The sequence below is a fragment of the Miniopterus schreibersii genome (assembly GCF_964146895.1).
Source record: "Miniopterus schreibersii genome assembly, chromosome: 2".
In the NCBI taxonomy this organism is placed as follows: Eukaryota; Metazoa; Chordata; class Mammalia; order Chiroptera; family Miniopteridae; genus Miniopterus; species Miniopterus schreibersii.
Window position 1 is genome coordinate 129302171 of NC_138102.1, and position 72089 is coordinate 129374259.

Here is a 72089-nt window from a genome sequence, read left to right on the forward strand (position 1 = left end):
CTTCACTTTTTATTACTTGGCTTAATTATAAAGGATATTATAAAGGTTACAAATGGCATGCAGAGGAAGAGGTACGTACCCAGGGAGAGGTCTGGAAGGGTCAAGCGCAGGAGTTTCTGTCCCTGTGGAGTTAGGGATAAGGCCACACCTGCAGTAGGTGGGCGCATTCCCCAGCTTAGAAGTCCTTCGAACTTCTTTGTTTATATGGAGGCTTTATCAATAGGCATGATTGATTAAGTCATTGGCCCCTGGTGATTAACTCAGTCTCCAGCCCCTCTTCCCCTGGAAGGTCTGGGGGGTGAGGCTGAAAGTTTAAACCCTCTAATCCTGCCTTGATCTGGTTTCTCTGGAAACCAGCCCACATCCAGAAGCCCTCTTTCAGCCCAACTGGAGTGACCTCATTAGCATACAAAGGGACATTCTCATCACTCCTGAGATTCCAAGGGCCTTAGAAGCTCTTATGTCAGGAACAGGGCAAAAACCAAATAATCTAATAAAAGATGCTCCTGTCACCCTTGTTGCTTAGGACATTACAAGGGTTTTCAGAGCTCTGTGCCAGGTACCAGGGACCAAATATATATTTCTTACTATATAACAATATCATACCTTTCTATATCAATATGTAGAAAGGATGCATTTTTTACTGTTTACAGCTGCATAATATTCCATTTTAATGGCTATACCATCATTTATCTAACTAGTCCATATTCATGGGCTTTTAGGGCAGTCAGATAATCTTAATGGACATTAAGTTTGTTTGAAATCTTGTCATTACAAACATCGTAGCAATGAATAAACTGATATAAATGACGTTTCTCTTATGCAGCTGTATCTGTAGGATACATTCGCAGAAGTGGGACTGTCAGGTTGAAGGCAAATGCATTTTTTATGGCTACTGTCCACTTTTCCTACAGAGGAATCTCCAACCAGCATCACAGAGAGCCTCTTTTTCCACTGCCGGGCAGCGTGCTGTGACGCGCGGATTGTTGCCAACCTAACAGGCCTGCCTTGTTCTCATGCAAAGAGATTCACCTGCATTTTCTTATAGTTTTGAAGTTTCTTCTGTTTTCCCCCCATGTTTAAATCTTTGATTTATTTGGTTTATTCTGATAACTTTGTTAATAACTTTGTCTTTTTGCATGTGACCACCCGATTGCCCCAGCACTGTTTTATTAAGAAGCTTGTCTTTATTTCACTACCTTTATCATATACCCAGTCCCAGGAGGCATTTGGCTCTAATTCTGACTCTACTCCTCTCCACTGCTCTATTTGTCTGCTCATCCAGTGGTACTACACTGCTTCAATTATTGAGATGTTATGGCATATTTTAATAGTTTGTGGCATTTCTTTTAGGGAAGAGAAGTCCTCGTCTTAGTGCTTCAAATGGGAAAGTTGTTCCTGTCCATTATAGTGAGTGTAAAAGTCTCACCTTTTTCCACATCAACATATTAGCACCAGGGCGCCTCCATCACTAACTTCTTGGCAAGGGGAGCAGCAGCTGTTATGTACCTGGAGTTGGATGGTGGATGCTCACTTACAACTTCTAATTTGCAGGGGAAAGGGGGAGGTGGCGTGAGAATTGCATGGGGTTGGGGTGAGACTTAGTCGAATCTCCTGTTCTACTTGGATGCTGAAACGATTCCAGAAAAGGGACCTCACTGGAGGAGCACTGAGAATACTGAGCAGTGAGATACGGAGAGTATCTGTTACTACCAAACGGCATCTAATTTGAAAGTTTTATGCTTGATGCCTGTCTCTCGGAGTTCTAAACCTTTTGCTCAGTGACTTTCAAAAACATTTGATTATTTTAGAGCCTGGAAAAGAAAAGGGAGTGCCCCCTGACGTCTGGCTAACAAGCCCCTTAAACCATCTTTTGTTCACCGTGTCCTCAAAAGAGCGAACCACCGTGTGGAAGGCTCTCCAGCATCGACTTCAGGTGGGCAACAGGTACACCCAACCTTTCCCAGTTCCAAACGCAGCTAGAGAATGGCATTCAATTAAGAGAAAATGTACGGGCAGCATAAAATAAATCTGTGAATTCCCCAGGTGCAGACAGCATGAAGCTCGCCTTTTCCTTCTGCCACCGTGATGGTGGCTGACTGTGAGCCGCCTCTGCCTTCACTCTCTGAATGCATCGGCCGGCGGACCCAGCAGCCCCGCGAAGTTGGCTCCGTGGGTTAGTAATTTGCAGACGGTGCCGGCGGCGGGAGCAGGAGCAGGCGCAGGAGGAGCAGGCGCAGGCGCAGGCGCAGGAGCAGGAGCAGGAGCAGGCGCAGGCGCAGGGGCAGGAGCAGGCTTAGGGGCAGGAGCAGGCGCAGGCGCAGGCGCAGGCGCAGGGGCAGGCGCAGGCTCAGGAGCAGGAGCAGGCGCAGGCGCAGGGGCAGGCGCAGGCGCAGGGGCAGGAGCAGGCTCAGGGGCAGGGGCAGGCGCAGGCGCAGGCGCAGGGGCAGGAGCAGGCTCAGGAGCAGGAGCAGGCGCAGGCGCAGGGGCAGGCGCAGGCGCAGGGGCAGGAGCAGGCTCAGGAGCAGGAGCAGGCGCAGGCGCAGGCGCAGGCTCAGGAGCAGGAGCAGGCGCAGGCGCAGGCGCAGGCGCAGGCGCAGGCGCAGGCGCAGGCGCAGGCGCAGGCGCAGGCGCAGGCGCAGGCGCAGGCGCAGGGCAGAGCTGCGCTTTGCATGCGTGTGTGAATGTGAGCCGGGCAGGCAGGTGGGGTGCGCGTGGGCAGGAAACCCTCTGTTTATGATACTACAAACCTCTGAGTCATTTTCTTTCTCAGTAGGTGCCCATGTTAATAATCCCTAGATTATCTGTGGCTTGTTTTTAGCATCCCTTGTCCCCTACCCCCCATAGTAGAAATGCTTCCCGATTTCTCCCCACCACCCTCTTTGCCCTGCTTCGCAGCAGTGGTTCTGCCTCCTCCCATCCCCCTTCTGCGTTCCTCTGGCACTTGAAGAAAACATCAGTGGCTGTTCGGGGCTGTGGCAGATGTCCTCACAAAGCTTGTTCTACGCGCTGGCCAAAGATCCACTGATCTACTCGGGCAACATTGCCGAGTTCTAACAGTGGTAGACCTTTCTCTATAGGTGTTAGAAGTATTTCTTTTATTTGCTTATTTTTAACAAAAATAATGGATACCCTTAGATAAAATCCAAATACTGAAGAAATATGCACTGTTAAAAGTGAAGGTTTCTTGTAATTCCACCCTGCAGAGAAAACTACTTTAACAGTATAGCGATCCTCACTTCTTTTCCAAAGGGTGTGCTGGCTAAATTGTTCTTATTTTACAAAAATGGAGTCATGCTATACACCTTGTTCTGCAATTTTCTTTCCTCACTTAGGAAGCCTACCCAGCCTCTCCATATGCTGACATCCTTGTTGTAGCGATGTGGCCAAATACCTTTGCTTCCTCCCATTTCTGTTCTGTTTCTGGTCCCCATGGTGTAGGAAAAATGTACACTGAAATAAGAGTGAAGTCTTGGACTTCTAGTCATAATTCTGCCACTAGCTAGCTGTGGGACTGTAGACAAATTGTTCAGTCTCTTTGGCCTTGGGTTTTTTTCTTTGTAAAGTTAGAGAGTTGAGCACATGATCTCAAAGGTCCCTCCCAACTCTAACAGACCAGGGCTTTGGGGAACAATTTGTATTGAGCATCTGCTATGTTCCATTCATTGTCTTTGGCAATGCATGGAATGGCAATGAACACAAGAAAACCCCTATACTCATAGAGCTTACATTTCAATGTTGAATGCCTCCCCCTCTGAAGAGCAAAACCAAGTTTCCTCAAATGATCTGTCTCCCCTCCTTCCATCTCTTCACCCCCTCACCTCAATTATTCTCCATCCCATAGCAACCATGCTCTTGCTTCAACCCTCCCACAAAGGTGCTCTAACAAATGTCAACAATTACCTTATGTATGTTCATAGCACCCGGGGGATTTTTATTCTGTCTTTGTTTTATTTCAGCTGTATGTGGAATGTGAAAGTTTTGTTTTCTCCTTTTACTAGAGACTGATTTCTTTTGAGAATGACTATCCAGTCTTCTGAATATATATTAAATTCTATTATTTTCAGATTCTATATTTGAGAATTCACATACTTGAAAAATGTTTGCAACCCCCCAGTCAGTACCCACAGTGATTTGTGGTCATTAGCAGGCAAGTGCAGAGCAGTGAGAACTTTGAGTTGCGTATGCACTCCTTCTGAGCAGAGGTCGAACAAGGTGACGGATGCTCTGCCTTCTTTCAGCGCTCATACTGTAAACTGGTTTCCTTTTCCTGGCCTAGTTAGTGTCACATTTTTGGCATATTTGTGCTTTTTATCGATGACTTTGCTATTTAAAATGCACTCCTTCCAAACATAGTGCTGATGTCCCTAAGTGCAAAAAGGCTGTGCTGTGTTTTACAGAGAAAACATGTTTCACATAATCTTCGTTCAGGCATGAGTTGTAGTGCTGTTAGTCCTGAGTTCAATGTTAATGAATCAACACACACACACACACACACACACACACACATATATATTAAGTAAGATGTCTTTAAACAGAAACACACATAAAACAAAGTTATGATTGATAAGCTGATAAAAATGTTGTGACCAGAGAGGCTTGCAAGAAGCCAACCCTGTAGTTTCTCTAGTAGCAATGGTTTAGTATTTGCTAATTCAGTTTCATGAGGACTTTATAGAACACAACTACAGCCCTCTATGGAAAACAGTATGGAAGTTCTTTAAACAATTAAAAATGAAACTACCATATGATCTAGCAATCCCACTTCTGGTATATATCTGAAGGAAATTAAATCACTATTTCCTAGAGCTATTCCCACCCCTCCATCCCCCATGTCCATTGCAGCATTATTCACAATAGACAAGACATTGTGGAGATAACCTAAGTGTCCATTAGTGGATGAATAAAGAAAATGTGATACACACACACACACACACTCCATGGAATATTATTCAGGCATAAAAAGAAAACCCTGCCCTTTGTGACACATGGATAGAACTGAGGGCATTCATCATGCTAAGTGAAATAAGTCAGACAGAGAAAGACAGATACTATATAACCTTACTGGTAAGTGGAATCCTAAAAGGCAGAACTCATAGAAATAGTAGAATGGTGGTCACCAGAGGTTGGGAGTGGGGGTGGGAAGATGTTGATCACAGGGTACAAACTTATAAGATGAACAAGTTCTGGGGATCTAATGTACAGCATGGTGACTATAGTTAATCATATTGTATTATATACTTGGAAGTTGCTGAGAGAGTGGATCTTGACTACAATGTCATAGATGATCCAGAGCCAGACCATTAGAAATCATATAGGACTACAGTATATCAAACTAAAAAGTTTTTGCACAGCAAAGGAAACCATCAACAAAAAGAAAAGACAACCCACTGAATGGGAGAACGTATTCACCAGTGATACATCTGATAAGGGGTTGATATCCAAAATTTATAAAGAATTTATACAATTCAACCCGCAAAACCCAAACAATCCAATTAAAAAATGGGCAAAGGACCTGAATAGACACTTCTCCAAAGAGGACATACAGATGGCCAACAGACATATGAAAAGATGCTCAATGTCACTAATCATCAGAGAGATGCAAATGAAAACCACAACGAGATATCACCTCACACCTATCAGAATGGCTCCCACCAATAAATCAACAAACAACAAGTGTGGGTGAGGGTGTGGAGAAAAGGGAACCCTTGCGTACTGTTGTTGCAGATTGGTGTAGCCACTGTGGAAAACATTATGGAGTTACCTCAAAAAAATAAAAATGGAACTGCGTTATGACCCAGCGATTCCTTTTCTGGGAATTTATCCAGAGAAATCTGAAACACTAGTTCTAAAGAATATATGCACCTCTATGTTCACTGCAGCATTATTTACAATAGCCAAGATTTGGAAGCAGCACAAGCATCCATCAGTAGATGAATGTATAAAAAAGCTGTGGGACATTTACATAATGGAATACTTCTCAGCCATAAAAAATAAGGAAATCTTACCTTTTTTGACAGTATGGATGGACCTGGAAATAAGTGAAATGAGCCAGTGAGAGAAAGACAAGTACTGTATCATTTCACTTATATGTGGAATCTAATGAACAAAATAAACTAACAAAGTGGAGACAGGCTCATGGATACAGAAAACAGACTAACAGCTGTCAGGGGCGGGGGTGTGGGGCTTGGGTGAGATGGGTAAAGGGATTAAGCAAAGAAAAAAATGAAAGACTCATGGACACAGACCACAGTATGGTGATTGCCAGAGGGAAGTGTGGGTTGGGGGAGGTAGAAGAAGGTAAAGAAGGGATAAATGTTGATGAGATAACAAATGTTGTTTAAAACTGCTAAGTTGTGGGGCAATTTATTACATAGCCTTATGTAATGAATATAAAAAGAAAATAGTGAATATGTATGTTGGCTGGTGTTGGCAGTTACCCAGGTGGTTGGGGAAGGGCCTTATAAATGTTGATGATAGGGGTGGTAAACACACAATACAATATACAGATGTTATATTGTAGAATTGTATACCTGAAACCTATATAATTTTATTAACCAATGTCACACCAATAAATTCAATCCAAATAAATAAAAATAAAAAGAGCTAAAAAAAAAAAAAAGAAATCATATGAGATAACAAATGTTTAAAACTGCTACGTTTGGGGGCAATTTGTTACATAGCCTTATGTAATGAATACAAAAAGAAAATAGTGAATATGTATGTTGGCTAGTGTTGGCAGTTACCCAGGTGGTTGGGGAAGGGCCTTATTAAGAAAGAGCCTTGTAACGAACACCTGAAGGAGTTTGGGTAATTTGGGGTGATAATGATATGTCTATGTAGGTTCATCAATTGGAACAAATGTACCATTCTGAAAGCGGGGGGTTGTTGATGGTAGGGAGGTTATGCATGTGTGAGGGCAGGAAGTATATGGAAAATCTCTGTATCTTCTGATCAATTGCTGAGAACCAAAATTTGCTTTAAAAAGAGAGAGAGAGCAGTCACCTGAAGGAGGTAAAGGAGTAAGTCAGGTGCACATCAGGGAAGATTTTTTATTATTCTTCCTAATGCAATGAGGTCATATAGAACTTACTTCAGCTATTTGAATGCACTATTTTCCTTCTAATTCCAGGTCTTCCCACATGTTATTTCCTCTGCCCTTAACTTACCTCTCCTCACTCTTCCCCGCCCCCTCCCCCACTCCCAATACCCGCCTCCTCATTAAGTCCTTGTTTATCCGTCAAGCCTTGGATGACATGTCTTCCAGAAAGGCATTCATATCCTCTAGTCTGGGCTAACCAAAGAGGGGTTTGTAAGAAGAAATTTGCACATACACTTGTTTCTCACCCTGATCTGAATCTCGATCATAAACAATGTCAACATTGTTTATTATTTAATGCTCCCTGGTTGCTTCTTTGTGTTTGTCTGACTATAAGATGAGGATTTTTTCCTTATGTTTCTTTCCTCCTGTACAATGAGGAATAGCACAGGCTGGGCACACACCAGTCACTCAGCAAATGCTCTTGGGAGAAATCATAAGGTCCTTTATGGATAGATCAGTATTTCAGGACAGAAGTTGTATTAGAACTTTAAATTTATTATAATGAAGCTCTTGCCAGGTTGACTATGGTTTTACTAATTTATGAAATAAATCACCTAGCTACACAGTGTGACAAATGTAGACATCTGGGAAAGTGGATTATCTCAGAAGATCAAGGTAAAGTTTTGGTTCTATCTGTGGGTACAAAAAAAAAAAAGAAAGAAGGAAGCATTTGTGGCTCTTGAGGTAAAGTGATGCTGGCTTCCAGTTCTTTCCCCCAATCCTCTTCATTTTATGTCATTGTCGAGAATACTAAACCACTAGAGTGGTACAGGGGAATCCCATAGGCAAACATGATATTGGAGCGTGTTCTCAGAGGGGTGTCTGGATGTCTTGGAGGAGTTAATTAATGCCTACCATGGATCTTATGCAAAATATCAAAACACCCTCTACTCTTTCTCAATTATAGTGAATGCAGTCAACCACAAATATTTCCAAAGAGGTCACAGAAATGTTAATGTTATGAGAAAGTCAGAGGGTCAGGGGTAAGGCCTAGCCCAACACGTGTAAAAGGCACAGAAAGTTGTCAAGAGACATTTACCCAAAAACCTTTCTTCTTACAAGCCTGTCATTTTGGCCAAATTTCTGAATATATGTTAAAGAATCCTGTAAAATGCCTATTTACATTTAGAATTTTTTTTAGCTCTTAATGCCTTGGTATGGATTGACTAGACAATAGTCTCAATGACCTGCTGCCACCTTGTGTAGTAACAACAAAGGCCAGGCACATTTTTGGAAAGGTTGGGGCAGGATGTAGGGTCCAGAGCATGAGATGCTTTCACTGATGTTGTGTCTCTATGAGGAAAAGTTGGAGACCCTGGTTAGCATGGGGGTCAACACTGGGTGACCAGGGCTGGTGGAACAAGAAGTGGAGAACTGAGCTAGTAAGGAAGATGTGTGTGGTTGCCATTGTGGTTTTTCATTTAGGGTGCCTTCAGTATGGCCCTGCAACTCATGTGGAGAGAGCAGAGCAGTGGTGAACTTGTGTAGTCATTGCCATTCAGTCACGCTAGAGGCATACAGGCCTGCTTGTGGTAGGAAGAATGGGACAACTCTTGAGAGACACAGACACATCATCCTTTCCAACCCGCCCTTCCTTGAGCGAGTGTTCCAGGCCTGATCTCAGCTCAAAGGATAGGCACAGAGAGGTTGCCTGGGTCAGGCGCGTGCGGGTTTTATTCCTCACGGCATGAGGAAGCGGGTGGTTTGCTCCTCCCTCCCCCTCGCTGCCCCATGGCACTGTCCTGCTTCCTTGCCATTTTCTCTTAATGAGTCTCTCAGCTTCCGTTCTAAATGTAAGGAGGAGGCTTCCTATTAAGAAAGCCCTCCATGTTCAGTTTGAATAATTATGTAGTTTAGTGGAAATTTCGTAGAGTAGTCACATTCTTACTTTCTAGTCTTTTCATTTTACTCAAGGCCATCCCCAGGCAGAATGTAAAGCGGTGCAGTGTTGTGCGGTGCAGTGGTGTGTGTGTGTGTGTTTGTGTGTGTGTGTGTATGAGAGAAAGAATGGTATTTAATGAAATTACAGGAGAAGCAAGTAAAAATTGACCTGTCCATCTCCCTGCCACAATGGGGCTAGTGACCTATAGTTGGGAAGTTGTAGTAACCAGGGTATTTTAATTCGGATTGATAAGTGCTGTGATAGGAGTAAACACAGGGTGTTATGTGACTTAGTAGAAGGGGATTTGGTCTAGTTTCATGGATTCCAGGACACTCTCTGCTGGCCAATTATTTCTTTTGCTTGAATCTCTCATAGCTGAAATCTTATAATTGGAGATGCCTTAGTGTGACACTTCACTCTGTGATAACACAGTGAATGAAAAACATGCTTTATTAGTCCTGAAGTTGTCATTATGTGGCAGTGTGACTTGGAGAAAGTTATTTCACCTTTCTGGGTCTCATATTTCTTATCTGTAGAATTAGAATAACATAATTTGACAGGTTATTATGAAGATTAAATGAGATGAAATCTAGGTGAGCAGCTTGAAAATTATAGATGATATTAGTTTTATAATTTATGACAGTATGAATATAAAACAGGCTGAGGGAGAATGTGGGAACTGGAGAGGAAGACAGAGACAATGGTGAGTAAAATACTTTACAAATAAAGAGATGAAGGTCCCAAAGCACTCTTATTTTATTCCACAGTTCTGTTTCAAAGCAATCCTAACTGAAGATAACAGTTATTTACAAATGCAAGTAATTGACCTAGTGTTAATGGAGAAAAGGAAAGAAAAACTAGAAAGTGTATGACCCAGTCAGTGTCATAGCTCAGCCGATAGGCAAACCATCTCTTTTCTTTCCAAAAGAAGCCATATGGACATTATCTAACTTCCTTCTTATTTCTCAGTCCCAAAGGATCTGGCAGAGTTCCTGAAGGCCCATGAGGGGCACATTTCCTCGACTGGCTGAGAACAGCATGAGAATGTGATCAGAACAACTCAGTTCAGAGGCCAAGATGATGCCAACTGTGGAAAGAATTTTAATTCAACTCCTAGGGAGCCTGCAAAGAGAGGTCCTGGTGGGTCTGGAGAATTGGGAATGGGGAGAAGAGACCAATGGTGGGCTGCGATTGGGGCGTTTGTGGGAGAGTAAAAGAGGTCATGCCCAAAACCCTGCTAAAGTAGGAACATTTCTGGTTACGTTCTTGATGTTTTTGGATAAAGTCTTACCTTGAAGTAAAATTCAGCATAAATCACTTTCCCAGGGGCTTCTCTCTACTGGCAATGTGTGGTGATGAGGGGAGTCAACACTGAAGCTGAAGTAATCAGTTTTCATTACTCAGTTGCCTCTATATTGTTCGAGTCTCTGATAAAGAATAGAAAAATGTAGGTCCTACTCAACACATGATCTTGCTCAGACTGTGTCAAGAAGTTGTAAAAACAACTAGCTGAAAGCACAGAACCGTTCTCAACCAACATATTATTTTGTCCTTGCTAGCAGTTTTCCAGCTTGGGGGCACAGGCCATCTCTATGAGGGCAAAATCCAGGAGCCACAGGCTCCCTTTTGCGTCTCTCCAAACACATTATCTCCCCAGCCCCCAGCATTCCCATTCTCATCCCTCACCCCCACTCACCCATTTCGTAGGGAAGCAGTGTTCAACCTCTGCTCCAGCTGGTTCCCCACCTGTCATCTCACCTGGAGGAGGCTGTATCTACTCCAGTTGTTTGTGAGAGCATTTGGACCAACTACCAACACTATATGAGCTACTTTTTAAGTGCCACTAGTTTTTAAAACATCTTAAGTAGTTGGCTTTTTCCTTACTGAATTTCTTCAAAGTTTTGAAAAACATGTACTGTGTTACATTCTCAAACTAGTGTTAAGTCTAACTCTTATTCAGTGGTGGCTCAGGTTTATTTGAATCCTGACCATTGTCTTCATTGCTTTTTACCTCAGTAATTACCCCTTCTGCTGGTGTCACAGCTTCCTAGAAGACTCATCGATGCCAGTTTCTGCCTCTCCAACTCAGGCTTCAGAAAATACTCAGGCTCTCTTTTTAGGTTATTGCTTTTCACAGGTCCCTCCCATGCTCAGCTGTCCACGATGGCTCTCCATTCGCCCGTCATCTCAAGTCTAGACTGTTCTGGCTGGTATTCAAAGCTACTCATAGCTGTTTTCACCCTCCCTCCCCACCCCTCTTTGCCATCATTTCTCAGCATCGTTCTATGCTAATCTCACTAGTCATTTCTCTCTTTTACCAGCATCATCTCTAAGTACTTTTTCCAGCCATTTCCTCTTTTGGGGACACCCTTCTTTGATTCTTTAAATTGGTCCAAAAACTAATAATATTTAAAATTTTACTCAAATTCAACATCTTGAAGTTTTAAATGAGCTTCAATATCAATTTCTAATCAGGCACCTCTATTGTAATGGTTGTAATTTCTTTGTAACATGTTTTGTTTATTTAATGTTAATTTGTGTTAATAATACTACACAGAATTATTATTTTTCTCTTTGAATAATCATCTTCATTATACTCTGAGCACTCCAAAAGCAAGAAACACACCTTATTCATTTGTACGTACCTAGTGTCCAGCCCAGTGTATAGGACATAACAGTTAAATAAAAATGTTATAGAATCAATTTTATTAACAAGGTCCTTGAGGACAGGGCCATGTCTTACTCATTTTATATCCCTCAAAGCCCAAGACAGTACTAAGCACAAGGCAGATATTTAACAATTATTATTATATTGTAAAAATTATCACGCTTGGTGAGATTAGGGTTGAGCAGAAATTAAATTTGGGGAGTATAGGGTCAGCTCCAGAAATCAAGTGTGCCCCTGATTTTGTCCATGACCTAAGAGGAGAATCCTGAACAGTGAAGGCCAACACTGGTCACGTCGTGGGAGGTACAGACTGAGCAGAGGAAGCCTTAAAAATTATTGCTCAAATTAGAAAAAATGTGGACAAGGTCACAGCTGAAAGGTTTAGCTGATTTGGAGGAATAATAACATTAAGAAAACTTTTATTAAACTATAAAACACATATAGAAAATGAATAAGTCATGAGTGCATAGCTCAATATATTTTTACCAGATAAACACACTCACATAATCAGCCAGATAAACAAAACATTACCAGCATCCCAGATGCCCCTTTTAATCCCATGCCAGTGTCTGACCATCTCTAAAGTTGATTACTCCTCTGACTTCTAACATGATAGACCAGTTTTGCCAGTTTCTGAATTAAATGGGTTGGGTTTTTCTGTGTTTGGCTTCTTTTGCTCAGCATTTGTTTGTGAGAGCCAACCATATAGTACGTATGGCTGTCTCACGTACATTATCACTGCTGTATAGTAGTTTACTCTCTAACTAGACTGTGCATTAGCCTTTCTTTTTTCTCCCCTCAGTCTTATTTACAATTTGTTTAAAGGCTATTATATCTCTCCTGAATTCAGCAAACTAGAAACCAACTGAACAAAAGAACAGTATCTCACAAATCTTCTAATGACATTAACAAACTAAACATCAAATACCTCACAAAAAAGTTAAGAAACAAGGGTATAAGTGGATAGATAAAAATTACATTTATAACACCCATAAGAGCTACTCAGTCTGTAGCTCTTCCACAGCAGATGATCATAACTTGAAAAGGGAATATACATGATCCTGAAGCCGTGATTAATTAGATGTAACTTATAAAGAAAGTGGAATAGCTTAACACCTTTGAGAAAAGGTTTTTATGAATTCCCTATTAACATCATGATGCTAAATTATAAAATTCTTTTCCCATATGTAAAGATCTTTTCTCACACTTTGTAAGTTATTTTCTGACCCCTCTCTATAGATATATTATTACTTTTCTTACTACTGGCATGACTTTCTGAGAAGCCTTGCAGACACAAATTTCTATCCCAAACGTTTTTGCAGTGTGAAAGATGTTTCTCTCAAATATTTATAGACAGTGTATTGCTTGTAAAACTGTATCCTACATGGTCTAGTGTAAAAAGAATTCACATTTAAGTGACTCAGTTCAGAAGGAATTATTTACAGACATCTCTTTGAAACTGTAAGGGGGTCTAGTGCACTTTATCCATTCTAATGTTTTTGGCTTAGTGCTACCATGAAGAATGCTGTTATGCATATTTTTGTAAATGTCTCTTGTTAACAAACTCATTTCTGTTGAGTATGTAGCTAGCATTTAAATAGTTGGGTCATAGAGAGTGGATCTGTTCAGCTTTGGTAGATACTGCGAAACAAATTTGTAAAGTGGTTGCAGCAATGTATACTCTTCCAAGCAACTTATGAATGTTCCATTTGCTTTAAATGCTTGCCAACAACTGGTATTGTCTTTTTAAAAAATTTAGTCATTCTGGTAGATGTGTGGCTTTAATTTTGCATTTTCTTATTCCCAGTGAGGTCTAACTCCTCTCATATGTTTAATGTTTATTAAATATCTTTTTTGGAAAGTCTGTTCAAGCTCTTGTCCATTATTTTCTTCAGGGTGGCCTTTTTCTTATTGATTTGCAAGAATTCTTTATATATTCTGAATTTGAGCCTTTTGTTTGATATGTTACAAATATATTTTCTGGGGTCTTTTTTTTTTTTTTTTTTTTTTAAATATCTTTATTGATTTTAGAGAGAGGAAGGAAGAGGGAGAGAGAGAGATAGAAACATCAATGATGAGAGAGTCTTCATTGATCGGCTGCCTCCTGCATGCCCTTGACTGGGGATCGAGCCCACAGCCTGGGCATGTGCCCTGACTGGGAATTGAACCAGGATCTCCTGGATCCTAGGTCAATGCTCAACCGCTGAGCCACGCCCAGCTGGGCATCTGGGGTTGTTTTTAACCACTCACACTTGTGGTGGTTCTAATAACAGTGTCAGTATACATTTAATGATTGAAAGATGGGAAGAGCCTAACTCAAGAGTTATTTCAAAGAAAAAAACCAAACATATTTAGGACAGTTTGACAACAGAGATGAAGAAAAAGCCTCATTAAAATTTCAAGTCAAGAGTAAGACTCATTAATTCATTCGACAGATTTGGCCTGCCCAAAGTAAAACATCTAGTTACTTTGCAGAAATTTTATTTTCCAACTCCTGGGTAGCTTATGACTATTTTCATTTTTTCTTGGTTGCTCCATATTTTGTCCATGAAGAGGCTCCTCATTGTTAAGAGCTAATGTTTCCTGAACATTTTTTGTCATATGTCAAATAACTCTCTGTGGTAGGAACTATTATTATTCTCTTTTTACAGAACATTTAGATAACTTAGCTAAGGCCATCCAGTTAACAAGAGGCAGAGCCAGATTCAAATCTAAGCAGACGGACTAGAGAGATCATAGTCTTAATGGCTTCCTCTCTGTACAACATAGGTGGACCCCAGGGGACTTCAGTTCTTTACTTCATACTCAGTGTCAGCCATATCAAATGAATGACCCAAAGCAATTGTTAGCAATAAATTTGAAGAAAAAACCAGACTACAGAGGATGAGAAAGGAAAGAGCTAGATAGGACTTAAAGGCGGAGGCTGTTGGGTCAGAAGACCTGTAATCAAGTCTGGCTTTTTCATGATGACTCTGTGGCTTTGGGTAAATCAGAAACAAATCTCACTCTTCCCAGCTATAAAAAGTGGATAAAACTATTTGCCTTTTCTACTTTCGAGATTGGCTGAAAAGATGAGGAGAGAGAAGAATGATGAGACTTATTTTTTCAAGAAATATTAATCTGTCCCTTCATCTAATAGAACAATTATTAAATGCCTGCTGGATGTCAGGCACTGTGCTAGGAGCTTATAAATGAAATGATCAAAGGATAATTATTGCAATAATCATGAAGTCACCTTTCCTTGAAATTCATTTAATAATCCAATTAGAACTTACTGAGGATCTATGATGTTCTAAGGATTGTTCGAGATAGAGGCTGTACTCTTATGGAGCTTATGTTATAGTGAATGAATGAATGAGTGAATGAAAGAATAAAGTATATTACCCCCTTTTCTCTTATCCAGCACCCCATGCATAGCTTTGTCCCTGCTCCATTTCCTAGGCAAAACTCACTCATATATTTTTTTCTATTAGACTACATAAGTGGACATTCTAATAGATAATCCCACTTGTTTATGGCTTTATTAGGTATAGTAACTCCCCTCTTTGCCAACCTGTCATGAATTTCAAGCACTATTTCCACTCAGTTCTTATATTTAATTCCCCCCCTACTCATTCAAGGACCTGTATGTGCTTCTAATTTCTTTAAAGGCATGTTAATTAACAAATGGGAGTAAGATTTAAGTTCCAGTTCTCTAACCAGTATTTAGATACATTTAATGTTTTCTCTCAAAAGTAATCCCACTTCAGATTAATCCTAAGGCTGCTATAGCACAGTTACTGTGTTAACTATTATACTGTGTGTTTTTTTTTAAAGTATAAAACATGGGTCCAAGAATCCCTACATGGTAAAATATTCAAACAGAAACAGATATTTGTTAAATAGAATGAAATATTATTGGCTTAGTGTATTCGGTTGTAAGAATTTGGAAATGAAACAGAACTGCACTTCTTTGAAAATAGTGCATTTCAGACTTGCCACAGATTCAGAGTGACATCTTGTCCAACTAACCTAAATTAGCCACGCTTCAGCCTATTTATAGCACACACTCTGCTTTTGAATTAGGACAGTGACAAAGGAAAGGGAAAGGGGACATTTCCTCAGGATTGACGTTTGCAAATTGGTTCTGTGTTTGATCATTTGTATTTTAAAAAGTTCAACAGGGTCATGAGAACATCAAGGATGTCTAGTTCACTGGACATTTACTGGCCCACGGTTTTCCCATCAGAGACAGAAGAACCACACCAAATACATAGAGTTTGAAATATGACTTTATAAAAGTTATTTTTTAAAGTAGTAATTAGCCTGTGCAAATGATTTGAGGAAAAAGTAACAACCCTAAAACTTATTAGAGAATTGGGATATAAGATTCACTGATATTAGTTAATTAACTATGACTTTGAATACCTGCTGTATGTGCAAGTGAGAATTATGATTTTTTATACTTGTTCACTAGTCAAAATAATAAATGAAATGAGAGACTGGAATGGCCTATAGATTTTTAAAAATCTATGACGGTTGAGGGCAGACATTAAGAAACCAATGTCAAATTCTGTTTAAATGCACCAGAGTAGTGAGGAATTTGCATAAATGTTGCTTTCTTCTATAATTGAAATTGATTTCAGTACCACTTGATATTACCAGAGAGGGAAATATAATCATTTACATTGACACGTTCCTGTGGTAGAGTCTTCCTTTAAGATGAGGTACAGTACAGATTCACAAGTTTTAGTCCTCAGGAAAAAGAGAAAGGTGGCTATGGTTGACAAGTGTCTTTGTGGGTAAGGTGTTAGCAGATTGAGGCGGCTATGGGGGAAAGTTGTCTTTGGCACTGTCAGGGTTATCTTCAAGCAGCACTGGGAAATAAATAAAGTTCATGTTTGGAGACCCAAGTCTCTAGCTTTGTTTTTTGCTGTGTGCCTCTATCTCGCCTCTCCACTGACCTCGAAAAAAAGGAGATGCTTTTCATGTTCTCAGGAGATGAGTATCCCAATAGTTTCTCTCTCCAAGTCAACTTGGCATTCCTTCACACCAAGGAGAAAGTGATTACTAACAGCTTAATACCTTACTAACTAGGAATTAAAAATAATATGCAAGATGGAGAAAATTTTGAAACACTATGAAAGTGCTTAAAAGATTTAAGTAGTAGAGAGATAATAAATGCTCTTGGGTGGAATGAGTTCATATTATAAAGATGTTAATTCTCCTCAAATAAATCTTTAAATTGAATAATAGTTGAATTAAAGTTTCTGCTGCATTTTTCTAGGAACTTGTCAAATTTATTCAAATTCATGTAAAATATTTATGAAAGTCCAAAAATAGCTAAGCCAGCCTTGAAAAAAAGTAGAGCAAAAAGGGTAGACTTTTCTGCCCAGATATAAAGACACTCCTCAGTAATAAAAATATTATAAGATTGGCTCAAGAATAGTAAGAGAAAAATAAATAAACCAATGCAACAAAATAGAGAGCTCAGAGATAGTTGTTTGTATATGGAAAACTCACATATGATAAAGTACACTACTCAATGTTTAGTAAACTGTGTTGGAAAAACTGGCTCACTATGTGGAGAAAATAAAACTGGCTCCCATCTTTCCATCATATACAAAAAAAAAAATTAAAGACCTGATTGTGAAAGGCAAAACCGTCAAGTAAATAAAAGATAGAATAACATCTTTGTGACCTAGGGATAGAGACACTTTTTAAGCAAAGCCTTGAAAAGTGCAAACCATAAAATGAAAAATAAGTTCTCTGTTCAACAAAGGACAAATAGACAAAGCCAACAGAACACAAATTGGGAGAAGAGTTTGTTATGCCTACAACCTAAAAGAGGGTAATTTATAAAATATATTGGGCATTCTTACAAATCAACAACAAAGCAACAATAACAACAATAATGACAACAGATCAAAGACCACTAGAGCCCACTAGAACAATGGGCAACTGATATGAACAATCATTTCATAAAAGGGGGAAACCCAAGTGGCTGCAAGTGTATGAAGAAAAATGTAAATTAAAACAACAATGAGATACCATTTCATACCTCCAAAAGCTGGCAAAATTAAAGCTTGATAATACCAAGTGTGGGTAGGGATGTAAAAAATAGAAACCTTTCTTTACTGATATGAGAGAGCATATCCATGCTGCCTTTCTGGCTAGCAATCTGGCCAAATCTAGTAAAAGTAAATGAACTTATTCCTATGACCCAGTGGACCTACCCCTGGGGAACTATTCCAAAGATATTCTAAAAAAAACCCCCAAAACAATCAAATGACTTACATGAGGTTTCTTAGTGCTGCAATGCCTATAGAGTAGGCAATGGGAGGTGGTTTAATGCCCACCAAATTGGAAACAAGTAAGTAAAGTATAGCTACACACTACAGAATGCCGTGTTAGAAACAGGAGCTACATATAGCAACATAGATAGATTGTAAGACCATAGTGCTAAGTGAATAATTAAGAAAGAGGATCATTCCTGTAAAATAAAAATACCTACATGCACTAAACAATACTCCGTGTTTTACAGGGATGCATGCATATTCAGAAAGGTATACCCAATACATTAGAGCAGCAACCTATGGCAGGCACAGAGGTGTGGTGGGTGGGTGGTGTGGAGGGAATGAGAATAATGAAGGTAAGATCACACACACACACACACACACACACACACACACAAAATCTCATCTTCAGATGTCCATACATATACTAAAAATTGTTATAAGATTTTTGGAAATATTATTTTGAGACTTGTGTGTTGTTCAGAATGAGTGCAGGTAAAATTTCAAGATGAACTACTATATCCCTGTATTTTTAGAATACTTGCACATTAAGAAAAATAGCGATAAGATTGTTCAACATTAATATTTTCAAACTTAAATTGATATTGGTTTTAATTCAATGAAAACAATTTAAGATATATTTGCATCTACCATAATGGTTATGATCACTTGAAAAAAAGAATGGGAGGAAAACAGCACTTAGAATCAGCCAACACTTTTATTTCTAAAATGTGTCTTTTTCAGGATTTAACATATTAAAAAATAAGAAAATTATTTTTTAAAATTGAATTATCTCCAAGATGTTATCACTGTTTGTTTCAAAGCAGAGGATATAGGACACAGGCCCTTATTTCTGATAAACTCTAATGAGATAAGAATCTATGAAGCTGGGAAGGAAAATGAGTCCGTGACCAAAATGCTTACTCAGTTACTACAGAAGATCAAAAAATATTATACTAAATCTAGAATCTATAAAGACGAAGCAATTGTTTTCTCTGAAAAATGTGTCAGGTTTAGAAAATTCTAGGATTTACCTGTAAAAACACTATCGGGGACCTAATAATGACATTTTAGGGAAATCCTTGCATATCAAGGTGGGAAGGATGGGAGGTGGCATTTTGTGGGCTTGTATGGTGGTTAGGTAGTTCTCAGAAGACGACACTGGAAATTAGATAATTGCTGATGTCATATTTTTCACAATAAAAAAAATTTGGTTTCCTAAGGGCTATAAAAGCAGCAGCTTCTACCTTTTCATCACAAGCAGAATCATTGAAACAGGTAAGTGTTTCAGCAAACTTAGTATGATAGGTTTGCTTGTTGTAACACTTCTTGATACTTAATTTTCTTCCCTTTATGTTCTTGTTTTCTTGATACCAGGTTCTTCTTTCCAGCTGCCAATCGATCGAGTTAGAATTGTCTGCAATGGCCACCCTGCAGAAATCTGCGAGCTTTTCCCTTATGGGGACTCTGGCTGCCAGCTGCCTTCTTCTCATTGCCCTGTCGGTGCAGGGAGGAGCAGCTGTGCCCATCAGGTCTCACTGCACGCTTGACAAGTCCAACTTCCAGCAGCCCTATATCACCAACCGCACCTTCATGCTGGCCAAGGAGGTACTCATCTCAATCTCTCTCTTTTGTATCTTACCTACTTGGAACTCAAATAGTTCTTAAATTTTTCTGCATAGCACATCTAAGATCTTTAAGAACCCATTATTTATCTCTTCTGGTAGACCAGAAGTCATTTTCTGTCTCTTTATAGACTCTTTGTAAATTGGGCTTTATCAGAACACCTTCCATTTTGGCCTTTAAAATACGTACATTGAGTTTTACTCCAAAAGGAACCAAGTAGTAGCCCATCTGGCTATTCATTTTCCCTGTACCTTTCGGTGCATTGTTTTAAACTCATGCACACATCTGAATTCTTTCCTTAATCTTCATAGGGCTGCTCTTGGGAGAGGAAATAAAGTGCGCCTTTACTTACAGACTTTTCTTTTATCTCCTCAATGTCCAACCACTTAGTCTTTTCTTCTCTTCCAGGCTAGTTTGGTAGATAACAACACAGACGTTCGTCTCATTGGAGAGAAATTGTTCCGTGGAGTCAAGGTAAGCCATAGGAGTGATAGGCAGGGCAAGGTGCCATCCATGGTTACTTGGAGTGGTGGTAATAATGGTTTGGGTCTTCTGGATGTGCCCTAATATGACCCCTGATGTTTCACTTTTGCCTGCAGATGAGTGAGCGCTGCTATCTGATGAAGCAGGTGCTGAACTTTACAGTTGAAGAAGTGCTCCTCCCCCAGTCTGATAGGTTCCAGCCCTACATGCAAGAGGTGGTGCCCTTCCTGGCCAGGCTCAGCAACAAGCTTAGCCAATGCGTAAGTCCTCTCAGCCTAAGTCCACCCTTTCCCTCCTTCTTCCATTTAGAGCCCTTTCCCCCCAATCCTCATTGCCCCATCCCATGTTGGCAGTAAGAAGTATCTCAGCAACATCATTATAGGAGTCACTTGGAATCACAGAGTATTTGTTTTTGCTTTAATTGAGTAACATTTTGAGTTTATGGTGATGAATGGGGTCTGAAAGACAAGTGCGTGGAAAGCTCATTTGTCCCTGGGAAAAGCAACCCAGGTTATGTGAGACAAGAATGGTATTGGGAGCTGTAAGAAAAAACACCTAGATGTGGGAATGGATCCACTGAGTATAGATTGAACAAGGGAAGGGATGGGAAAGAGGGAAATGGGAAGGTTTAATGTTCCAAGGTAGGTGGACAAAGACTCCTACCCTCTTGATGTCTTGGGAAGTGACAAAATCAAAGGTGTGTAAATTTGATGCCTTTGAACATTTAAAACTATGGAAAACTTTTGAATAAAGTAGGCAGAGCAAAGGGCACCTAGTACTTATTGAAGAGGGCCCACTGTTCACACAACATGTTTTAGGTATGGCTTCTTGTCCTGAGCATGCATTTTTTTATGAGGTCCAGTTAAGGTTGTAATCTTGACAGAATTTGCATAAACCACTCTACTCTTTCCACAAACTTAAACCTCAGTAGGATTTCCCAAAAGTGAGGAGAGGTCCTATATAAGGGAAATGACTGGATTTTGATGTCCAAGAGAATTCAAGAGCTCAGAAAATTTAGGTCACTGGCGAAATCTAGGTCATTGTGGGCACAAATGCTAAGAACTTTAATTCCAGGTGAATTGTAACACCTCAGTCAGGGACACTGAGGTTCATAAGATGTCAGTACGACAATGTTAAAATAATTACTCTGCTTTTCATTTTGTAGCATATTGAGAGTGATAACCAGCATATCCACAGAAATGTGCAAAAGCTGAAGGACACAGTGAAAGAGGTACTACTAATAACTATTTAATGTTGAATTGTTATATAGAAGAGACAAATGTTTTTTATTTTCTTTCCTTTCTTTCTTTTACCCTGCAAATTATGATTTTTTACTTGAGTCTTCTACTATGAGTTTGATAATTTAGGTGTATATGTACATAGATGTGTCTATATATTTATAAATCACTTGCTAAATTTTGCAAATCATAGAATTCTAGAACTGTATGGGAAATTAGATTTTCTAATCTCATCACCCTATTTCTTGGGGGTGGCCAGTGGCAGAGCCAGGGCTAGAATACAGTTCTCCTACATCCCAACCAGGCTAGCAATCTTCCAGCAGCAATTCATATAAATTAGTTTTAGTATTGTTAATTCTTAGGGAAATTTAAGATTCCTGCTAGTCCATGTAATCTGAAAAAGCCCTTGTTCAAGAACAGAAAAGGGCCTGGGGGCAAATTTATTCGAAGTGATTTTTTTTAAGCCATTAATTTGATGATTTAAAACTTGGAGAAATAAACCCAGGACAATCATAACAAAAGAACTTGACTCGAATAGAGGCTGAATTTCTGAAATGACTGATACTTATATTTAATTACCATAATATAATACCCAACAGTTATTGATTTGAATTTAAAAGCATGAGTGAAGAACCCTCAATTTTCTTTACATAGTTTCAAATAGAATGAAAATATTAGTAGTAGATTTATTATAGTAATATGGAAGTTCGAATTGGAAATCTTTCCTTCCTCTGTCCCCTTCCCTTCCTTTCTAGTCTCCTTTCCACTGCAATAAATCCTTAGGTAGATAATGAGCATCTATCTGGTGTAGGCTAGTATATATTTCTACAGTGAATAATACTATTATGTGGCCTATTTGGGGAAAAGAATAACAGTAGAAGGCTCAGACTAGCAATTGTGACTCATCCCAAAACCAGAGGAATGATTAGTAGCAGCGAAAGTGATGCTCTTGCAAGCAGGTACAATTAAACCTCAGAAACACGAAGGCTCTAGTTGATGAAATTTTCAGCAACAAGCATAGTCACAATTTCCCCTTTTCCCCACCTTGATGTTTTTTCCAAAAAAGGTTTCTTCCTGAGCATGATTTAACAAACAGAATGGTTTTTTCCTTTGCAGTTTTCACTGTGAAGCTCAATTCTCTTGTCATAGAACTATTCCCTAGGTGTGGAGGGCTGGACATGGCCATGCCCTACCCAAGAAGAAGTGTTTGCCATTCTGGTTTGAAAAATCTCTGAAGTCAGTTTACTTTGTGGCCTTTAGAAGAGTGAAGTGTGAGAGAGAAACATCTGATGGTGATCTGTGTGGGAAAACAGATTTTAGAGCTTTTACTCCTTTTTGAGAGAATCAACTTTCACATGTGCAATAGGTTGTCATGTGGAAGAGTGGCTATGCCTTTTTTACCTTGTCACTCCAGACGGCAGAGGCAGAAGAGAGGGATGTTGTTCAGAGAAAGCTCAAATGAGGAAAAACTGGTCAGTGCTGTCTGAAATGAGAAGGAAGTCTTGGGATGTATTAATTTCCTGTCACTGGAGGGAAAAGCAGATAGCAGGCTGTAGTAGAATGGATGACAGACAGTAGGACAAGATAGGCTTTAAACATTTTTTCATGAAGATCCTTTGGCCTTAATGCAAAGGAAGAGTGGAAAGGTGGAATGGTGGAAGAAAGCAGGGCGAGAAAGGAGAGCAAAGCATAGAAGACAATGATGGCTTTCCTTCAAATAATCTAGAGCGAATTTAATAGAGTAGATGAATTTCAGAGGAAGATGCTTTGGACTTGAATTTGGGCTCTCTTTTCCATTGGGTTTGAAAGCCTCACTTATATACTACTTGGAAGGAAGAGATAGAAGGAATGTTAGAAACTGTATTTGGCTTTCTACTAATTCAAGCAACTGAATGGGACTAATTCAGTATTTTCACAAAAATGGAAACCTGTTTTTTTTCCTTTGTCAGAAAGGTGAGAACAGAAAAAGCCCACGTGTATTGGTAAATGTGTGGTTTTGATTCAAGGCGATTGTTGTAAATAATATATTCGTCATAGACGATTGTAGGGCTATGGGGTAGGACAAGGCATAATGGGCCTCAGTCTAGGTCCCCCCTGCACGGCTTCCATGTGTTTGCTCTGGTTAGGAAGTGATTTTAAACAACTTCATTAGAGTGAGGTACACCAGAGATGGATGCCTCTTGGTGCCCTCTTAGTTCAGATAGCCATGATTTTAAGGTCTTTGGTGAATCATATAATATTCTTGTTAAAAGGTATTACTATTAATCTTTTACAAAAGGCTAAAACTTGGTTTCTATTCCAGCAACCTAACCAAGCTATCTTCTTCTAATTTGTCCCTCTCTTAAAAATATGGTATAAACACTCAAATACTTGTGTTTTCTTATGTTTACAGCTTGGAGAAAGTGGAGAGATCAAAGCAATTGGAGAACTGGATTTGCTGTTTATGACCCTGAGAAATGCCTGCATTTAATCACAGCAAAGCTGGAAAATGGATAATAACCCTTCCTGTAGGAAATAACAAGATCCTCAGAGGTTTTCTTTTACCAAAAGGAAAATGGGAAGTCAAACTCCATAGTCATGGGTTTATAAACATATAAACCCCTGCTTAGCTTAAAAAGAGAACAATCATGAGATTTATTGCTAATGTTTTATTGTAGTTGGCGTTTTAGACACAGAAATTTATTTTTAAGCCAGTTTATTTTTACAAAAATATTACTTCCCATTCCTTTAGGGGAAAAAAACCTAAATAGCTTTCTTTTAATAATTAATAGTTTATATTTATGAATTTATTTATTGTTATAAATATACATTTTATTTATGTCATTTTACTAATATGGATTTATTTATAGAATCATGATATTGCTACTTAAGTATAAGGCTAATATTAATATTTATGACAATAATTATGGCTCTATTATATGTTTATTTGAACTTAATAAATACTTTGATATCTTAAGTCTTGTGGCTTTGTGATTTTTCCCTTTAATATTATCGTTATCATCATCATCATTCCCATTTGCTAAATGGGCCAAGAACCTCATATAAAAGAACCTCATATTCTTGACTCTACGCAAGTGAGGTGGGTATTAGTATTATCCCCATTTTACAAATGAGAAAATTGAATCAGAGCCATGTTAAAAACATTGTGTAACTATTAGTAGCTGAACCTTATTGAGCTTGATGTTTCTCTGCTCTATTGCCTATATAGATTTATTATGTTGATTCAGCATGTAATTCTGAAAGAAAAAAAGGTAAAAAATTAAAGAGACTCCATCTGTATTGTTAGCAATTTGTGGATAAAAGAAAGGAGCAATGCTACTGGGGAAGAAATATATGGAGCCTCTGTTGCTGTAGGTGAACTGCATTAGTTCTAGCTCAAACCTATGAGGGGGGCACTCTCTAGTTTTCCTGTAAATTGGGAAACGAAGTAAAGGGGAAGTTTACTGAGCTTGGGGAGTCTATCTGCTAGTGAAGTTTAGCACTTACAGAGAAGTCTTATGTGTGGAAATGAGTAAGATGTTAGGAAGCACACTGAAGAGAGAATGAAAACTGAATATCTTCAAACTTTGTACTGTGGTAAAGAGAAGAGAGCAAAGAGGTAGAGATAAAAGTTGGATTTGTTCTATCTAGAATGAACTAATGATACTAGCATTGAAAAATCTATAGGTCTTTCCACAGAAGATGAAAGTCAGTAGTCAGCTGTCTAAAGTGTTTCCTTTTCCAAAAAATTGGGAACCTTGGGTTTATCCTTCAAGTTACTCACCAATTGTTTGCCAAGTTCCTGTGGGATTAGGTCAAACCTGGTGGTAATTGGTGAGCATGTATAGAAATTGTAGTTTCACTTGTGGATAAAGTGGAACTAGTACTTTTGGGTGTGAGCTTTGACTACTGAGAGGTACTAGAGCTAAACTCCAGGGATGATAGAATTAAAATTACTTCTGGGATAAGTTGGGTTTAGGACCCTTTTCTCTCTTCTTCCAAGTGAGTCTCAGTGCAATGCCTTGAGCAAAATTTGATACTGTACTCATTTCTGCCCAATCTTCTACAAATGAAGCCTTAAGTGGAAGAATACTCCTTAAATTGGATTTATGAATACTTCCATTCTCAAGCAAGGAGTTTGAAATACAGATTTAAACAGTCTGAATGCCAATGACTGTAAGGGATAAGGTGCCAGGATCTTCTTCAATTCTGGAAGGCAGTACTGACAAATTTGGCAGCTATATGAGATAGTCAGAATTCTCCAAATTCCTCATAGGGAGTCTTGACATAATCATTGACACCTGTTGTAGCATTTTTTTTTTTTCCCCATCAGTGACAATGGCTAGCATTTGGCTGGCACTTCAGCACTGCTCATGTTCTTGCCATTGGCGGAGGCCTTGGGTGTCTCCTCTCCCAGTAGCAGATGGCAATATCCAGGTATTAAAGAAGATTAACCTGTGGGCTGTGTGAGACATAGCACCCTGAGATACTAACCATAATCTAGGACTGACTAGAAGACACTGCAGAGCTTTGAGCATAAGAAAGACTTGGGATGACTCATGCTCTATAAAGATCATTATGGCTGCTGAATAGAGAGTAGGTTCACTGTGTGTGTCTGCATGTATATGTGTTTCGAGGGGGTGGGGTAGGGTGGGGTGGGAAGTTAGAACAGAAGTAAGGCCAGAGCAACAGTCCAGGGAGGGGGGATGACTGCACTGGAGTAGATGGGAACTGAGTCAGAGAAACCTGATGTGTGACTTACTGTGACACTCAGCTTGTGCTGCCTGGGAAAAAAGAGCTATGTATAGACCATATGCACTAGCAAGAAAAGTAATCATTTAGTTTTTCTTCTGGTCCTTTATTTACACTTTATCATTCCCTAGCATGCAGTGCTTCATGTGGGAATTAAAGATAGACAGGTGATCTTGTTGTGAAAAGAAGTTAAGATTTTAAGATCTGAGTGAAGACACTTCTGTCAGAAGAGAAGAATGCAGGGATGCTAGGGGCTGAACACTGTGGTCCTCTTGTCTCAGAGGCAACCAGAGTTACAGTAACTTTATCTTTGTAATCTCCTTTCAAGGAGTGTCTATTTTTGATGAACTGACTGAGAAGGCTGAGATGACTGATGACAGGATTTCCAAGAGGAAATCCCATTACTGCTACACCTGGAGGCTAGATAGACTGACTAGACCCGAGGGAGGGGGATTCACTGGATTGTCTCGTCAATTTACTTGGTAGTCTCACTAACAGAAAAATGCATGAAGCCCAAAGAGACAAGATCATCAAGGACTCCATTTCCATAGGAATGAGGGTTTAATTCACTTTACCAGGTGAAGGATTCCATCCGATGGAGGTGCATGCAGAGGGTAAAGGAACATGGAAAGGAAGACAAAAGAAGAAATTTGTGATTATTCATTTAAATTCTGTGAACAGCTATAAAAATAGGAACTACAGCAGATATAGTTTCTGTTAATAAATTATTTGTCCTGTTTTTCTCCTCCCTCCTCTACATCTCTTATATGAAGAATGCTTGTGGGGCTAATATTTTAGTTTTCCAGTGGGGATATGGCCATGCTGACATCACCCTATCATGATACAATGAGATTCCAAGTATTTCCTGTGTTGGGGACATAACATTTTTCACCCAGAACAAAGACAAGAATGGATGCTGAACACAAAAATGATGGATTGTCCCAATCTGGCCCTCCAGATGCATCTGCTATTCTTTCCCACTCCACTTTGCGCCTGGAGAAGCTGATATATATGAGTTACCCCATATATGTGTTTGCTCTCTGGCTTTTGATCACATTGGACAAGTGGGAAAGTTAGCAGGAGTTTGGAGAATGAAAATACTGTCAGTGTTTATTCCTCTGGAAACCTCCTGCCCGATTCCCTGCCCGATTTCTACGGAAAGCTCCTTGCAGATAGCCCTGTTCCACAGAGTTCTCTTTCCTGTTTCTGGAAATTTCTCTCAATCCTGTTCCCTAACGGGCTTCCAGCTATTGTTAGCTTCAGGTCATCGCACTACTTCTTGTAGGGTTCTTCAAACTCCACAAGTTAAAAAAAAATCAGCCCGGCCGGTTGTGGCTCAGCGGTTGAGCATCGACCTGGGATCCAAGTGATCGGGGTTCGATTCCCGGTCAGGGCACATGCCTGGGTTGTGGGCTCGATCAATGACTCTCTCATCATTGATGTTTCTATCTCTCTCTCTCCCTCTCCTTTCCTCTCTCTGAAATCAATAAAGATATATTTAAAAAAATAATAAATAAATTTAAAAAACCAATCCCGTAAACTTCTCCATTACCCAGTTTGAGTGTAATGGACATTTTCTGCTGGGATTCTGACCTATGTGTCCCTTTTCTCACTTCCATTTTCTCCCCCCAACCCCACCCAGGAGCAGGATGGAGGCTGCTAATTTAGCTGAGATCGTTTACAGACCATAAATAAAGCCAGTTTCTGGCATATCTGAGTTGTGTGTAACTTTTTGACACAGCAATAAAGCGAAATCAGAAACAATGGTAATATGGTTTCTAAAATTAAAACACATTCTTTAATAAAAAAAATCTAATTCTCCAACAGATTTCTCGACGGGGAAATAGAGGCACTTAGGCCAACATGCAGTATCACCTAAAGGAACTAAGGAGGCCTCTTCTCCCCTTGATGGAGGAAGATCCTGCTTCTTCCTGTGGCTCCCCCCCCCCCCCGCCTGCTCACCGCGCACCCGTGGGAATCTCTGTTCAGCCCGGCTGCCCTGCCGGCTGGAGGATGGGAGAATTATTACATCTGAATAATCCTGGCTCCTCTAAACTTGTGGCGGGTGGCCCTTCCTTCTCCGTTTCTCTTGTTACAGCTGCAAAGGACATTCCGGGTGACCCTACCTGGTTCTTTCCGTCACAGCCCTTTCCTTACTTCCATGCGGTTTCCCCGCGTCTCACAGCTCACTCCAGCAATGCGCGCGGGGGTTAACCGCAGTCCCACCTAGAGATGGACCACCTGTGGCCTTCCTAACAGGAAAGCGCTGTTTCTTTTTGAAACCCGCATGCTGGGAGATGTTTTTATGAGCTGTTGTTTCATCTGTAACATTTTCATCTTGCCAAGGCTGCAGATGCTATTTTTAGGCACAAAGACTACCCAGGAAACTTATGAACTTTACCTTGCTGCTTGACTCGATTGACACCCTTAGAAATTTCAGTTCAATTCAGTTCAGTAAACAAATATTTAGATCTCAGGGTGTGCAAGATCCTGTGCTAGGGGCTATGAAACGTTAGATATGATTTGCATGCTGTTCTCAAGGAACCCGCAGTCTGGCGAGGAAGACAGGAAAACAACTGCATGGGGCGCAAGGGACCTGAAATGTGCTGATGACAATTGTCACTGTGGATGACACCAAAGTTGCATTTGAGCTGATCTTGTGAAGGATAAGAAAGATTTCAACAAGTTCAAATGTCTTCTCCTCTATGAAATCTCTTGCTTTTCTTCTCCTTTGCAACCTAAGCATAGTTAATTGCCCCATCTTCAGGACTCTCAAAGCATAATTTACATCTCTCTCAGCCCTTATTGCATAGCAGTTTGATTATCTGTTACGTGTCTATCTCGAGAGCTTTTTAAGGACAGAAACTATTGTTCATCTTTGTACCCCTGGACCCAAAAATGTCGGGCACTTTACAGAGGTTTGATAAATGTTTGGTGGATGGATGCATACGGGACTGAACCACATCCTGGGCCCAAAGATCTGGATGAGCAAAGGGTTGGAGACATGAGGGGGAAGGGGGAAAAAAGGGGAGACATTTGTAGTACTCTCAACAATAAAGAGTTTGTGTTTTTTTTAACCAAAGGGAACAGAGTGCTCAGGGGAAAGCCAGAGGTCATGTGCTGGAGCTTAGGTTGTGTGGACTGATGCAGTGGGAGATGATCAGCTGTTGGTAACATTAATTCTATACAACTTTCTATTTCTAGGCTTTGGGAATTCAGTATTGACGGGACTTATGTAAAGGGAGCTCAGTGAACTAACAGGATTTGGCTCACACCAAGCCTTGGCCCTTAACCTGATGTGAGCTGATAAGGCAACTGCATTTACTCTTCATATTTTAATTTTCTCTTTCTTGAGTTTGGGCAGCTGACACCCACCAACACTTCCCACCAACAAATATCTCACAAAAACTATGGGAGATGTGATGTTGCTGATGATATGGAGTAAAATTCTTTCAAAAAGCTCAATACAAAGCAATTAAATAGTTTCTGACACAAGCAGACAAGAGCTGTTACCTCCAAGAATGTTCCAACTGTAGGAGAGACATCCACAGCCTCTGTGGCCCACTTTTGTTGGTAACAAGTGATGTGTGAAAGCTGCTAGGAACCTCCTGGTCTTAAAACGATCTGAATTCTCTGTCCATAGTTTTGTCAGTCTCCACGCTTTTGTCTTCAGAAGGTGGTTCTGACGTACTGGGGTTTGTCCCCAGAGCATGTGAGATCTGCTCTTCCTGCCTCATAACTTGGAACTGCAGATCCCTTGTCCATAAAATGAGGAGAGAGACACCTACCCTTATGTAAAAATAAAATCACTCCATCTTGGCTGTGAGTGAAATTTTCTAAATTGAAAATTAATGATGTTCAGAAAAAAGAAAGAAGGTGCAGCATCCCCCACACTGCCCCCATTTTAAGTATGGAGCCCAGGGAGGTTTCTATTTGCCCCATCCAAAAACAGACACACCCCATTCCCCTGCAGACTTCCTCTCACATTTTTTTGGCCAGAAATGGAACATGTGCTCATGATAATCATTGGCTTAGACAGGAGATGGAAAAACTATTTTTGTAAGGGGCAGAATAATAAATATTTTAGGCTTTGTGGGTCACCTACAGTTTCTATTGCACTTTTTTCTTATTTTTTTCCTCTCCTCTCCCTCTTCCTTCTCAACCCTGTGAATTAAGTATAAAAACCCTTCTTAGCTCATGGGCTGTACAAAAACAGGCCGTGAGCCAGATTGGGCTATAATTTGCCAACCTGTGGCTTAGATTAATCACAGCTCATTTTCTAGCACTAGGCGCATTGACACCCAAAAGAATTTCTGTGAGCAGCATCAAAAGGGAATTATTTTGTGAGCAGCTAATAAGATCTGCTATGAGCAACAAATGACAAATGTATTTAGCATTGAGTAAGACCCAGAATTAACAAACAATGCATTAAATTTCCCTATCAACCACAAGTTGTCATAGCAGAAGCATGAAATGCAACCATGACTGTACTATTATTTCATCTTGTTAGCCCTTTAAAAAAATAGACTTTATTTGCTTAGAATTTTAGGTTCACAGCAAAACTAAGAGGAAGGTACAGAGATTTCCTTTATATGCCCCGCCTCCACACCCTCCAGAGTGGTACATTTGTTACAATTGATGATCTACCCTGGTTTTAGCTATTTTTGATGACAGTGAATTTTTTATTACAAACAAAAGAAAATCTCTGTATCACATCTTTTGGGCTATTTCAGATTCTCTTGGCTCCTGTTGTTCCCAGCTGCTACTGCAGTGATCATTTCTAGTTCCTTCAGCCACTCTGAACTCAGAAAAAGGGCCATGGGGCAGATTGTGGAATCTGTCTTCCCTTGACTGCTAAAGGGGCTGCGTAATATTCATGGGTGTGAGAAGCTAACCTCCCCCGGGGCAAACCTTCACTGGAGGAAGCTGGCTTATACATTTCATCCCCTTTCCTCCTTCCCTTGGTTTCTGTGCAGCCTGTCTGGAGGCATCCTAAGTGGCCAAAAGACTGGCTGTCTCTCTTCATAAAACCCTGGCCAGATCACTGATATACTCACCTTTGCTGGCCCCATTTCTCTTTTCCTTCACTCTCACTGATCCCTAATAAAACATTGCCACTCAAGCTTTGCCTCAGGCTCCTTTTTCTGGGGAACCTGGGTTAAGGCAATTCATGACTAGAATCTAAGCTCTATGAAGGTAAAGATTTTGGTTTATTTTGCTCACTGCCTAGAATATTGCCTGGCACATAGTAGGTGCTCAAGGTATATAAGATCTGTGTGTGTGTGTGTGTCTGTGTGTATACATTTATACATTTATACACACACACATATACCTTATATATAACATGTGCTATGAGCATCAGAATTCATATATATATATAGTCCCCAAATATGTATGCACACTGTAACAGTTGATAGCTCAATTTTGAAAATGAAATGGATTTTAAGAAATACTGTTTTTATAATTATTCAAAGTGTGTGTATGTATTTTATATATATATCTACATATATATATAATTTGCATTGAAAAAAATTAATGAATTTGAAAAAATTAATGAATAGATCGATTCAGGGTGGAACCCCTGGAAGAGATGAGCACCAAAATAAATTTGTGGGAAGGATAAGAGACCTCTTATTAGCTGATTTCTCCCACAGAGAGCACCCAGGTCTGCAATACAAAAAAAACCCACCAGATGTATTTAACTGCGGTGAAGTGAACAGCTATTGTGTAGGAAGTTCTGAGAAAGACAGAGATGAAAAGGAGTAGCCGGCATCACTCAGCACCAAGCTGCATGAGAGGCTCCCATCAAGCCTGACGCATGGCTGATCTGATCTCCTACACTCTGGTCGAGCCTGAAATGCAAAGGGGAGGCAGGAAACACTATTGATGGCAGGGGCGGGGTGCCCACTGTGGGCTCTGTAGATCTCACAGACAAAATGCGAAGATAAAGAGCTCTTGCAGCTGCCCAACACAGCTCAGAAGCAAGTTGAGAAGAAACATCTAGAATGGCTCTTCCAAAGCAGAATTTATTATCCTTTCTCCTGCCTTTGGTCTTTTATCACTTTACAGGGCACTCTGTGGTGATCATGTGTACTCAGTAATCCACATTATTTATTAAGTACATACTATGTGCTAGTCACTGTTTAGAACTGGGGTAACATCAATGACCAAGCAGACAAAAATCCCTGCTTGATAGAGCTTAGATTTTAAGAAAGGGAGATAGTTAATAAAATGCATAAATAAAATATATCATATGCTAAATAACAATAAGGGATTTGGAAAAAATAAAGCAGAAAAAAGAGACAGAGGAGCTGGGAGGGGGGTTGATTCTAGCTAGGGTATTGTATTAGTTTCCTAGGGCTGCCATAACAAAGCATCACAGATTAGATGAGTTAAACAACAGAAATTAATTTTCTCCCAGTTTGGGAGGCTAGAAGTCTGACATCCTGGTGTCAGGAGGGTTGGTTTCTTCTGAGGCCTCCTCCTTGGATTGTAGATGGCCAGCTCCTCTCTGTGCCTTCACATGCTCTTCCTTCTGTGTGTGTCTGTTCAAATTTTCTTTTCTTATCAGGACACCAGTTATATTGGATTAAAGTCCATCCAGATGACCTTATTTTAATTTGATAACCCCTTAAAGGCCCTCTCTCCAAATATAGTAACATTCTGGGGTCCTGGGGGTTAGGATTTCAATATATGAATTTTGTGGGGAGACTCAGACCATAACAAGTATCTTGGGAAAGGCTTGTTGAGAAGATGATAGTTGAGCAAAGACTTGGAAGAGCTGACCGTGCAAATATCTGGGGGAAAAGCATTTCAAGGAGAGGGAATAGCAAGTGCAAAAGCTCTGCAATACAGGCTTACTTGGTGAGTTTGAAGAGCAGCAGGAATGCTTGGTGAGTTTGAAGAGCAACAAGGAGCTATTGTGGCTAGAATAGATAAACATCGTGAGAGCAGTAGGAGAGGAGGCCGGGAAGGTAAGGAGAATAGGCAAAATCAGGGCCTTTAGGCCATTGAAAGGACTTTGGTTTTTACTCTGAGTGTGAGGGGAAGTCCTCAAGGGAGAAATCATGTTGCTAGTGGCCTGCAAATTCAGGTTCAAATGCATTACCTAGTCTGAGTAAAGTCTATTAGGCATTATGCCGAAGGCCTCAGGCTGAAGCAATGAACCAATGTTTAATACATTTGACAGAAAAATACATAGATTTCTAAGACTCTCACTATTGTGATTTCTAAATTCTGTCTCAATTCTTGCTGTTATTACTGTGTACCTTCTTTTTCATGCACTTAGAAAATGAGATAGAGAGGTGATTTAGTAAAGTCATATGGGCTTTGATAAAACCTTGGAGGATGCTTGCATTTGTGCATTGTCATCCTTTGTGTCCCAATCATCTGTCTTCTCTGTGAAGAGCTCTCATCTCATTGCAGAGGGCATGTCCGTTATCAGCAGTGCTGCTCCCGTGGAAATGAGGCTTGGGCTCTTCAAAGAGATCCACTTACTTTTAGAAACAGAAAATACTCTCAAGTGTTTGGACCTTTCACTTTATACTTTCTTCTTGCTCCTTTGCCACCTGGCTGCCTTGATTTCGAACTTAGTCTTAGGTTCTGGTGCTTGTTATTGACTCTGCCTATTTTTTTTTTTAATCTTCACCTGAGGATATTTTTTTCCATTGCTTTTCATAGAGACTGGAAGGGAGAGAAGAGAGAGAGAACATCGATGTGAGAGACACATTGATTGGTTGCCTCCCGCACGTGCCCCGACCAGGGCCAGGGATTCAGCCTGCGACCCAGGTACGTGGCCTTGACTGGAATTGAATCTGAGACCCTTCAGTCTTCTGGCCAATGCTCTAACCACTGAGCCAAACTGGTTTTGATGACTCTTTTACTCATGACCACATTCCTAGTGTTGACTTGCCCGGATACTATGTTACCTCTATTCGTGCTAGGCTTTGGTGACTTAGCTCTGCTTCTCAAGATATAATCCTGGGCTATATCTACTTCTTATCTTGCGGCTGCTACTCAGAATAAACCATTCTTATCACCATAGGAAAGACTGGGCAGAACTGAGGATGGGTATCCATGGAACATCTGCCTTCATAGCCCTCAGTACCTGGCAGTGTTCTTTGCATTGGCAGATCCTTGATGAAATTTTTTGATGGAATAAATTTATTAAAAAAGCAGTTATAGCCCGGTCGGGCGTGGCTTAGTGGTTGAGTGTTGACCTAGGATCCAGACGATCGGGGTTCGATTCCCAGTCAGGCCGCATGCCCGGGTTGCAGGCTTGATCAATGACTCTCTCATCATTGATGTTTCTATCTCTCTCCCTCTCCTTTCCTCTCTCTGAAATCAATAAAGATATATTAAAAAAAAAAAAAAAGCAGTTATAGTAATATCCCATGATGTGGAAAGGAAAGTGTTTATTCAATTAATATTAGATGTGCTTCAACTAATATTAGATGAGGCACCATGGTAGGTACTGAAGATTCAAAGATAGAAAGACAAGGTGTCTTTCTTTCCTCAAGGAATTCACATTCTACTGTCTAGAGTTAGAAGAAAAGTCCGTGTGGTCAACTTGGTTAGAGATAATTAAAAAAAAAATTCTTTAAATCGTGGGTCTTAATCCCAGGGCCAGTTCCAAGTGATTCTTGAGTACATTAGGGGAGTTACAGTTTCTGAGCTGGAAAAATTCTTGGAAAAGTTGCAGAACTTCCCTCTTGGGTTTGATGCTGGCTGCAGAATGATGGTTTCTGAGCGAAGAGAAGGAACCAGATGAAAGATTTGTCAAGGGGTAAATAAAAATCTACATGCCGTCATGAGTACCTTTCCCAGGGCTGCCCATTCTACTCTTTGGTTAAATTCTTCTGGGATACTTGTTAGAAAAAGAGATTTTCTTTTCATATGGAAATTTTCAAAAAAATCTACATGCCTCCTGGAAATCAGGCCTTTTCATGGACATGGCATAACTTTAAAAATAATGAAATCTGTTGTGATATGCAACTGAAGTTTAGACTTCTTTGGGAGGGGGGAATGAGGCCTCAACCTTACCAGTAAATTTGAGCTTTTACTTAACGTCACAGATGGTGTGGTCAACATTTTTTGATTATGAAGCAAACTCTAAAAAAAGTAAAAAAAAAATAGAGCAGCTCAAGTGATCTTCCTCTATACAGACTGTAAGTTATCTTTCACAGCATCTCGTTGGAGAGGCAGGCTTGAGGGCTAAAATAAGTAGGTTATCCTCCTGCCTAACAGACATAAGTAGCTCTCTGGCTGCTGTGAGTGGCACAGGCCCGTGAGGTGGAGGGAAATGAGGGGCAAGTGCATTTTGACGTCCGGGTTGCTGTTTGTCACTCTCTCTCTTGCTATTGCCAAGCACAAGCAGTCTTCCTTCGCCAAGAGTTGTTACCCAAGGGGAACACTGTCCCAAGCTGTTGACATGCTCTATGTCAAGGCAGCAAGGCTCAAGGCAACAATTCCTGTAAGTATTAGGCTCTGCTTAGAATGGTGACCTAAAGGACATCTATAATCCTGGGTAAAACTTACTTCTCTTTGTTTTATTGTAGGAAGACAGTATAAAAAATATACGATTATTAAAAAAGAAATCAAAAAAGCTATTTATGGTAAGCCAGAGGGCCTTTTTTTCTCCCCCATGTTTCTGATTGTTTGATGCCTTTCCCTCTGCATTTAAACTTTTCCAGTTGGTCATTAAGTAATAATAAGGGGAATGTTTCTGTGACATTTTACAAAAGCTATTCATGGTTTACCTTATACAATTTCCTATATCTTTTTTATAGAAAAACTGCAGGTTCCAAGAACAACTTCTGTCCTTCTTCATGGAAGATGTTTTTGGTCAACTCCAGTTACAAGTTTGCAAGGAAATCCACTTTGTGGAAGAATTTCATAGCCTTAGGCAGAAACTGAGCCGCTGTGTAAGTATGCACAGCCAATATGGTGAGTTTGATCCTAGGAACCTACCTAGAACACAGCATGTATGAAGCTGTCTCCACATCAGAGGGTGAGTAACAGGGGATTTGTAATTGTTGGCTTGTAGTCCACATGGAGAGCTCATTACCAGGGAGACAGGATCAAATAACCATGCACAACTCAGAATGCCACAGTTCATTATTTCGTAAGGAATGGCAAGTAAAACATATTGAAGAGAGCGAAAATAACACGGAATGCTACCCAAATATTCATTTAATTTTTATTGTTCTCTCTTTATGATTCTCAGGTCATTCATTCATTCATTTGATGAATATTTTTTAAGTACCAACTATGTGTCAAACACTGTTCTAAGCTGCTTTCTTTTTCTTTCCCTATTGATGAGAACTTTTGGACTGCCATTTTTTCTTCTTATTTATTTATTTATTTATTTATTTATTTATTTATTTATTTATTTAATTTTTGATGGTTATATCTTTTTTTAAGGCATGGTCTCAGTCAACACACAATAAAGAGGAGCTATGTCTTCTTTGGGACCTAAATTATTTGATGCTGTTATGGTCACTGTTACCATAAGCAATGGGGAATTAATTAAGAAGATAAAAGTGACCATATGTCTATAAAAACACAGTAATAATGACCAGTGTAGAAAACAAAACAAAACAAAAACATATGAAGTCAGGATCTGTGCAATATTAGTTGACTTGCCTGTGTGGGGGCTGTGGGATATTTTCTGTGACTTTGGGTCCCAAGTATGCCTCCTGAGGTTGTGCCTTGCAGGTGGTGCCAAGGTGGGGCAGTGATGGTAACTGCAGCCCTTGGGGTGGCAGGTGGAAACGAGCTCTCTACTCTTGGGCGTGATGGCTATTGAGGCTTAAGTGCTGGGCAGTTGGAGGTGGATTCTTATTTTTTAAGAGTTAGGATATCTTTTTCTTATGGTTTGTGAAAGGGCTCAGGAACCCAAATCACAGCCCATAATACAGACATATTTTGTGAGGGTGAGCTTGTCAGTTAGGTAAAAAAAATTAAATGAATTTACATGCACTTTTCTTTAGTTAGTTTGTGTTTAAGTTATGTCCTTGTTTGGGACTTTGGCTGCATGTTTTTTTTTTTTGTTTTTTTTTTTAATAAACTCTCTCATTCCATTAAAATAATGACAATGATTAAAAATTTCAAACTGGTACCTCTTTGTAGAACAGAGCAAATGCTCTGGGCCAGTCCCATTGCCTGAAATGATGGAAAGGCCATCACTTATCTTTGGTTTGTTCTATATTTAATCTATAAAGTCTACTTATTAAGGCAGTAAATAGTATAGTCTCTTAAATTTAAGTGGGCTTATTACATAATTTTATATTTCATTTGGCTCCCTGATTAGATCACTATTATCCCAAGTAAGAGAGTTTTTGTCACTACAAGATGTGATGACGAGGAGAATTGTCCATTGAAGCACCCACCATCGGGGGAAATAGAAATCTGTGGCAGTGACTGCAGGCTAGAGTGGAGTCATCCAAAGGAAAAAGCAAGGTGTTCCCATTTCAGCATCTGGAAACAGGGATCCTCTTCAGCTTTTTAAAAGTACCTTCTGTCTCTCTTTTTTCTAGAGACCTTGGTTCCTCGGTGTAGAGTCTGTCCTTTCCATTAGCCATCCAATTTAATTTAATGTTATTCGAAGTGAGGTTTGTTAATGATGGTGGGGCACTAGAAGAAATCCTTCCCTGATACAATACAGTGTTGTCTGGGCACCTGGACACCCCTCCAACCCCCGCAAGCATGTCTTTTTTTTACCATTGGTTCAGTTTCCTTGGCTCAAATAGCTAGAAACCAAGCAATGTTCTAGATGAAAAAGATAGAAAACATAGAACCGTCTGGGAACTCTGGTTTTCTTTGATTTTTTAAAAAGTGCTTTCCTAAAGGGACCTCAGTCTGTCAATAGAGACGCTTCTTTCAGAGACTTGGGCCACAGCAGCATCGGAGCAGCGTGGCGCTTCTGGCGGGTTGTGGCCGCTTACCAAGGTGGCTGGCGCCCTCTCATGGCCAAATGCGAGTTCAACACGCAATCAGCCTCCCCAAGAGCCTCCCAAGGAGCACAGGGCTGTGCTGTCTACCTTCTCCCGCCTGAAGCCAGCCACTGACAGCTTCAGCTCATTTGTCTCATGAGCTGTGTTGGGATGTGTCCGCCACCTCCGGGATCTGTGAAAAAGAAAGCCAAAGGATGAGCCTGAGCTTTGGAAAACCCTCTCAGACTTTTGCTTCAGGACAATAGGTGCTTGCCTTGGGTTTCATCTTTTGGCCAATCATAATTTTCTCTTTTTGGCAACAGAAGCTGGTATTTGTTTAACATAAATTTAATCAGCAGCTGATCCTTGTGGAATTCTAAGTTAGTGACTGGAGCAGAGTTTAAGCAGGGAGAAGTTATAAAATATGAAGTAGGCAACATTGACTTGAATGCGATATTAATAAAAAATGAGCACTAAATATAGTCGATATATAAACAGCCAATTTGGAAAGTAATTGCACTTGCTGTATTTGGCCTGTTTTCCTTGCTATTGGGGTTGTTCTGAGGAAAATGAGTTAAAACACAGACCTTGCACTCTAGGAGTCTGTGTGTATAAGGGGATTCTAGTGGGAAGGGAGAGGAGGGCAAGGCCACTATACAAACAATTATAAGAAGAGAAAGAAAGAAAAAGCACTAAAATAGAAGCACCAGCCAGGCTCTGGGGCCTCAGAGCAGACACTTGCATATCTAAATGGAGCAGGAAAACTGCCAAGGAGGGACTTGGAGCGGGGCCCTGAGTTCTGTGGGTTCTATTTCTGCAGAACCTCAGCATATTTCAAAGCTGGTCCCAGGCTTTTCCCATGTTCCAGAAACAGAAGAAAATGGCCCAACCCTAGTTTCCAGGACCCAGAATTCTAGATTTATGCTTAGGTTAGTGTGATGCTATAGTCTAAATAGGATTTTGAGGGGTTGATTTTTTTTTAAAAACCAACACTGCATTTATGATGTTGCTTCCAGAGTTAAATGCTATCTGAAACAGTTGACTTACATACAGAATTTTGGCATATAGTCCATTTGCTTAATGTGGGTACTTGGTGTTTGAATTTATGTCAACAACAAATCATTGGTGAGTGCTCTTCTGAAAATGTTTTTACCCTCTCAAAACCTGGAAGTAACAGAAAAGCAAAATATATGATATAGATTGCTTTCTATAATTTAGAGAATCCAACAATTTATTTTGTATCTTAATACATTGAAATAATGGTAAGGATTACTACAACTTTTTATAAACTGTTACCTTGTAATGGTGATTTTATTTTTTATTATTGTTATTTTTAAAAATATATCTTTATTGATTTCAGACAGAGGAAAGGAGAGGGGGAGAGAGAGGTAGAAACATCAATGATGAGCCCGCAACCCAGGCATGTGCCCTGATGGGGAATTGAACCCTGATCGCCTGGATCCTAGGTCGATGCTCAACCGCTGAGCCACGCCTGGCCGGGCGTAATGGTGATTTTAAATGTGCTGGTTCTATGTGGATTTTTACTTCTCTTCACACTTTTCCCCCCATTATCAATATTTATTGAGCATTTATTGACATTTTTAAATAAACAGCCAGAATTGTTAATAAAAACAATTACTCTGCTAAAGATGCAAAGATATTTTAGTCATGATACTTTTTTTCTTTTTTTTTAAATATCATAATCTGCCCTACTTTGCCAAATAGAGTTCGACTTGAATTTGTTGATTATATGTTGAGCTAGGTGGAATTTTTCACTTATCAAGAGCAAAGTACTAAATTAGTCCTTTAAAATGGACAGTAAACTTCCTTGGTATTTTTAGGAACATTTGCTTTGGGGAAATACTGCAATTTCAGGGATGGAATACTGATGTATTATATTACCAAATATCATTATCTTGGGTTATATCTGAGTTATACTTGGTGAGGGTTGTTTTGTGTCACCAGAGAAAAAACTTAAAAACGAAGTCTAGTACAATCAGGAATGAGACAGTGGGTCACATGATGTCAACCGGAGACGATCAGTGTCTCTCTCCGTTCTGCAGCTCACCCGGAGCTCTGAGATTACTGGCTGTAGATAACCGTACAGCTCTTTCAGCATTATCACCCATGAACCATCGAGCATTTCTAGGCTTTAGATTTCTTAGTTCAAAATTCAGGTACAAAATTAAAGTGCATGGCAAGTAAATAGTCCTGTTTTTCCTCCCCACTTGTTCTTTCCCAGGTAACGTTGTGTCTGTCACTTGTTACCATGTGATGAAGGCAAGGAAACGATAATTATCCACATTATGAGGGTTTAAAGATTTATACTTGATGTGTAGCCATGGAGTGGCTGAAACTACGGGGGTTTCTTCCCTTCCTTCTTTCATTCCTCCTCCCTCCCTCCCTCCCTCCCTCCCTCCCTCCCTCCCTCCCTCCCTCCCTCCCTCCCTCCCTCCCTCCCTCCCTCCCTCCTTCCTTCCTTCCTTCCCCCTCCCCCATTTCTCCTTCCCCCAAACACATTTTCAGAATAGTCTATGTACCTGCTCTGAGTCAGTTTGCTGAATAGCCGATTTCACAGAAAGAACAACTTTTTAAATCCATTGTTTCTTTTACCCATCTAGTTTTAGTTGACTGGCTTTATTTTATCTTATCTTCACATGAAAGAATTCCTTTGTTTGAAGGAATATTCTAATTTGTCTCAGCTCCAGGTTCCAACCTTTGGAATTGGAGACTGGATAGCAGAGAGAAGGGAGATTGGGGGAATAAAAGAGTCATAATAACAGAATCGTTTTGAACATGCAGAATTCTTATAAATGTACTTAACATGAACCTATTCTTATGTATGAGAAGAATGCATTTGTAAGAATTCTCCAAAGTTAAGAATGTATTCAAGCATATGCACAAATTTAAATATCAGAGAGACACTAGCTGCTGTAACAAATACTCCCACAAGTTTTAGTGGCTTCACATTTTATTTTTAATCCTCACTTGAGTACATGCTTAGAGAGAGTAAGATAGATGGAGGGAGCGAGAGAGAAACATCGATGTGAGAGAGAAATATTGATTGGCTGGCTTCTATACGTGACCCCCTCCCCCCCCGGGACTGAACCTGCAACCCCAGTATGTGCCCTGACTGGGAATCAAACCAGCAACCTTTCGGTGCACAGGCCGATGCTCAACTAACCGACCCATCCCGGCTGGGCAGTGGCTTTGCATTTTAGAACTTTATTTCTTACTCATGTAAAATTCCAGTTGCCTTTTTCCTGAATGAGGTTGCTTCCCTCCAGGTCATGAATCAGGGACCAGGCGTCTTCTGTATGGCACCTCTGCCATTCCCTACACCTTCGGCATTCAGTAGGTGAAGGGGGGTGAGACCAAGAAGAAGATGTATCAGTTTTGCTCCCAAAATGACACACAGCACTCTGCTTGTATTCCACTGGCCAGAAATAATTACAGGGCCACAATAAGTGCAAGAAACCTTGGGACATGTAGTCTAGCTCATCGCCTAGAAGAAGAGGAAATAAATTTTGGTCAAGAGCTAGCAGTCTCTGATACAATTAAAGAATTTTTTATTTGTATATTATTTTTGAGCAGGGAGATAGTCTTGCATGAGTGTGGTTACTGTTTTCCTTTTTTTTTTTCTACATCTTCACTGATTGTATTTCTACTTATTCTATCAATTATTTACATCTTTGATTCCTTGATTTCTCCTTGAAGTTCTATCAGTATTCACTGTGGAAGGTCATGTGTTTTCAAATCCTGCTTTTAGGTACATAAAGGTTAATGCCGATAGTGTCATCTTGATGAACTGACCCTTTCATTGTTATAGAATTACCCTGTTGCTCCTAATAATATCCTTTGCTCTGAAACCCTTTTCTGCTACTCATATGATCACTCCAGCTTTCTTTCAATTAGTGTTAGTATGATATTTCTTTTCCTATCCTTTTACTCTTAACTTATTTGTGACTTTTTTTTTAAAGTGAGCTTCTTGTAGGCAGCATATATTCAGGTGTGTGTGTTTTTAATTCACTTTGGCAAATTTTTTTTTGTATGTTTAGACCATTTACATTTAACGTGATTATCAATATACTTGGGGTTAAATCTACCACCATGCTCTTTGTTTCCTACTTTTCCAGCCTGTTCTTTGTTCCATCACCCTCTTTTTCTGGATTGATTTTTTTTTTAAATGATTCCATTTTATCCCCTTTAGCGACTCATCAGTTATAACTCTTATGCGTTTTGCCATTTTTGAGACTCTTTGTTCTCCTGTGTAGAACCAGGTTTCTATCTAGGATCATCTTCTCTCGCGTTGAAGGATTTCACTTAACATACCTTGCAGTACAGTTCTACTGGTGATGAATTCTTTCAAATTTTTTATGTTGGAAAAAAGCCCTTAATCCCTTTATTTTTGAAATATATATTTTTTTCTGATTATAGAATTCTGGTTTGGCAATCTCCACCTTCCCATGCTTTAAAGATGCTGCTCCACTGTCTTCAGGCTTGCATTGCTTCTGACAAGAAATCTGCTTCCATTCTTATGTTTTTTTTTTTTCTAGCTTTGTTCCTATTAAAGGTTTTCTCTTTTGCTTGTTTTAAGAAATTAAAAAATGGTGCGCATCAATGTAGTTTCCTTTCTGTTTCTTGTGCTTGGAGTTAATTGAGATTCTTGCATCTGTAAGTTTTAGTTTTTATAAACTTTGGAAATTTTTTTGGCCATAATTTATTCAAAAATTTTCTTCTGTACCTTCTTCTGTCTCTTATCTTCTTGGAATTCTAAGTGCATATACGTTAAGCCATTGGTAGTTGTCCCACAGTCCATTTTCGTTTTTTCCTGTGTTTCATTGTGGATAGTTTCTATTGGTACATCTTTAAGTTCATTAATCTCTTTTTCTGCAGTGTTGAATCTGCTGTTAATCTCATTCAGTTTATTTCTCATCTTAGACTTTGTAGTTTTGATCTGTAGAAGTCTGAATTGGGCCTTTTAATATTTTCCATTTCCTTACTTAATGTGATAAATGTTTCCTCAAGCTTCTAGGACATATAGAATAGTTTATAGTTGCTCTTTTGATATTTTTGTTTGTAATTCTAAAATTTTTTGTCAGTTCAATTACTCGATTTTTCTCATGATGAGTTATATTTTCCTGCTTTGTTGCATGCCTGGTAATTTTTGATTGGATGTCAGATATAAATTTTACCTTATTGGGTCCTACATATTTTTTGTAATCCTCTAAATATTCTTGAACTTTGTTTGGGGAGACAGTTAAATTGTTTGAAAGGAGTTTGACTCTTTTAGATATCGTTTTTAAGTTTTATTAGTTAGGACCAAAGCATTGTCTAGTCTGGTGCTAATTTTGCCCCTCTACTGAGTCAATCCATTTCAGTTAACTTTACCCAATCCCTGTGAATTCTCTTTCCCTGCTCTTTCTCCCCGTTCTTGCAATTTATTGGTTAAAGAAACTGGGTTACTTGTTTAAAGAGGTTTTCATAGTCTATATTTTGCTGATTTCATTTTTGTAGACTCATTTAATATATTCTTTTTTTAAATTTCCCATCCATTAGTAATTACATACAGAGACTTGATCAAGGTCAGGCTTGCTGATTTGGCTGGATTACATTCATAGGTAGTGTTGTGCACTTTCATTAAGAGGCTCATAATACATGGCACCCATTTTCATGATTTTTGCAGTCATTGGTCATTATTCTCTAGTTTTATTCATAAGATATTTCAAAATAATACTTTAAAAATTCTGTTATACTTTATTTATAAAAGAGAATAATCTATAAACAGAACATACCTATTACTCTCTGACTATCCCAAGGAACTTATAGTGCAAGAAAGGCAGAAAAAGTACTTAATTCTTTTTCTTTATTTACCAGACTTCAATATAAGGACTTAATTTTCTAACATTCTTTCAACATTGTCAATGAGTTGTTATTTTCTCTTCATTCATTATTAACTCATGGACTTAAATTATTTTTTATTTTTGAGAAGTCTTTCGATTTCTATAAGCTACCTGCCTTTTGGGTTTCTGTGCAAGTCCACTAAGACTGGAATCTTCTTTAGCTACTCTTAAGATACAGCATCATGATAATTATCATGAGAAACCCCAAGGTCTGAAATCTCCATGGTAGTCGAGTGTTATCTCATTGTTTCTAGTAACATTCTGAGCATTTTGCAATATCTAATAAAATATTACATTTTTACTTAATCTGATTTGGGTAATTTAGATAGTATAATTATTCAAAGAAAATAAGTTATGGGCAACATAAAATACCTTTATTTTTATAATATTTACTAAATGGTATTTGGCTAAATGTTATATGGGAAGTTGACCTATGTATATGTAAGAAGATATTTTAAAGATTCTTACAGAGCTGAAATACTCTCAGACTTGAAAGGGAACTTAATAGTTGCTTAATTGAATTCACAAAATAACTTGCCTAATTGCTAATAATCATAGTTGGAACTGAAAAAAATTCCATTAGTTTTCAAGATTTTATCATCTACTTTAATAAACATTTGAGAACCTGAATAGTAATTGGTAATTAGAGAGATGCATGTCTTTATATTGTGTGTAATTAACTTAAAGTCTGATAAGCCTTAGCAAATAGAATATTTGTATCTCCACGTCTTGGAGTGTGTTTGATAAGTAATTTGTATCATTAATTGAAACCATCTTATCAACTTGTGAAGCATTACTAATTATTTATCCTTGTAATTCCAAATATTTTTAACTGCAGTAGGTTAAACTGGTAAACCTAGAAGTAGGAAGCTAGACCAACCCTGTTTTATTCTTCCATTAACTGCAAAGTCCAAATACTGTCTTTAACGACAGCAAAGATCTCATCTTGTGGTTGTTGGAAGAATTAAATGAGATACTATATCAAAGCACCTAGCATGTAATAGTTCTGCAAAATTGTAAGTGTCTTTCCTTATTGTTTCTCATACATAGAACACCAGTTTTCTTCTAATTACATTTTCTGAACAATTTCCAAAAGAGTGATTCTCCTAAACAATCCAATACCTCTTTAGTATCTGTTGTTAGTGTTAACTTGCATTACGTATATAATTTATAGTAGCACTTTAAAGATAAAAAGATCAAGTATTGGTTTTAATCTTGGTAGATATATTTTCTTCTTTTTTGGGTGCTCATCTATATTTTTACTTTATTTTTTTTATTGTTGACACTATTACAGATGTCCCTCATCTTCCCCCCCTTTGCCCCCCACCCCTCCTGGCCTTCACAACACTGTTGCCGTGTCCATGGGCTATGCATATGTGTTCTTTGGCTACTCTCGTCACCTTTTTTTATCCAGTCCTTCCCACCCTCCTCTCCTCTGGTATCCGTCAGTCTCTTCCATGTAGCCATGCCTCTGGTTCTATTTTGTTCATCAGTTCATTTTGCTCATTAGATTCCACATATGAGTGAGATCATGTGGTACTTTCTCTGACTGGCGTATTTCGCTTAGCATAATAATCTCCAGGTCCATCCATGCTGTCGCAAAGGGTAAGAGCTCCTTCTTTTTTACAAGTCTAAGATAACTGTAGGTAAGTGAGATTATAGACACTAATGTATATCAAATGATTCTGTTAGTTATAGAGAATCAGAAATAGGATATGTTTTGCAACTCTTTTGATATATATTTGCTCAGGTATTGAATATCTGTCTTTTGCTTTTTAAAAATTAAATGTGTGATTATGAACTTGCTTTTGAAGAGAGACACTGGTTAATAGTTTATTCACTCTTTTCTCCTTTCATGCAACCTATTTGGTTGTAAATATAGTTATGCTTTCTTCCAATAATGTTAATTTTAAACTTTTCTTTCTAAGTTTCCTATAAACCTGTCTGGTCTCAGTAGTTTTGTGTTGATGCCCTAATACCCATCCTTTTGATGAACTGACATAAGATTTTTTAAAGTCTGTTTTCAAAATGGGCTACACTGGTATGCTTTTCTCAATTGTTATTTTAAATGCACCTCAGAAAACATTTGTAGGACTTCACATAAAAAAACTTCAAAAAGTTAATAAGATTCACTGAAAAACCTATATGTTGTTATACAATAAAATACAATAAGTTTAATCTTTAATCTAATCCCTTATCTATCATTTGCATCCTGGGGGAAAGTTTCAGGAAACCTAGGCCATGGCCAAAGTAGGAACTACTTTAACCATTAAGGTTAACTAAAAAAACTTCTATAAATAAGAAATAAAACAATAACAACAAAACCCAAACCAAAAACCCTAAACAAAACAAAACAAAAAGGAATGGTTATGATTCCATCTGAAGTTGTATGTGGAGGTAAATAAAACATACAAGATCTTACATACGGTTTTACATTTCTCTAATGGTGGTGAGAATATGGCATATATTTATAATAGGAGGTAATATAATAAAACTCCTTTTGTACGAAGGATTGGAGGTTGTTCTTTGTGAGGACACAGTATGAGCAGACAATTCTCTGAGGGACTCCACATGAGTAGCTAGCTGTCCACTCATTGACCCAATTATTTCATTTTCTCAGAATTTTCAGTTAGGAGGGATTTTTCATTTTTGCTTTAACTATCATACATAATAAATATTTGTGTGATTTTTCAAACACGTGAGGACATGGAGGACACCGGTTAAGGATTGTATTATTTGTTCATCCAATTGTTTTAAGCAGAGCTCTAGTGCTCATTAATCCTAGGACATGCTTCAAACTTATTAAACCAGTGTCCCAAAGCCGTGAGCTGATGCTTGCATTTCCTTCATTGATTCATTTAATAAACAGACATTTGTTGAGTATCTAGTATTAGCTGATCACTATTCCAGATGCTGGGGATTTAACAAAGATCAACAGGTATCCGTGTCCTCAGAGAACTCCTTAAAAAGGCTTCCAGCCAGTTTCAGCTCATCCCTGGTTGTGGCAGGTGCCGTGGAGGGAACACACGGGAGGATGGGCCTCAGCAGGGCTAACGGATATCAGGCCACGGAGAACTGGGTCTGGGGATTTCAGCTGAGACCTGAAGGAGGTTTAAGTGACCCCTTCTCTCCAGCCTCAGAACATCATGCTTTCCCTGCCAACTCGTCTCTGTCCCTGCTCCTTCCACTCCGTCTTATCCTGCAAGATGCAACTCACTTGTTTTCTCCTTCTGGAAGCCATCTGGGATTCCACACTCGGCTTACCTCTTTTCTGTCTCCCAGAGCAGTTGCATTTTTTTAAAATCATGGTATTTATCACATAGTATTGTAGTTTTTCGTCACTGTCTGAGTAGGTGAGCCATCACTTGAGCCCTACAGCTATTTTCATCATGTAGGGGACTTTTACAAATCAATGCCACGTGGGCAGAGATGCCACTGTATGCTCGCATACGGTTAGGACTCAATAAAAACGCATTGAGTTGCTGAATGATTAGGCCTTCTCTCTATTGTTCTGTGACTATCTCACACCTTTCTTTGAGCTGGCCCCTAAGTATTCTAGCCTTACTAATAAATTACTTTTAGTCTAGATCATATCTGCTTTGATTGAGTTTGTGAAATCATTCAGCCATTCTTACAATAAAACTGTCTATCCTTTGTTGTGCATTCTGTTTTCAGCAAATGCAACTATACACTGAAATATAAAGTAAAAGAAACCATTCATTTATAAAATCCTCCTTTCAGGCAAAGCAATTGGAATCATGACAGTAAAATATGGCTGTCCTATTGAGTCTGTACACATATTTACAATAGTCAGGAAAATGAGAACTTTTGGGGTTAGATCTTTTTTTTTTTTTAAATTTAATTGAATTTTTCCTTTTTATTGAATTTAGTGGAGTGACATCAGTTAAAATTATATAGGTTTCAGGTGTACAGTTCTATAATACATCACCTGTATATTGTATTGTGTGTTGACCACCCCAAGCCAAGTCTTCTTCCATCACTATTTACGCCCCCTTATACAATCTTCTACCTCCCTCCCTCCCTTTCCCTCTGGTCTGTGTATGAGTTGTTGTGTTGGTTTAGCTTAATTCCTTCACCTTTTTCAGCTAACCCTGCAACCTATTCCCCTCTGACAGCTATCAGTCTGTTCGCTATTTATGAGCCTGTTTCTACTTTGTTAGGTTATTTTTTTCATTAGATTCCACATATAAGTGAAATAATATGGCACTCGTCTTTCTCTAAATGGCTTATTTCACTTAGCGTAATGCTGGGTCAGATCTTTACTGGGAGTCATTTACAGTAAACACAGCTCAAGGCACCAGAAAGCTTCCCATAAACCAGCATAGTTCTAGTGGCAACCCTGGCACTGTTAAGTGTTTGCTTGTTTGTTTATTGCCAAACCTTGTTTTTCCCCTTTTCTACTCTCTTGTTCTACTTAGTGTAGCATGTGCCTTAGATGGAGTGAGGTCAGAGGCCTCTTTGTAGTTCCCACCCTGCTGTGGGATGCACTGCACATCAAAGTTTTCTGGACAGAGGATATAGTCACAGGAATGCCTTAATGACATTAACTTCTGTAATGTCCAGGATTTGGTTGGCTTCTTTGGTCTCCCACTTTCAGTGTTAAATATTTAAATCTTAATACATGCATATTTGATATTGGGCCATGTGTCTTGCTTCTTCTGTGCTTTGTAGTTGATCCTCGAGTGTCAGAACTTTGATACACTGCCTTGGAATTAGGCAAGTATTACTTCTCTGTCTTTATGGAGTCTCTTCCCCCCACCCACCCTTTTTCCCCCAATTGCAAGATTTGGGCCAACTACTTTTGTTAGATGATTTTAGGCTAGAAGTACTTAGAATCTAATCAAACTCATCATTTATAAAATAATGGGCAGACGTCTCTAAATTCTCTCCATACCTACTAACTTGGCTGAAACTCAGCTTGCTATTTCTAGAATTTTCTTTGGTAGTTCCAATCTGAAAAACAAATGGAAAAAATGAACAAAGAAAATGAAACACACACACACACGCACCCCACGGGGTTTCTTCTTTTGTTTATTATCACACTGTCCATTTTCAGGTTGAAATTTCTCTCTCCCTCCCTCTCTCTCTCCCTCTCTCTCTCCCTCTCCCCCTCCTCTTCCCCCCTCTGCCCCTCGCCTCTCTGTCAATTAGCTTAGTCCTTTAAAGCCATTTCTGGCATCTGCCCTTGTATAATAAGAGATCTTTGAACTAACCTCTCTTTGAAACTGTATATTGAAGGTTTTCAACAAAAGATTGGCTTAGATGGAATATCTTTTCCAAGTTATGCTGTTGTTACTGTTGTTTTTTTCATTATAATATAGTGTTTTTAAATACAGGCTCTGGAGTCAGAATACTTGGATTCAGGTCTCAGCTCTTTCATTTACTGTGTGAACTTAGGCAGAATATTAGCTTCCATGCTTCAGATTCCCAATCTGTAAAATGATGATAACAGTACCTACCTCGAAGGGTTGTGGTGAGGACTGAATGAATTAATATAACTAAAACCTTCAGATTAGTGCCTGACATAAACTCTAACATATTACATGTTGACTATTCTTATTTTTACCTAACCGTCTTCTCAGTATTTCTGTCTTCAGTCGAAGGCGATTTGGATAAAGAAGAGAGCTCCTGAAACTGCTGACTTTTACCTTCTAACAGTGACCTTGTGTTTTGTTAATTTTCATACCTATTTTATTTACTATTTTATTTACTAACTCTGTCTTGCAAATATTATGTCTTTAGTGCCTAGCATGTGGTCTGACACATAGTAGGCACTTGAGGAATGTTTGTTTAATGAAAGAGTGAATTCTTTCTGAGTGTGTTCTCTGACATTGGCTGCCACTGTCCTGGACTTGTCATGTTTTGTTTTGGCCTCACAGAACTGGTTTGGGCTGCAATGCCTTCTTCTTAATCAGGGCTCTTATCACAGGGAGGTCCAAGCCTGTGCTTGTGAATCCCACAAACTGCACTTCAACCAGAATCTGTGTCTGCTGCTCTTCTGTTCCTGATCATCAAAGCCCCTCTCCCTATGCAGGGTCTGACCTGAAGGAAGAGTCTCCATTTGGGCAGAGTCATGACACCATCATTACCTTTAAGCCCTGAAAACAGCATTCAAGATATGACTGTCAAATCGTTTCAGTTATTTTCTCTTGATAAGAAAAGAAGCCTGAATGCTACCCCTTCTCCCCACTTCTCCTCTTTTCATTCTGGCCCAAAGGGACCTGTTGGTTGACATTGATCATGTTTCATTTGTTGTAATAAGTGTTGTCATTCAGCTGCTTCCATTTCATGAGTTTTGTTATCTTTATTGATGTGCCTGACATTATTTTACCACTAGGATAGGACCTCTTGTGATACCTTGGATGAGTCACTCCTTTGGGCCTTGGTTTCTTCTTCTACAAATTGAGAAGATTCGGCTTATATAATAAGGTCTATTCTAGAGCTAAGGTTTTACGAGTAAAGACTAAATAGATAAATTTAGTATTTTCACCTTTTTCTTTCCTTTATTCTAGTTAAGTCTATAAAAATTTGTGGGAGAATAGAAGATGATATTAATTTCTTTCTACTTATCTCCTAGGCTATCCTGTGCTCAGATAGGATTTTTGAAATTCAGTTACTTAAAGGAGACTGGCAGTTTTCCCTCGCCAGGCTACAGGACATCAGCCTTCTCCTCTTAATTTAGAAGTTATATTAGTTTCTTGGTTCTTTCTCCTGGCAAATGACTGTGTAAGGTACATAACAGCGAGGCTGATTTTTCAGAAAGTAAATTTTTTTTGCCCTTCCCACATCTATACTACCCACATCTCTCTTGTTCAATTGCTCCAGCCCTGCTTTCTTTCTTTCAGTTTCTAGAAAGCACTTAGTATTTCCTGCCTCAGGGTCTTTGCACACCTTTCCCTCTGCCTGAATTATTCTCTCCTGTGCATCCTCCCAACCACCTCCATCTTTCTTTAACTCCTAATATAGCTGCTCCCTTTCATTTTTCAGGCCTTAAGCTAAATGTCATTCTTCAAAAGAGCCCTCCCTGACCTATTGAAAGTAGATCATTCCTATAAACCCCAATCACAGAGTCTTGTGAACTACAAACACAGCTTTCATTGTAATTTGTAAACTTTACTTTTTGTTTCTTTTCTTATTTATCATCTGCTTTCTCTATGAAACTATAAGCTCTGTGAGGACAGAGACCATGTATTATTTATTGACTGTGTGTATCCGTGCCCAGAACATAATACCTACTCAATAAATGTTTGCTGAATTAATGAGAGTATTGTTAGTGACTTTTCAACAATATTATCTGTATTTGCTGTTGATTTCTTAGATTTCCTGTCCTTCATCAGCTAGAGAGGTGAAATCCATTACCAGGATGAAAAGAACATTTTATAGGGTAAGTATTTCAAATCCTTGTTTTTGAATACTTTGTTTTTTAAATCTGAAAGATTTCTGCTTTTATATCTCTACTTTATCTGCAGATTGGAAACAGAGGAATCTACAAAGCCATCAGTGAACTGGATATTCTTCTTTCCTGGATTAAACAATTCCTGGAAAGTATTAAGTGATGCAAGAAATCAAGTGCATTGATTTGATTGTTATTTTGAAATATACTGAGAATGACCAGCGATAAATTTATAACTATGTATTTCTTTTTAAAATTTTGTATGTAGTACTGACAGCAATTTAGATTCAGAACAGACTAGAGAAATTTAACAAAATAAAGTTTTGGAATGTTTTCATTCTGAACATGTTACTCCCAAACACATTGAATACATTTAATTTAAAGGTGTATAACCAACATTAACTCATGTAATTTTTGTGGAGGGAAAGTGACAGATTTCTGGGATATAATAGAGTGTTATTGGGGCTGAAATAAATGCCATATATATGATGATTACTAATTATGCCCAGTGTGAACTTAGCTCCTACCAGATTTTGAATCTAATTAAATAACCTGTTTCTTTCTCTTAAATGTCCTTTCTATGGCAGCATGCTAGAATTTCATTGAGTACAATGGGTAACAACCAGATCAGATCAAATAAGACACCCAAGTCAGCTAACTGGAATGGTTTGCTAGGAACGCTGTTGACAGGTAACCTAAGCCACAAAGACCACAAATGATGCCAGCGTACAGTAATGTTCCTTCTGGGTGCCGTACGATTTGGAAAGTTGGTCTAAAGCAGCTCAGATGTCACTGCAGTAAACTCGCACTGTCTATAAACCACACTTGCATAGCTGGGCCTTCGGTTGAATGAATAATGTGAACTCGCCACTGTTTTGCAGTAAATGGATTCTGCTTCCGAGCTGTTGGCACACTAGGCATGGGCCGTTTCAGACAGCGCTTCGTGTGACAGCCAGGCTGCTTCCTCGGAGCATTCACTGTGCCTCTGCTGCACGCAGACAGCATTGTGGTTTGATGCTTTATGGTGTGAACAGGCTGGGCTTCCTCAAGGCCTTTGTGGATTTTGTCCTTGGCACCTCTTCTCTTCATTGCTTTTCTGCCATCCAGTTCTTCATTTCAGTCTGATGGTCATTATTCTGTTCACTAGGGACTACCTCTCTTGGTTCCAAAATTACCTTTGCCCCTGCCCCTCCTTCTTCCTGCCTTCCCCATCAACACCCTGTGGTCTCTGTCTTACCTCTCTCTGGGACCTCATTGATTAGACAAATCCACACAAAGGAAAAGGTGTAGTGAGCAGAGGGGATTGGTGAGGACTCTCTCTTCATCTTGTGCTGTTGATCTAGGGGTTCCCCAGTGCAGGCTCCCAGACCATCAGTAATGGGGCAGCCTTCTTTCCTGAAGAATGCTGGAGGAAGGGATCAGGAATCTACCCTCTGGCTTTGCCAAGGACCTAAGAGGGGGTAGTGCACCCACTGCCTCTCACTGCCCCACTTTTAGGGCCCTCAGTGTTTCTGGGAACAGGCACCCCTTACAGCTGAGGCTGGGCTGCATTTCCACAGAGCCCAGCATCCCTAGTTTTGTTACAAACCATTCATAAGCTCCCCCATTACTGAAGGACTCTAGACATCAGAGGGGCTGAAAAATATGCATTTGCTGGTCAGCAAATTTTAGGTCCTTAGGGATAAAATTTCACCTGTGTCTCCCAATATATTTGGGTGATTGAATTCAATGTTTTTGTTTGTTTGATTGTTTCCCATATTTTGGGGTTTGCCCGGAACAATCAATAGGCTGCTAAACTCAGTCAGAAACACTATAGAAATTAAAAAATCATCATCAAGTAAAAACCAATATCCATGTGCTTGTGCCTGTTCACAAAAAAACTTTTGCAAATGTCGAGGGAAAAAGCATGGTCTTAGTGTTTGTATAAAGACTGGTATATTGAAAAGGCAGCTAAAAAGAGAGAAGCTGATGTCCTCATGTATAGTGAGGAAAGTGTGTTTAGTGGGGTCACTGTGGGCTCAGGGTGAAGCCTTCCTTCTGATTCACAGGTTCCACTTTGGACTTTATGAGAACCAGAGGTGGTTACATTTAAAAAATGGGCACTTACCCTGAATGCCCATGAGATGCTTTAGAAATCCCAAAGCCATTTAACATTTATAGGAAAAATTCCTTCTGGTAGATCCCCTCTGGGTCATACCTAGGAGACTAAGTTTTCTATTAAAATGTTTTGTCTATCAGCATAAGATTAGAACTAAAGGAGCTGAATCTGTTCGTACCTCAGGGTAGAGCAGAAGGAGCCTGGGTACCAGCGAGTAGCCTGGAGTGGTAGAATGAGCCCTCAGTGAGGTCAAGAGACCCAGCTTGTCCCAACTTCCTTGAGGTCTTTGCTTGCATTGTCAGAGGGTCACGCATACAAAATATGGATTCCCCTCCCAACCTGTTATACCTCATCACTTTTCCCACTGCCATGCTTGTATTGACTTGTTTGTTTATTGGCTGTCTCCACCATATCGGAATATTGGCTCTGTGTGGCAGGACTTTTGTCTGTTTTGTTTCTGTAGGATCCTCAGCACATAGAACAGGGTCTGCACACAGTCACTGAGTAAGTATGTGGTGAGTGTATGAATCCATAAAAGAATGGATTGAGGCATTGGCCCTGCTGCTCTTAGAATGCGTGGCCTATCAATCTCAAATCACTTCGCCTTCTGGGCCTCCATTTCCAGTCTGGTTCAGATTGAATTAGCTACCACAAGAGATTTACACAAATGTCTGCTCAATGAGGGACTGTGGTCTTCTGTATTCTAGCTACACTGCTCTCTGAAGGTCTCACACACTCTCCTCTCTTCCCACCACCTGCCTCCAACTCCATCCCCAAGTCCTGCTTTGCCTGGTTAATTTTTCCTAATCCTTTAAGATTTCATTCAGTGTTTTCATTTAATATCTGTCTCTCTCACTAGACTGTCCCTCTCTGATTCACTGCAGTTCTGCCAAGACCCTTAAAAATGGTAAATGCCCAATAAATATTTATTGTATGAATAAGTAAATAAAATAGTAAATTGAATTGGATAGCCTCCAAGGTTTCTCATGCTTTGGCATTCTCTGCTGCCATAATTTCACTGGTAGATGTGAACCTTGAGGAACTGTCTCCCCAACTTGAGTCGTCTAAGAACACCTATCTTATTTGTATAACAATGAATTCAAACAAAAACATTTTTTACTTGTCCCAAATAAAATGTAACTGAAAATAACTATACAATTCTTAAAATACACGACTGAACTTAAGCAAATACATTCTTAACGAAAATATGTTCATTTGTGTACCCCGTGGAATCATCTTGCAAACCCCAGGTGTAATGTGTCTCATACATTGGGAAACGCAGCATTATAATGAATTTCCACTGTCTCATTCTGGTCCAACATAGAAATAGTTGGAAATTAAAGCTTGATCATTTTAACCTACCCACAGATACCAGTTTAGAAAAAGTCAAGCCGCGGTGTTTGGGTTTCAAACTGGTTTCAGAGCCTCTGTCATTGTTTCCAGAGATGGAGGTGCGAAAGCTCGCTCACCCAGTCAGTCATTCCATGGTGTGACGACGGTGGCTCTCCACAGAGGAGGCTGGGATGGCAGCACAGCCCTCGGCCTTGCCCCACCAGCCCTCTGGGGGAGCAGTCTCTGCCCAGGTAGGGTGTGGATGCAGCTTCCCAGGGAGGGAAGCTCTGGGAGTCACTGTCTGTCCTGTTAGCGAGGCTTCTGGAGTGGTCAGACGTACACACAGTGGTAGGAACAAAAAGTGAAAGCTCAGTCAGGCTGAGCGGGAGCAGCAGATGCAGAACTGCGCTGGGAATTACCACACGCCGTAGGATCTGTTCATGAGAGCGGAGTCCTTCACTAGGGCTGTGAGTTATTCACTAAAATGAAAACCAGTCGGTTCTGCTGATTGCTTTTTCTCTCTTTGTCTCAAACCAAAATACAAAGTTCCTCTTGGGTGATTTTTATGTCAGAATAGTGCTTACTTTGGGGGAAAGGGAAAGGCTTGTGAATAGAGGGGACTCATGGAGGCTTCCAGGGTAGGTGTCCAATGCTTCTTGACCTGAGGAATGGTTTCGGTTCTGTTCATCTTATATTATTAAGCTATGCACTTGTTTTGTGGGGTTTCTGTTTTTGTTTTCTATTTTACAATAAAAGTCTTACAATCTGAAGCAAAAACAAACAGGCAAACAGGAAATCCAATTAATTCCATAAAGAGTTACTGAATGCTAACTATCTGCTGGTCCCATGGTCAGGCCTCTGCCCCTTCCTTTTAAAGCTTCAAGCTGTAAGTTACATACACCCTGCGTGTTCACAGACCGGGGCCAGAACTTAGAGAGTCATGCCCAGTGGCAAGGATGGTGGCAAATGCAATCTCTGTTTGGGGTAGCCATGCATCCGGCTAAAAATCGAGGGCTCCAGTGGATATCAGGTGACACAGCTGCATATTAAATATTTGCAAATGGCCATTATTTCCTTTTGTTTCCATCCCAGCTTCCTCACCCCCTCCCATCTACTCTCTTCTCCAGGGTAAATAGCTCTGAGTTTCCCCCACCTGTTAAGTGGCAGGGTTTGGGTGTTGTCAATAGCTGGAGCTTATTTTCTTCCGAATGCGTTTCCAACTGTTCCTGAATCCCTGTTGGTTTCTTGGGGCCATGTTTTTGGGTTTTTTTTGTGTGTTTTTTCATGCACATTCCCTGGTTTTTCTTTTATATTTTATTAGCTTTTAAAAAGTATTTAAAAAATAGACTTGGTGTAATATTGAAATAATATTAAGCCATATATAGGAAAAAATCATCTCTCTGTCCCTCTCTAATTCCACTTTCCCAAGGGAGCCCATGATGGTTTGCTAGGGCTTCTCCCATAATTTCTCTTTTTATCAACAACTATATATATATACAAACATACATATATATACATACATACTCATACATACATATCTTTTCCTTTTTTAGAAACAAAAGTGGTATGACATTTATTCTACCCTTCAACCAGCTCTTTCCACTTAACACATCAGGGACATTTTTCCATATGTATATATTAAAAAATATATGTATATTTCATTTAAATAGCTGCAAAATATTCCATGGAATGAGTACAGCATAATTATTTAACCATTCTAGGTCATCAGTTTGGTTTTTAGTCCATACAACACAGGCTGTAATGAGCATCCTTGTATGTATACCTTGTTCTGTGATTTTATTTTTATAAGAATGGTTTCTAGAAGAATGATTGCAGGGTCAAAAGATCTGACAAATACTGCCACATCATTTTTCATGGCAACTCTTATATTGCTAATTCCCCCCACCTTCTTGCTAGCACTGGATACTATCAATATTTTTCCGTTTCTCCCAGGCTGATGGTTAAAAATGGTATTCCATTGTTATAGTTTTCATTCCCCCGACAAATTGATGATCTTTCCACATGTATACTCCATTTACATTTCCTTTTTCTGAGCTATATACCCCAAAATGTGCTATGAGCCATTTATTTAATACGTTTGAAATCTTATCCAAGCCTAATGACAAATGGTACATTTTTATTGGTTATAAGATTTTAAGTAATTTAATGGTGAGAAGCATGCTTTGGGTAATACATCAAGCTTCCTTTCTACCTCAGCAAAGTCCACATTGTCCGGCAGGAGATGGCTGTGCTGATGGCTTCTCCCTGTGTCCCTCAGCTGAGATTGGGGGTTGCTCTTGCTCCAACTCTCTGCTGCTCTGAGGGAGAAGGAGAAGCCCAGCCACAAATGTAGGTGTTTGCATCTGCTGTGGAGGTAAAGATGAAGACTGAGAATCCTCCAGGGTAAGGTCTCCCCACTTGCTTATTCAACTCCTGTCCAAAGCTTCCCCCAATTTCTTCTGTTCCCCACCCCCTAAAACAAGACAACCCCCAATCCCAGTTAATTTGGGATGAGTCATGGGTGCTGCACTTTCCCAAGAATGAACTCTGACCCATGCACTCCTAGCAGCCTTTGCAGACCAGGAATGGTCCTCTGGGCCCCCCTCCTTCTTCATTGAATGTTTCATGCATCACTGGTTTTATGTTTTTAACAATTAGGGAAAACATCTTCATAAATAAAGGTAATTGGCACAAAAATGTGTCAGAGAGGTGACCATCCCCTTTAGAATTGCACACTGCTTCCCATGACACTCCACATTCCTTTTCCTCCTCTCCATAGCATATATCACCTTCTAACATGCTAAATAAATTACCTACATATTATTTTTATTTAGTGTCGTCTGCTTCCCTCTACTAGAATTTAAATTTCACGATCAGGGGGATTTTTGTATGATTTGTTTATGTTGTGTCTCCAGTATTTAAACAGTACCTTATCCAAGTAGGTGCTCAATAAACTGTAGAATAAGTACAAGAGTGAGTCGTGGTGTGTTCAGAGACAAGAGGAAGGAGCCAAAGGACCCCTGTTCCCAAGAATGTTGAAAATCCTAACCATGGCTGGTTCCTAACCTCACCTTCTATGGCAGGACAGAAGCTCTTGCAAGGGAGTGGGTGAAATGGCTTCTCAACCGTGTGGTTACATTTCCTTTAAACAGAACTATTTTCAAAGCTGTTGATTCGAAACGAGGCTCTGGTGATATTCTATTTTCCATTTGCCCATATCATTTATGATTGAATCTTGCCTAGTCTAGATCAGTCTTAGAGTACCTTAGACTGAGAGGGTGTATTTGAGGCCTAGATATGTACAGCCACCGGTGTCAGTCACCATCGCACATAAGATGACATTTTGAGACTCTGAAACTGGGGAGAAAGCATTTTCTTTATAGAAATCAGGTCCCTCTAATATTTGTAGCCATGGTAATTTTCAAAATTCTGGTAAAAATTTCATGCAAAGTACAAGCTATAGTGGATGGCGGAGCCCCAGCTTTTCATCCATGTATCATTATGGATGAGACCCTATCCTAGGGCTCCGTAGTCACAATGACTGGTGCAGAATTCAGGAATGGGCCCATGACCCAAGAAGGTCCAATCAGAGTTAATTCCAGGATTTGCTCCCTGGGAAGAGAGTCTCTCTCTTTCCTGTAGGCCTTAAGTTTGAAAAGATAGAGCTGTGCTATTGCAGCCATGTCACCACCATGGGGACAGAGCCTGACTGAGAATTAAGCCAACATTAATCACTCAGTGTCTGGGAACCCAGATTACTCTGGGGCTCTTTCTACCTCACCTGGATGCAGTTTTTAAGTCTTTCAAGTGAGTTTCTATCTGAAAACCACAAATTGGAGGACCCCAGGGTTTGGTTTGGGGCCTCTGCTAATTTCTGTTAGAGATTGCTATTAGATAGATCCGATTCAGCCCCACACAGGGCTTTAGATACTGTCAGTGTGCTAATGACTCCATCAATGTCTCCAGGCTGACCTATCCCCTGAGTTCTATACTCACACATAAAACTGCCTACTTGATATTTCAATGGAAGGCATCTCAAACATAATATGTCAAAACCAAATTTTGTTTCTCTTCCTAAAATCAGCTCATCCTCTAGTCATCAGCAACTTGGAAGCACTAGACAATATGACATCATGGTTAAGCACACAGACTCTGGAGCCAACAGAGCCTGAGTTCAAATATAAGCTATAATGTAAAAGCTGAGTGAACTTAATCTCACTAATTCTCCCTTCTTTTATCTGTATAATAGGGGTGATGGATTAAACTATTTTTTACCTATCTTGTAGCACTGTTTGTGATGCTTAAATATATGCAAAGTGGTTAGACCTGTGACAATACATAATAAAAACTATAGAGCATGAGTTACTATTATTATATGATAAACTACCACCTACTAAATTGGTATCCTTGATTTCTTCTCTTTCCTCATATCACCGACCAAATTCATCAGCGTGTCCTTCAGTTCTATCTCCCAAATACACCCCAAATCCTTGTTCTCCTATCCCCATCAGCAAACCCTGGCCCACGTCCCTGGTATCTCTGCAAAAGATATCCCCCCATCTGACTGTCTTCATTGTCTCCACTCACTTCCAGCCCTTGAATCCAGCCTTATTACAGTTTCCAGAGAGAATTTATGAAGGGTAGGCCAAAGCGTATGCCTTCCTGTTTGATACCTTTCAGTGGCTTCCTTTACGCTGAGAAAAAAACACCTTATTATCTGGCCTGGAAGGTTCTGCATGAATTGCTTGGTTTTTCTCACTGACCTCATCTCTTTGCTGACCTTTCTGTTTCTGAGACATTCAAGTTCACTGTCTGAGGGCTTTGTACTTGCTACTTCCTCTCCATGAGAGGTCCTCTTCCAGTTCTTTGCACAGCTGGCTCCTTTCATTCAGGTCTCAGCTCAAATGTCCCTTCCTTCCAGATGACTTTCCTGACCATCTTTGTGAGAACAGAGGTCTTGGCCAAATAGTTTATGACTCTTCCTATCTATTCATTGGTGGCACCTCTCTTATTCTTACCTCATCACTGGCCTAATTAGATTACTTCTCTGGATGTCATGATACCTTGCAAAATTCTTATGATATGCCACCATATTGTAAGCTTTGACTCCCTTGTCTCTCTCTCTCACCCAATCAAGAGCTCACTAAGAGTACAGGTTATGCCTCATTGATCTTTACACTGCCAACATTTATTGACAACCTAGGACATAGTAGGAGCTCATAAACTCATGGGAATGAATTAATGAGGCATTATGTTTTACATGTAGCAAAGGCTGTTATAAGTTTGTCAGAATGAGAAGAGGCATGGTCAGTTCTTTGAGGATATAAACAATAATTCTCAAAATAAGTGATGTTTTGAGGAAAATAATTCTTGTTATTAAACTGGTTAATTTGTGGCAGAAGAGGGCATTGAAGAACATGATGTAAGTTTGCTTTTTCTATAATTTTCTAGTAGATGTTGGATCTTATAGACAGCTATCAGTTTCCTTTAGTCACTTCTAATTTTCCACCCGGCAGATTCTAAATGAGGAAACTGAAGAATGTTTTATCAGTTTCAGAACAGATATTTTCTCTTTTAGAGCTTGGGCCCAATCTGGAAAAGACTGAGTTTATCATTTATTTCTAGCAGTTTCTATTTGTAAAGGCTGTTTCATGGCTTTTCTACTGTCTCCATAACCATGTTTTCTGAGTTTGGACACACTGTGTGATATTCAGAAATATATCGTCTGTGGCCACCTGGTTAAATGCACTGTCGAACATGAGGCTTTCACCAGATAAATGTCCAGCTGGGTAATGATACAGATGTATAGCATCATAGAGTATATGGCTTACAGATCACTCTGAGCACACTATTTTGTTAATCCTGAAAATAATCCCATGGGATAGCATAAACATTTTCCAAATTGTTGGCCTGCATTCAAAGAGTACATTATCAGGTCCTCTACTCTCACCAGTCATAATACAAAGTTCAGCATGTAGTAAGGGGTCAACAGGCATTTGTTGAGTAAATGACTTAATGAGTTATAAATCTATCTCTCACTAGCCCTTGACATGTATGCTTCCCTCAAGACTGGTCCATTAAAAAAAAAAATCTCACCATGTAAGACAAGCTTATTCTGCTTTCATGATTTTATACAAGCTATTTGTCCATTTGTTATGCTCTCTTTAGTTCTAAAGTGCTTAGAGGGACAATGGGACCAAGTAATTGAAGTTGACACCAAATCAAGAATGTGTGGTGACCATAATAACACAAATCCTTTGGACGTGACTGCAAGCATTAAACACAAACTAAAGTGCACCTTCTTCCTAAGAAAAAAAGCAAACGTGAGTGAAACTACTGTTTCTCACTCTGTTCCATGGACTATTAGTGTTTTCCCAACATGTTAATAGTTTTTTGTTTTTTTAAAAAAACTTACAAAAGTGTTTTCTTATTTAACAAGTTTGGGAAAATGATATAAACTATATTTTCTACCTAGGGGATTATATACTTCACATTGGAATATCAAAGACTTGGAGAAGTTCTGCATTAAAACAACTCTTCAACTTTGTTTAACTTGGGTTTTTGGAATTTGTTTGGTCCAAGGCTATGTTAGCTTTATCACTTAGTGACATCTTGTGTCTGTTTCACAGAAAATAGTTTGGGAAACACCAGCCCACACAAATGATAATTTTGAGATGAAGCAGAGCTAAAAAGATTTGCTACTTAGGATCTAACTCTAGATGTCACTCAAGGAAAACAAGATAAGTGTTAAAACTGATTTGCTTTGCTTCTTGAAATAGGGGGTGAAGGCCAACTTGTTCCTCCATTACATTACATTAGGGAAAAAATGTGCAGTTCAAACTTTCTCTCTCTCTGGATCTTCCCTCAGCATATAAATATGTAGAAATCTCTCATTTTACAAACCGAAACCTTGCCTCCAACTCACCTGCAACCTCTAGCCACAACTCCAATTGCTCTTCCATTTATAGCTAGATTTCCTGCAAGAGCAGTCCATGCCTGTCCTTTGCTTTCTCAAGAGCCATTCACTACTCACACTACTCCAAATCATCCATCCATTAATCCATTTAATATTTATTTCTGCCGTGTATAAATGAAGCTTACATTTTTAAAGTGGGAAATAGGTAACAAATAAACACATACAAGTATATAATAAGTTGAATAATCAGAATATGGAGTAAAAATAAAGCAAGATAAAGAGGATAGGAATTGGGGAAAGATGAGGCCAGAGGTTCGTCAATGTCTTGCCACAATGAATGGTTCAGTCAACACAGGACCAGTGTGCAATTAATCTGGCCATGAAGATTCATCCAGAGGGAATCTAATCATTTTCAAGCTTATAACAATTTTGATCAATAATTGAAGGAAGGAATACTATCTTTTCCTGATGTGAATGAAAAAGATCATAACATCAATTACTGTTGTTGGTATTTCATTGCCATGAAGAAATTTAGACTAAGAATGAAGCCAATATAAGGTGGCTAAAGTTTAGAAAATCACAAAGAGGTGGAGGTAGATTCTAAATTAAACTATGCCCCAGACCTGCCTTATGTTTTAGTAAGGTGTTATAATTAATTCTCTTTATTGTTTTAGGCCAATTTGAATAGATTTTTTTTTAACTGCAACCAAAATCTTAACTCTATAGTTTAGATTTCAATACTCACAGACAATGGATTTGTGAGCCTAAGTACAATTTTGGGGGATTCTGAGCTATTCTTAGGGGTTCTTTTGTTATCCCTATTTCCACATTATTGCCCTCTCTTTTGATAATGATGTCCCCTCAATGTCCAAGTTCTAGACAAAGTTTCTAAGGCCCTCCAGGTGTCAAGGACTATATTTGGCTTAGGTGCTGGGGCCCCAGGTAGCCATGGACCTGAGCTATATAAATCCCGGGAGACAACTTTTAGAGTCCAAATGGGTTGTGAGGCCTAGCTGTGGACCACTAAAGCATATTTGGACAATTTATTTCAGAGAGCACGTATAGCTTTTGCAGCACTCCAGAATGCTCTGGGGCCAGTGAATGATCTGAACTTCTGGTCAGGCACTGCTTCTTATAAGCACCATCTGCTGCTCACACTGGATTTTCTTGGCTAGCTTCTTCCATCTGGATAGCCAGGGAAGCTTTTCAACATGCAGATATTACCATGGCATCCACCTCCTCCAAGCTTCAAAATCCTTCAATGGCTTTTCATTGTCATTATCATAATAAGCTTGCCCATAAAATGGCCTCTAGGAAGGCTGGTAGTTGGATGAGGTTGGTGGGGAACCTGGTGCGCAAATTTTAAGGAGAAACTTGCTTTCATCATTGTGCAAATGGTACCTGCCTAATCCTGAGAGTGTCTTCTCACATTTTACCCTATTCACCTCACTGTCCTCACCCTCCTTCTGGCCCTGGCTTCCTGGATATTGTGTATTCTCATTCAACTTCAGCTTGCAGCACTCTTTCCCTAGCTGTCCTTGCTCTTTATTTATTGATTTCAGAGAGAGGAAGGGAGAGGGAAAGACAGATAGAAACATCAATGATGAGAGAGTCATTGATCGAGCCCGCAACTCGGGCATGTGCCCTGACCGGGAATCGAACCCTGATCTCCTGGATCCTAGGTCAACGCTCAACCGCTGAGCCACACACAGCCCCTGCTGTCCTTGCTCTTTAAACGTTAGACTCCTTGTCTTTCAATTCCCTCTCTTCAGGAACATTTACAAGGGCTAGAGTTTAAACTTAGAACATAGGCTTTGGCCAATCAGAATGGATGTCCAACAAATCAGAATGGATGGAGGCTTAAAAACAAATGGCATGGCTCTACTGGTGTGTCCAAGCATCAGCCCTGGGAACCTACACATTCTGTTCCCTCTCTGTGGGCCACACTTCTTTCTCCTTTGAATATTATTATTATTGTTATTATTATTGGCAAAAATCCTTCCATCGCATCTACTGTGCTCCTGGTATTATTTTAAACACAACAAATGTTAACCAATATTTTATAGCTGAAGAAACTAAAGCATGGAGGGTTTAAGTGAGATACAAAAGGACACTTTGGTTAATAAAAGTATGTAGGTTTCAAGTGTACAATTTTATAATACATCATCTCCATATTGTGTTGTGTGTTTACCACCCAAAGTCGAATCTTCTCCTGTCACCATATAATTGACCCCAGTCACCCTTTACTACCTCCTTCCACCCCTCTTCCCCTCTAGTAACCACAATACTGTTGTCTGTGTCTATGAATTTTTGTTTGTCTTGTTTGTTTATTTGTTGTTTTCAGTTTTATATCCAACATATGAATGAAATCATATGGTTCTTGACTTTGCCTATCTGACTGATTTTGTTTAGCATGATATTCTCAAGATTCATATTGTGAAACCATCAACAAGACAAAAAGGCAACCAACTGAATGGGAGAAGATATTTGCAGACAACGTCTCCAATAAAGGGTTAATATCTAAAGTATATAAAGAACTCATACAACTTAACAAAAATAAAAAACAAACAGTCCAATTAAAAAATAAGCAGAGGGCTTGAACAGGCACTTCTCCCAAGAAGGCATACAAATGGCTAACAGATGTATGAAAAGATGCTCAACTTCACTAGGTATTGGTGAAATTCCAACCAAAACTACACCAGTTAGAATGGCTATCATCAACAAGACAATTAACAATAAGTGTTGGAGAGGTTGGAGAGAAAAAGGAACCCTCATTTTGTGTTGGTGGGAATGTAAACTACTATAGCCACTATGGAAAACAATATGGAGGTTCCTCAAAAAATTAAGACTAGAGTTGCCATATGACCCAGCAGCCCTCTTCTGGGTATCTACTTAAACATTTTGAAAATATTTACTTGTAAAGATATATGTACCCTTATGTTCATTACAGCATTATTCATAATGGTCAAATAATGGAAACAACCAAAATGTTCTTTGATAAATGATTGGATAAAGAAGATGTGGTACATATATACAATGGAATACTATTCTGCCATAAGAAAAAATGAAATATTGCAATTTGCAGCATGTTAAATGAAATAAGTGAGAGAGAAAAAGCTGATATTGATTTTTTCTTGGTTATTTGTTCATTTTCAATTTATCATTTGTTTATTCAACATACATGTATTGAGTGCTCATTGCATGCCAAGTATGATTATAGTACTGGAAAAGAGTTGTGAAAATAGACAATACCCCTGCCTACAAGGTGCTTACAGTCTAATGGGGAAGCAGAAAACAAGCAAACAACGACGACAACAACAAAACAGATAATTTCAGAATGTGATGAGTGCTATGACCAAAATTACCATAGAAATATAATAAAAATAGCTGGCTGGGGTGAGTGGGTTTTTTTAGATAGGGTGCTCAGGGCAGGTTTCTGAGATGAAATGACATTGATATTTAAGGTGAGACTTGAAAAATCAAAGTTGAGACAGCTATGTGAGTTACTGGAGAAAGAGTACTCCAGGCCAAGGAAACAGCAACTGCAGACCTTGAAGTGGAGAATGTCTTTGAAGACTTTGGAGTACTCAAAGAATAACAAAGGGGGCAGGGTGGTTGGAGCATAAGAAACAGTGAGAATGGGACAAGATGGGGTTGGAGAAGCATGTAGTAACTAGATCATGTGGGACTAGGAGGTCAGGGAGAGGAGTTTAGACTTTATTCTGAGAGCAAAAGGACATCATCAAAGGGTTTCTTCCTCCCTCCCTCCCTTCCTCCTTCCCTTCCCCCTTCCTTCCCTCCCCCCTTCCTTCCTTCCCTCCCCCCTTCCTTCCTTCCTTCCTTCCTTTCTTTCTTTCTTTCTTTCTTTCTTTCTTTCTTTCTTTCTTTCTTTCTTTCTTTCTTTCTTTCTTTCTTTCTTTCTTTCTTTCTTTCTTTCTTTCTTTCTCTCTTTCTCTCTTTCTCTCTTTCTCTCTTTCTCTCTTTCTCTCTTTCTTTCTTTTTTTCTTTCCCCTCCCTCCCTCCCTCCCTCCCTCCCTCCCTCCCTCCCTCCCTCCCCCTTCCTTCCCTCCCCCTTCCTTCCCTCCCCCCTTCCTTCCTTCCTTCCTTCCTTCCTTCCTTCCTTCCTTCCTTCCTTCCTTCCTTCCTTCCTTTCTTTCTTTCTTTCTTTCTTTCTTTCTTTCTTTCTTTCTTTCTTTCTTTCTTTCTTTCCCTCCCTCCCTCCCTCCCTCCCTCCCTCCCTCCCTCCCTCCCTCCCTCCCTCCCTCCCTCCCTCCCTCCCTCCCTCCTTCCTTCCTTCCTTCTCTCTTTTCTTCTTTCTTTTTAAAAATATTTTTTATTGACTTCAGAGAGAGGAAGGGAGAGGGAGAGGGAGATAGAAACATCAGTGATGAGAGAGTCATTGATCGGCTGCCTCCTGTACACCCCCTGCTGGGGATCGAGCCTGCAACCCAAGTATGTGCCTCAACTTGGAATCAAACCGCTATCTTCTGGATCATAGGTTGATGCTCAACCACTGAGCCACACTAGACGAGCAAAAGGTTTTTTTTATATTAATATCCTCATCTCTTTGTTATAAAATTTTGAAACTTACAAAAAAGGTAGAGAGACTATTACAAAAACCCACACACAAAAACAGACAAAGCCTAATACACTCAGTATTCAGCTTAAAACGTTCTCCACGTCTGATAGTTTTGGTTCACTTGTACCTCTCAATCTTCCACCCTAGGTTATTTGAAAGAAAATTTTGGATATAATAGTTTTATCCATAAATACTTTAGTATATCTAAGAAATAAGGACTCTTAAAAACACACAACTGGAGCCCTGACCAATGTGGTTCAGCTGTTAGAGAGTCAGCCCACTCACCAAAGGGTTACATTTTGATTCCAAGTCAAGGGTATGTACCTGGGTTGCAAGTTTAGTCCCTGGCCTGGTCAGGGTGTGTGGGAGAGGCAACCAATTGATGTGTCTCTCTCACATTGATGTTTCTCTCTCTCTCCCCCGCCATCCCTTCCACTCTCTCTAAAAATCAATGGGAAAAAATATCCTCAAGAGAGGATTAACCAAAAAACAAAACAAAACAACAACCCCACCTCTAGAACTGAAATATCGCTATTACATATAAAAATTGATAATAATTTATTAATGTCATCAAAACTGAACATCTCACAAATGTCTTTTCATAGCTGGTTTGTTTTAGTCAAAATCCAAAAAAAGGATATATTTTTTAGATCTATGACAGTACCCACACTCTGTGCTTTCTGTTTTTTTCCCTCTCAATCTTAACATTTACTTGATGAAGAAACCAGATCATTTCTCCCATAGAATTTTCCACCTTAACATTTTACTGCTGGTATCTCCACGGTGACATTTAACATGTTTCTCTTCCCTAGAATTATTAACTGGTAATTATAAGTAGAGGTGTGATCAGATTCAGTTTCAAGCTTTGGGCAAAAATACTTCATGGTGGTGCTGTGAATTGCCTACTTCATCTTTCAGAAAGCACATAACAGTTTCTCTTTTCTTGATGTGAAGATGTGGTTTCAGGTGTTGTCAGCCAGAAAAAATCATTATAATCAGGGGAGTTGCATGCCATGATTTATGCTGTAAAGATCATGCTGGCTATTATATGGCAAAAGGATTGTGGGCAGGGATGGTAACAAAAATATTTAGCAAACTGAATGGCATGTGTTTTGACCAACCACAGTGGACTGCAGACATGCTCACTGACTCTCAGCACTCATCATAGGAATGGAAACTTGGAAGGCAATTAAAATGCACTTGCAGTGGTGCATGTGAGAGAATGGGTGCAAATTGGACCAGGGTGGAGGTAGTGGAGATGGAGATAAGGGTGGATTCAAGGAGCTTTGGAAAGATCTAGGGCTGCCCAATGTGTGGGCTGTATACTCTGGAGCTGTCGTTCCCACTTAGCAACCATGTACTTATGATAATTCTGATTTGAACCCCACCCAACTGGGGTTCTCCTGTCAATGCCCTAGAACAAAACCTGGTTCTAGAAACAAAAATGTTAGTTCTCATCATTTCTTTGAGATACCAACTGAGTAGGAAAATGAGAATTTGTATAGCATTGATGGAGAGAAAAAGAATCTATTGGATTTCTCTTCAAAGGAAAAAAAATCTAATAAATCAAAATATTAAAAGCTATGTGTTGTTTCAGGAGATTAGAAGGAGAAAAGTTAATTAAGTATATAGAAGTTAATTTTCACGTTTGATATTTGTATTAAAGTGAATATCATAAATGTAAAATTCACTGGTGACATCTGTTAGGTCGCTGCTTCCTGCTTAGCTCATCTCCTAATGAAAAAATGGTGTGTGTCACCACAGTAACTTGCCTTTAACCGCAAGTGAAGAACTAAGTTTTATTTCCTAGACAAAAATGTAAGAGCCAATATTATTCATTTTTTTTCTGTTCATGTGTAACATCTTGGGAATGACCAATGACACTTTCCTACTGAGAAAGAAAACTTTTCATGGTAGCAGCAACCACAGGTTCGGTTCATTACTCACATTACTACATTAGTAACAGCTTTTGTTCTATACTCTGCACAAGGAAAAAAGTGCTGAATGCAAAACCACAACCTCAGCTGTCGGTGGAAATGATAGTTAATGGCACCTCCCTGCTACATCAGAGGGCCAATTCTTGGTAGAAAGGATTATCTTGAGTGTGGTTTCCAAATCAATGGATAAGAGCAAGTTGTGGCAAAAATGAAGTAAATCAATTGCTTATCACACTTTAAATATAGATTGATTTTTTAAAATAAGAGAAATCTGTCTATAAATTATATAAAACACACATAAATCATAATAATTTCAGATAGATAGATAGATGATGATAAATAGATAGATAGATAGATAGATGATAGATAGATAGATAGATAGATAGATAGATAGATAGATAGATAGATAGACAAACAACTCAAAAAAGCTCTAGGTATGGAATCAATTTATGTTTCTAAAAGCTATTTCAAAAGCTGCTCTAACTTATGGTGGAAAAGTTTTGGGCCTAAAAATATCAATTCAGAAATCTAAAAGCCTACATTGGAGAGTTAAGGTCATCAAAATAGCCAAGACAAGTACTAAGAAATAATAGCATTTAGTTGAGACCCTTCAAGAAAATCTAAATTTATCAAATAATTTGTCAAATTTCACAAACAAATGTCATTGAAACAAAATATGTTTCAAGAATAATATAGGTTTTCTGTAACTATTTCCATACTACTAAAGTATAATTTCTAAAAATCTTAGGAAAATATTTTCCCCCCAAGCATCACTTAAAAAAAAGGCATATATAATCCACTTGGATTTTTAATTTATCAATAGGTTTTCAAAGAACATTCTCTGAAAGTGTTGTAATGGTAAATCTTAAAATGTATTATTTAAAATTTGTCATGTAACAGGACATTTTACTTCAGAGCTCATAGCTAGTGACTATAATACCAAATTTACAAGAAAAACCAATTATTACTAACATAATGAGGATTTATTAATGCCACCATTGAAGTAGCTACCAATAGCGATGCTGCCAACAGAAATTTTAGGTAGATTGTGATAAACATTTTTTTTAAAGATTTTTTTTATTGAATTTTAGAGAGAAAGGAAAGGAGAGGGAGAGAGAGAGAAACATCAATGTGAGAGTGGAACATCCATCAGCTACCTCCTGGTGGAGCCCGAAATCTAGGCATGTGCCCTGACCAGGAATCGAACCAGCAACCTCTTGGTACACTGGCCGAAGCCCAGCCAACTGAGCCACACCAGACAAGGCTGGGATAAACAAGTTTTGGGTATTTCCATTAGTGAATTTCCCAAACAATAAATCAATTCTCCCTTAAGTGGTTCTCATTTATTTCTGAGGAGAGCTTTCCAAGGTACATTACATAGGTCCCTACTTACAATGGGTTCACACTACTTCTCTGAACTCTACTTTCCTCCTCACTGAATTGAAGACATTCAATTCAGAGACTCCTAGGGTCTCTCGTAGCTCTAATATCTCTTACTGGTTCCAGGATCAATGGACTGTTAGCATGTGTCACATTCACTCTTTCCTTCCTGTGTGTCTGTCCTTATGCAATTTCTTTTTCTCTTCTTTTTTTTTTTTTAAAAAATATGTCTTTATTGATTTCAGAGAGAGGAAAGGAGAGGGAGAGGGAGAGATAGAAACATCAGTGATGAGAGAGTCATTGACTGACTGCAGCCCACAACCCAGGCATATGCCCTGACTGGGAATCGAACTCTGATCACCTGGATCCTAGGTCGACGCTCAACTATTGAGCCACGCCCAGCTGGGCACAGTTTCTTTTTCTTAGGAGAGCTTCCTCTTGTGGCTCCATCTATAGGTATTAATGCAGATGTGGCACCCCCTTCTCCAGATAGTCCAGGAAGAGCCTGGAGCTCTGTCCCTCTGGGAAATAAGACTAGTTGTTCTTCAAATTCCACATAACCATTAGCAGAAGTGAAGAGGGACCCATATCTTCATGTTCTTTGTAAGACCCTCAAAATTCAGAGCCTTCCCACCATCCTGTGCTTTGAGACCTCCAGGGATAACCCCATGGTGTACTTTATCCCTGTTGAAGACAGTTGCCACAAGAAGCCCAGTCTCTTAGGTCACCTCTCATCCTCAGGCTTTCATCTCCATAATGGCTCTGCACTTCCTTTTCTCTGACCCCATCTCCAACTTTTGAATCCCTTCCATTGTGTCATCTGAGTTCACTGTCAGTCACCAGCAAAATCCATTATATCTGTGACACTCTCCCTGAACTTCACCTTCTGGCTGTAACTGACCTAACTCTCCCCTGGTGACCTGGCTTCCTTGTAGGTCTCTCTAGATGTGGCTGTTTTCTCTCCTCTCCCTCTTACACCCTTAGGCTTGGAGGTAGAGGAAGTTAAAGTGCCCTTTTGCTTTTCATCTCAACATCCATGCCATTCCTCCTCTCTTCTTCCTGAAACTCAGTAGCTTCTTCCTGCTTAAGTATATCATCAGACTATGTCACCTACCGGTGCTTTGGTGGTCATCATATCCTTTAGTCACTTGTTTGTGTTCTAGAGAGATTTTACCACAGGTTCACTGGGCAGTCTCTAATTCTGAGGTTCAGTTTTAGGATTCCTACTTGCCAATAGGTTTGAGCTACATTAACTAATATTAGCTCAATCAGCAAAATAATATTTTGCTCTGCCATTTGTTCTATCTTTTGTCTTACTTTTCAACTGGCACAGAACCAGGAAGAAAAGAAAGATGTTATTTATTGGGTGTTGTATTGTACTCTAAATTCCAATCCAGCATTTCCTTTTTACAGGTTCTTCAAACTTCTTGCCAAATCTTTGGGGGATTATAAATCCAAAATGGTCATTTCTTCTGCTGCCACTTGGTGTCATTGCTAAAGGCCCTACTTTGTGTCAAGGGCGAGGCTGGCCCGGATGCTGGCACAGGACACTAGCACCAAAACCCTCCAAGGCAGGTGATTTCAGTCTGCCTGTCATGAACTGCCCAAGTGCCCAAACTTTGCCTCACAGCATTGATGCTCTTAAAGCTCAGTTCTTTCAGTCTCTGCACCAGACCACCTCTCAGGTGCCTCCTGAACTCAGGAGCACTTCCTCAGAACTGGTTCCAGCATCTATCCCTTCATGCACTCAATGACCCTCCTCTGCCCTGAGATCCAGTCCAGGGCTATGGCAGCTTTCCCCTCTAAAGTTATCAAAACACAAAGGGCCTGTTATTCTCTTTATTATTTTCTTTCTGCATAATGGTGATATTTGCTCTTTGTTGACTCCTTGTGACTATTTGGTCATCTTCAAATTTAAAAATAAAATCTACTTTATAGAATAGTTAGAGCATTAAATGAATTAAAACATGCAACTGGTATATAGTTTGACTGGTAAATAATTTGACAATGTTTGTCATGATAATCTCTTGTGAGAGGAGAGATGTTTTCACCACTTTATAAAATGTAACTGGTAAGGAAAGGTGGTTGTACTCGGTTGAATAGTGTCTCTCCAAAATTTATATCCATCTGGAGCCTGTAAATGTAACCCTTATTTGAAAATATGGTCATTGTAGATATGATCAAGTTAAGATGAGGCCACACTGGGTTAGAGTAGGCATTAATCCAATGATTGGTGTCCTCATAAGAATAGTGACATTTCAACACAGATACACACAGGGAAAAGTCAGCCAAGGAAAGATGGAGGCAGAGATTGGAGCTATGTTGCTAAAGTCAAGGAACACCAAGGACTGCTGGCAATCACCGAAAGCTAGAAGTGACAAGAAAGGATTCTATCTTAGAGTCTTCAGAGAAAGCAAGACCCTGCTTGATTTTGGGCATTACTTTCCAGAACTATGAGAGGATAAGTTTTTGTTGCTTTAAGTCACCTAGTTTGTGGTGATTTGTTATGGCATCCATAGGAAAATAATACACTGGGTAAACAAAAAAGATTAAGAATTAAATATTTACCAAATAAACTCTTCCTTATCTTGA

The 72089-nt window shown here is 39.4% G+C and overlaps 2 protein-coding genes across 2 annotated transcripts; both read left to right on the top strand.

Moving 5' to 3' along the window:
- Positions 1–19349: 19349 nt before the first annotated feature.
- Positions 19350–23744, top strand: IL22 (interleukin 22; the record flags this gene model as incomplete). The annotated part of the gene is made up of 5 exons (XM_081128485.1): positions 19350–19535; positions 19962–20027; positions 20153–20296; positions 21202–21267; positions 23667–23744. The coding sequence occupies 5 exons, from the start codon at positions 19350–19352 to the stop codon at positions 23742–23744; spliced, it is 540 nt and encodes a 179-aa protein (XP_080984611.1).
- Positions 23745–35306: 11562 nt separating this feature from the next.
- On the top strand, positions 35307–51418 carry IL26 (interleukin 26; the record flags this gene model as incomplete). Its single annotated transcript, XM_081129271.1, has 5 exons — positions 35307–35477; positions 35563–35619; positions 35794–35928; positions 51181–51246; positions 51332–51418. 5 exons carry the CDS (start codon positions 35307–35309, stop codon positions 51416–51418), a joined length of 516 nt encoding a protein of 171 aa, XP_080985397.1.
- Positions 51419–72089: the final 20671 nt, after the last annotated feature.